General features: G+C 34.8%; 3 protein-coding genes and 1 non-coding gene across 6 annotated transcripts; 1 reads left to right on the top strand and 3 right to left on the bottom strand.

Moving 5' to 3' along the window:
* Nucleotides 1-28,948: 28,948 nt before the first annotated feature.
* On the bottom strand, nucleotides 28,949-31,408 carry LOC108482021 (zerumbone synthase-like). The gene is made up of 3 exons (XM_017785131.2): nucleotides 31,108-31,408; nucleotides 30,950-31,033; nucleotides 28,949-30,035 (listed from the first exon to the last, which is right to left on the bottom strand). Exons 1-3 carry the CDS (start codon nucleotides 31,125-31,127, stop codon nucleotides 29,237-29,239), a joined length of 903 nt encoding a protein of 300 aa, XP_017640620.1. The 5' UTR covers nucleotides 31,128-31,408; the 3' UTR covers nucleotides 28,949-29,236.
* Nucleotides 31,409-33,217: 1,809 nt separating this feature from the next.
* Nucleotides 33,218-36,778, top strand: LOC108458086 (uncharacterized). 2 transcript variants are annotated; one of them, XM_053030795.1, is made up of 3 exons: nucleotides 33,218-34,221; nucleotides 35,741-36,229; nucleotides 36,321-36,778. In XM_053030795.1, exons 1-3 carry the CDS (start codon nucleotides 33,658-33,660, stop codon nucleotides 36,342-36,344), a joined length of 1,077 nt encoding a protein of 358 aa, XP_052886755.1. In that variant the 5' UTR covers nucleotides 33,218-33,657; the 3' UTR covers nucleotides 36,345-36,778. The 2 variants fall into 2 exon arrangements, with proteins under 2 accessions (XP_052886755.1, XP_017612825.1); XM_017757336.2 differs by having other exon boundaries at nucleotides 35,741-36,778.
* Nucleotides 36,779-37,493: 715 nt separating this feature from the next.
* Nucleotides 37,494-40,506, bottom strand: LOC108477725 (cation/H(+) antiporter 15-like). 2 transcript variants are annotated; one of them, XM_053030794.1, is made up of 4 exons: nucleotides 40,062-40,506; nucleotides 39,351-39,948; nucleotides 38,944-39,239; nucleotides 37,494-38,841 (listed from the first exon to the last, which is right to left on the bottom strand). In XM_053030794.1, the coding sequence occupies exons 1-4, from the start codon at nucleotides 40,317-40,319 to the stop codon at nucleotides 37,717-37,719; spliced, it is 2,277 nt and encodes a 758-aa protein (XP_052886754.1). In that variant the 5' UTR covers nucleotides 40,320-40,506; the 3' UTR covers nucleotides 37,494-37,716. The 2 variants fall into 2 exon arrangements, with proteins under 2 accessions (XP_052886754.1, XP_052886751.1); XM_053030791.1 differs by having other exon boundaries at nucleotides 38,944-39,948.
* Nucleotides 40,507-47,000: 6,494 nt separating this feature from the next.
* LOC128296001 (small nucleolar RNA R71) lies at nucleotides 47,001-47,107 on the bottom strand. Its single transcript, XR_008286549.1, has one exon. It is a non-coding gene; the product is annotated as a small nucleolar RNA R71 (small nucleolar RNA).
* Nucleotides 47,108-60,948: the final 13,841 nt, after the last annotated feature.

A 60,948-nucleotide genomic window follows, 5' to 3' on the forward strand; every position in this document is an offset into this window, starting at 1 on the left:
TTATTTTACACTTGGGCACACATATATTATTACATTTGTATTTCATCCTCACCATACACTTGTCATTTTACATTTATTTATCATATAAATATATTATAATATAATTATTTATTTAATAAATATCTTTCACTAAATAATAAATATCCATTTAATATCAAATACATATATTACAAATGTATGTATTTTTTATTAATACATTTGTACCAAATCATTACCATACACTTGTCTTTATTTAATCTATTCATCATATAATATCAATTTAATAATAATAAATACATTAATTATTTACTTAAATAATAAGTAAATACATACATGTATTACAAATGTATGTATAATACTTATTACACATGTATTTTATTTTGCCATACACTTGGCACTCTTTTGGCTTATTTACTTATTTAGTCCTTTCAATTTCTTTATCCTATAATTAAACTTTCACACTTCATTCAATTTAATCCTTTTATCTAATTATCCTTTATTTAAGCTAATTTGCTTCATTAAACTTTAATTAATCACTCTCTTAAATTCGTAAATATTTTTCGATAACTGTAAAAATTCAGGTCATTACATTATGGGATTACAGACTTATTTAGATTATCTACTGAAGTAAGTTATATTTCTCGCAATGTAAATGTTCTTACAATGCCACTTATCTTCAGTTTGAACTTAGAAAATCAATAAACTAATATTTGCTTGTCACAATTTTCCTATACATGCAAAATATAAAAGACAAAAATACAAAAGACATAATATTGAAATGAGAAATTAACTTTATTTATTTATTCATCATTCAAATAAATAGAAAACAGTTACGTGTTTACTACAATATGGGCACATTTCTCAACATGTGTCTTTTTAATGATTAATATGATCATTGCCAACTAATGACTATGATAAGCTCGTTAGAGAACTAGCAACCCGTGGTCATGTTCTATATTTATCAATCCACACAATGCAAATGAGATGATATCGTTAGCTTTTTAATTGAGTTATGAATTCCATTATTGCTAATTCTATACACGAGTCATGTACCCAATATATCGACTATCGGCTCGATCATCTTTAAAGCATAAGCCTCCATTTATATCAAAACACATGAATTACATACACATGGTTAGTGACTAACTCAAGATTTAGGTAAGTCACACTATGAATGTCACACCCAGGTTGGCAAACCAATTTGGTTCAATAGACTATGCTGGTGAAGACTGCTTGAGTTGTGAGACTTAGACCGAATAAGGTTGGTAACTTCATGGTGAAGTACTTTGTAGAAATTCACCAAAACTACGGAGTGTAACGACCCAAAATCTGTGGGCATCGGAAAAGTATATTATTGGGCCTTCGACGTAGTGAACCGGTTTAAAAATAATTATTTGGAGTAATAATGAGTTTAGTGGTATGTGTAATTAAAATTTGATTAAGTGAATTTAGTTTAATTTAGAGTAATTAGTAAAAGGATTAAATTGAATAGAATATAAAAGTTTAATTATAAAGTAGAGAAAAGACAAGGGACTAAATTAGTAAATAAATCATAGGAGTGACAAGTGTAAGGTAATAATTAAATACAAGTGTAATAATGAAAATGAATACGAATGTAAATTAATAAATAATTTACTTAAATTATAAGTAAAAGATATTATTATTATTATTATTATTATTATTATTATTATTATTATTATTATTATTATTATTATTAATGTTAAATAGATTAGAATAAAACACATGTATGGTGATGGTTATAAACATGTGCAACAAAAATATGGAAACAAATGTAAAATATAAGTTGATATTTAAAAGATATTAATTAAAATAATAATTAATAAAGGTTAATAAAACATAAAAGAAACAAATTGAAAAAAGAAAGAAGAAAAAGTTACAGAGAGCTCATGAAATAGAAAGAAGAAATCAGGGAAAGAAAAGAAGAAAGCAAAAATAGGGATTTTGGGATTCCAAGTTAATTGGTAAGTTAATTTTAGTCCTTTTCTTTTAATTTTAATATTTTTGGAATCCTAGAGTGAAATAGTCTTGGATTTGAGTTGAAATTTTGAAAGTTAATGAATTTTTTAGTAGGGTTATTGTTGAACAAATGATGGAATTGGGGGTTTATTTGATAGAAATTTTGATTGGAACTAATTAAAAGGTTAAATTGTAAACTATGTCATAAGTTTTATGTTATAGGGACTAAATTGATAGAAATTCAAAATTATGAAAATATGATGAAAACTTGATAGTTAAATGTAAGTTTGGTAGGGAATTGAGTAATAAAAGATATAAATTGAAGAAGAAAAATAAATGAGTTTAGTTAGGATTAAATTAGAATTAAAGTAAAAGTTAAAATAAAAATTTCAAGATTTAAATTGTGTTATGCTAATAATTGTGGAATTATTTTAATTGTTCGTAACTAATATCAAGCCTGAAGCATCGGCCCAAAAAAGAAAAGAAAAGATCATCGAGGATTAAATTCGAAGAAAATTCTGGTTTGTATCACTACAACTCAAGCTTTATAATTAATATGTGTTTAATTTAATATGTATGTGTGGTAAGTATTTTAAGGTAAGTATTTAATGAACTGATTTAATTTGTGATTGGGTATTAAAATTGAGATTGATACTGAACTGAATTATGGGATATTGAATATTGTTTTGAATACCGAATTGAACTGTGAAATTACTGAATATTGTTACATATATTGCATTGAACTGTAAAATTTCTGAAGAAATGAATTACTGTATTACTGTAAAAAATTGATCAAAAAAAATAAATTATAATTAATATTGAATCGAAATGGAAATTGTACTGAAAAATGATTTGAATACGCTATTAACTAGTCAGACTAGTTGGATATAGTTGGCATGCCATAGGATATAGAAGAGTATGGTGCCGACTACTGTTACTGTTACCGATTCGACACTTTGTGTGTCGAATATTGTTACCGTTACTGTTACAAATTCAGTACTTTGTGTGTTGAATACTGTTACTGTTACTGTTACTGCTACTGCTACCGTTATTGATTACTATTTAGGTACTGTGTACCGTTAAGGCACAATGTGTCATACTGGTGTGTTGGTTGGAATCTGTGTATCTGCCAAATCTGAGTCAAGTTAATAGGGACAAATGAAATAAATTTACTGATAAAACTAAATTTGAATGATATGGCATATGTGAAAGGTGAGAATTGAAATAAAGAAATAAGAATGGTATATATATATATATATATATAATCTAATAATAACATAAAAAGATTGAATTGTTCATTAAGTGATGATAATTGTAATGTAAAAGTATGTGTGTGATTTAATGTATTTAATTATAAATTGAATTATAGTGATACCATTTAGTATATGTATACTCAGCGTACAGTTGTTTTCGTGCGCAAGTTATAAAAGTCAAGTACTGAACCAACATCCAAAGCCAGACCCGACTTCAGCAAACTTTTGGTGATGCGCATTTTTTTTTTGGTAATGTGGCATGTACATAGGATGTGCATAAATGTTATTATATTTTGAATATAAATGGTTAAAAATATTAGTATTACAAGTCTAAGAATTATAATGAAAGAAGTTTATCCATTTCAATTTAATTAGTACATTGATAAATTTAAATTGATATTATATTGATTGAATTGGTTATGTTTGAAATGGATATGGTTTTAATTTCAGGGGGTTTTATGTAAAAATAAGCAAAAATGCTATCGAAATTTATAAATAAATAAAAATTTCTGGAGTACTTAAATGAGTCTTGTTTCACTTTTAATACATGTTTTAGACTTCGAGAGTTCATTATAAGGACTTAGTTATAAAATTATACTATGAATGTTATTTTATTTGTGAATTATTCGTAAGTTGTTTGATATGTCCGGTAATGCCTCATAACTCTGTTCCGGCGACGGTTCGGGGTTAGGGGGTGTTATACGGAGTTCCATTTCAAGGATGGCAAGTTCTTGATGGTGGTGAGAACCTTCCCACTAATAAATTCGCCACCCGCGTTTTTGTGTCGTTGCTGACGTAAGTATAGTAGTTAATGGGAGACATTTAAGTTATTTAACATCCTAGTGGAGGTAACGAGTCTATAATTCGAACACTTGGAGAGCCTCGTAAGATGTGATTAATTAGTAGAAGTGTGTGAGAATAAGTAATGATTAGAGTAAATCCTATGTGGGATTTGGCTGTGAATTATCTATAAATAGGATAACTTGATAGGGGAGAAAAGATTTTTGTTTCATCTTCTCTGCTAAACTTTGTTGTTATCAAAGAAAAACCAGGAGAGTTCTTCTTTGTTAAGATTAGGAGAGCTTCTGTCCTAAGTCGTCTGTTCGTAAACTTTTAAACCTTCTTTTAAGTTTTGCCAAATCGAAAGAAGCTACTGTAAGAGAGTTCAGTAGAATTTTCATTTGGATATTAGATAGGAAGCGAACGTCTATCAAGAAACTGCTTGTATATCTTTAGATTCTCGTTATCTCATAAAGTTTTGGTTGTTTTTTATGTTTAAAGAAGTCTTTTTATTGTTTTAGCCAAAGAAATAGGAGAAGGTCTCAGTAATAAAGGGAAGGAACCAGTAGAGTAGGCAAAGCTCTAAGTAAACAATTCTGGTGAGCTCTTTTGTACTTTGAGTCTTTAAATTTGTGTTATTTCAATTAATTGTTATCATTGTAGAGCCAGATAAATGGCTTTATCCCTTGTCTCTAGTTTTTGTGTCTATGAAAGTGTGTTTTAAGAGTCAGTGAATGCAAGGGTGTAAACAATTGAACATACCCAGAAATATAATGCATTCATGACAAAAATACTCCTTCCTTAGTGTACAAGCTTCGTATCCAAACTGGTGTAAGGAGGCAATAGAGGGATGTTGTGTATAATGATAAATAGAAGACACAAGATAATACGTTTTGCCTCTGGTATGACACTCTGATGCAAATCGTGATTGGTGAAAACCTGGCATTGCAGGGGAACATGTATGTGTGTGTGTGTGTGTGTGTGTGTTCGAAAAAAAGGAGGAAATTTACGGGGTAAGAAGGTGATGAATGTTAAATAGCTTTGATGAGTGGTAAGAAGATATAGGAAAATTGGTTTTTCGGAATTAGGATCAAAAGCTAATACAAGGAAAGGAGTATGTAAGAAAAATGTTGCATTTGTTAAAGCATATTACTTGTCCACGAACAACAAATTAAGTTTAAGTCCATTAAAAATATTTATTTCCTTTGAAAACATTTACGTTACGGAAGCTTTGCTCGGTAATTGTGATATTTTGAAAATAAGTAACTTTTATAAAACGCACCCTAGAGCTAACCAATTTAATAACCCAAAATATTAAAAAAATAAAAAAGAGCGGCCTTATTACAACTTAACCCAGAATAAAAATAATCAAAATAATAAATGCGAAACTTATTTTAAAGAAAACAGAAACTTAATCTTCATGGCCACTCTGAATCCCTCCCAGCTCCAAGTCCACCAACTAGGGCTCACCTGCAATGATGGAAGAGAAAAGGGATGAGTTTGGAAAACTCAGTGTGTAAAGTATCCTAACCAGAGCCCAAATCAGTTCAAGCTTTACTGGGCCTAAGCCCTATTCAGAAATCAGTGTTAACTGGGCCTTAGCCCATATCAATATTAATCTGGGCCATAGCCCCTTACAGTATCAGAGTATATTGGGCCTAGCCCATATCAGTATCAATCTGGGCTGTAGCCCTATACAAGTCGAGATATATTGGGGCTTGCCCATATCAACACAGTTGGGCCTATTTCAATACAGTCTCATATGATTAATGCATGATAACCCTATCCAACCCTGCACTTGCCTCCGTCCATCCCTACACTTCCTGTGGAGAATAAATCACCTACGCCATCCCTACACTTACAAGCAGTTAGCACCGGTTCATGACTAACTATAATCCGCAAAGAAAGTCGCTTATATCAGAATATGTGGCGTAACCACCAGAACGGGTTCTTCCTCCATAATAAAACCCAACCCCATGCAACAAATATACATGTCATGGCATATAACAAACAGAATCAGAATATCATGCATTTCAGTCAAAATTAACCCTAGGGGTATAACGGTCATTTTGCACCTAGGGGTAAAACGATAATTTTCATACTTAGGGGTAGTTTAAAAATTTTACTATTCTAGAGTTTACGTACATATTCTAACCATTAACACATTAACAGAAACACTTACCGAGCGTTTTTACTGAATTGGGCCCGTTGGTCCACTAACCCGTTTTTGGCCCATTAAGCCCAAACATACCGAAGTGCACGAAATCATGCACTTTGCAGTCTAAACATAGCAGCTTACCAAAAACATTAATCGATTTACCTCACGAGCATTCGCACACTCGCAAATCTACAAAATACCAGTTTTCGGCATTTCGGCTTTTGCCGATCTAAACTATGAAAGGGTGTCAGTACACACTTGTTTTTCGACGAAACGCTAACGAGATCTCCCCCATGATTAACCTTGTTGATCTTTAACTACTAGATCTAGATCTCGACCGCTTTCAACCTGTTGATCTTACTAGCCTCCAAATAGATCTTGATTGCTAGCCACCAAAGACGTTCTTGTCAGAAGCGTTTCCAACACTTTTCAAATCTTAGATCCACTGTGAATCTATCTTAATCGCAAGTAGGATATAGATCTAAAAATTAATTCCCGAATCACTAAAGTATGGATGTTTCAGATTTTAGTATAATGAAAAAGGAGAAAATAGAAAAAATAGAAAAGAGGAGATGACAGTACAGATTCGGCTTTGAAGGAAATTAAAGAAGGAAGAGATGAGATAAAAGAAAAGAAAGAAAGGAAAAGTAGAAGAAGATAGGTTCGGTTATTATCGATGAAGGAAAGATGAACAAAAAGGGAATAATTCATAAAAGCCAAAATTAAAAGAACAAATACGGTACTTAATGCTTATTAAAAATTCTTTCTAATTTCAAATTCCCTTGCTTTGCTCCATGAATTAAGCATTTGAACTTCATCCAACCACCTAGAAGCCTTATCCACCGTTTGACCGCTTCAGCCTGCTGCCTGGGAAGAGTTTTGGTCCAACTCTACTAAAAACAAACCAAAATAACGCCGTACCTTGAACCCAGGCACCTCCCATGCCTTTCCTAGTGTGCTTAACCACTGGGCCAGGCATTCCTTCATGCTAAAACTCAGCCTAATTTATTAATAAGGCCTACTACCCAGATTTCCTTAAGAGGCCAAATTTAAGAATTTTGTGGGCCGAACCCTGGACTTTTCCCCACACTATAAGCCCTTCGTTACTTATTTAATTACCAATAATAATAATTTTATAAATATATCTAATAATAAAATTTCAAATAATACAAGAAATAAAAATTTCATAAAAATTTTTCAAACATATATCTGATAATATTTTTCTAATAATAATAATAATTTTATCTCTTAATACTAATTAAAATTTCGTAAAAATTTAAAATATTCGTAATAATAAATATGGTAAAAATTTTCTAGTAGTAATTTAATTCAAAATTTTCTTCTTAAACGATAATATTTAAAACTTCTTAATTATTCAGGTTTTCTTCTATCCGAATCCCAAACTTAAAGCCCAATCTTCTAGGCCCAAGTTTTGGGGCGTTACACAGATAGTGTCTACCAGTAGATTGAGTCTGATCACTGTAGTATCCGTTAGTTGATACTACGGATTAATGTGTGTTGTACCCGCCAAATATAGTGTGCTAGTCTGTTAGTTTGAGTCTAATCTCTTATTGCTTGATGGCATAAATTGTGGGATGTATGTCCCAGGAACTCATTAAGTTCTCATGAACTTACCCAGATGCTTCTTCCTATTTTCAGGTTCTTAGATTAAGCATTGAGCTAGTTAAGAATTAGCCAAATCAGCTGCCATCTGTGAGCCTTATTTGTTTTTCGTAGGTAATATGTAATTGTTAGGGGTACTAGGACAGTTTTTAGATGCCGCCATTTAAAAAAAAAGTCATTTAATTATACTTTGAAAATGATATTTTGAAATCTTTGAATATTGATTAGCAGCCTTGTTGGCTTATCATTTATTTGTGATTGATGGATGTTGTCTAAGCTGTTGTCAAAGGCTATTTACTTGTATCTTTAGTCTTTTAAAGTGGCGTGGTACTATTTTAAATTTCTGTTTCTCAAATATAAAATTCAAATTACCGGTACACTACTTTGACAAACGAGTACCCGTCAAATCGCAATGTTATTTAAATAGAAAAGCTTAGTGTTTTCAACAGTTCGGCTTGTGGCGTTCCATACCCAAATCCAACGATCAGGTCGGGCATGGGGTGTTATAATAAACATCACAAGTGAATTAATTCACAAACAGATTCAGAATTAATTCAACTTGGGTCCAGTCCAATGTACCATTCTTCCCATGAGTACATTAATGTCTCTACTTGTAACACCCCTTACTCGGCCTAGTCATCGAACCTAAGTAAAAAGATGCTACGAAAAAAATCAATAATCGCTAGATAATTTACTAAACAAAAACTCACTTAATTATCATTAAATAACATATAATCAAACATATTAAAATTTTGAACTCTATAAGGACCTAATTGAGAAATCTAGGCATGTAATAGGATTGAATTATAAAATCTTAAGGTTTAGAGGACAATAATGAAAATCCATAGTTGGTATCGATATTGAATCGATACCTTTTTTAAAATTGATACAAAAATTAATTATTGTTTTCTTTGCAAAACAATGGTATCGATAATTATTTTAACGTATCGATATTTTATGAAAAAATAGCGATACTCAAATAAAAATCGATACCATTTTGACATTCTGGTTGTTTTAAAATTATTCATATGGTCATGTATCGATACCAGATGCCAAAATATCGATACCTAAATTCAAAATGGTAAAATCTCATCTTTAGAAAGATCATTTCTTACCAAATTCACCTATCAAGCAAGAAACTGTAATATCATCCAATCACACACTTAAATGTCAACCCAATATGCCTCAAATGGCACCTCGATAATCAATCTAATCACGAACACATTCAACATCTCATAATTTGACTTTAATTTTATCTAAATAACCTAGATACAAATTATAACACCCCTAACCCGTCTCTGTCGCAAGATTAGGGTTATAGAGTATTACAAGGCAAAATAAGATGTTTCACTTCATTTCAGAATAATTAAACAAATAGTTTATAAACATATAACAAACAAAATCAATTTATGATAAAAATACACTTACGGGCCTTAAATCGTGCTTACAGGACCCTAAAAATAGTTTGGGAACAATCCGGGACTAATTTGAATCAAAACAGAAAAATATGTAAAAATTTGAAAATTTTGGAAATAGGAGTCACATAGTCGTGTAACTTGTAACACCCCCTAACCTTATCCCGTGGTCGGAATAGGATTACAGAGTATTACCGGTCACTACAGTTCGATTATGATTAATAGAGAAAGAAATAAACTATAATTCAGTTTATAAAATATATCTTATCGTCTCTTAATGGGCGATCGAGACTTATAATATATGTTAGAACTAAAACAGAACTCAATCGAAAGCTTATAAAATTCTTCGTACAATTCTTAAAATTTCCTTTAATGAACAGTACCACACACCCGTGTGGCCTAGGAGACATGCACGTATCTCCATGACACGCCCGTATTGTCACCCCATGTGACTCACACGGCTTGGACACGCCCGTGTTCTATACCCGTGTACAACACTGACTTATTTCTCATGAATAAACTAGTTTTACACGGCCAAGTCACGCACCCGTGTGCTTAGTCCGTGTGGTGTTATTTTCAATTCGAACCTAGTGTAGTTTTCACACGACCAAGCACATGCCCGTGTACTATAGCAGTGTACCTCACATGGTGGCGACACACGCCCGTATCTCTGCCCGTGTGATAAAACCTTAGGATTCTGTTTTACAATGTTTAGGTGCAGGGGACACACGGCCTAACAACGTGCCCGTGTGCAAGCCGTGTGTCTCACACGGTCTCACACGCCCGTGTGATAGGCCGTGTGGACTCAAAATTGAACATTATAACTCAAATTTACTACCCTGCAAACCTCAAATAACAAGTAACTTAAAAATCCAATCTTTCAACCAATCCAAAACATGATTAAACGCATATAATACACATTAAACCTCCAGTATAACGATTTAACTCACGTATTCTCGATAACTATTTAACATAGAATTTCCAAACATTATTCTTAAATACCATCCAAATAAATTCAAAATAAACTATATAAGTGACTATATTATAAACATAAGTTTTGCTTATATAGATTAACCTTTATCATCCTTAAACTAGTAACATTCATACTCAAAATAGCATTAAAGACAACCTAGGTACATGCCATTCCTTAAGATAAGATATATCACCAAGTATTTGAGTTCAGGAGTTGGCTTGGATGTTGAGTTCTTAGTCGCTTTCATACCTAACCTGCGAACGAAAACAAACCATATGCTGAGTATGAACTCAGTGGTATTTCTATAAACCAATACTTAACATGCATTAAAACATAACATAAATTCTAACAATAAGAACTTTATAAATTTTCATTTAATTATCCTTATATCATAGTAACATTTATTAATAAAATCATATTCAGTAAGAAAATATAGTTTCAATCAGTATCTTTCAGTGTTCATTACAATAATTTGCCCCTATTAACATAACTCAGACCTGGACAGATACAGGGATTCAACATCTCATAATTTGACTTTAATTTTATCTAAATAACCTAGATACAAATTATAACACCCCTAACCCGTCTCCATCGCAAGATTAAGGTTACAGAGTATTACAAGGCAAAACAAGATGTTTCACTTCATTTCAGAATAATTAAACAAATAGTTTATAAACATATAACAAACAAAATCAATTTAAGATACAAATACACTTACGAGCCTTAAATCGTGCTTACAGGACCCTAAAAATAGTTTGGGAACAATCCGGGACTAATTTGAATCAAAATAGAAAAATATGTAAAAATTTGAAAATTTTGGAAATAGGAGTCACATAGTCGTGTAACTTGTAACACCCCCTAACCTTATCCCGTGGTCGGAACAGGATTACAGAGTATTATCGGTCACTACAGTTCGATTACGATTAATAGAGAAAGAAATAAACTATAATTCAGTTTATAAAATATATATTATCGTCTCTTAATGGGCGATCGAGACTTATAATATATGTTAGAACTAAAACAGAACTCAATCGAAAGCTTATAAAATTCTTCGTACAATTCTTAAAATTTCCTTTAATGAACAGTACCACACACCCGTGTGGCCTAGGAGACATGCCCGTATCTCCATGACACGCCCGTGTTGTCACCCAGTGTGACTCACACGGCTTGGACACGCCCGTGTTCTATATCGTGTACAACACTGACTTATTTCTCATGAATAAACTAGTTTTACACGGCCAAGTCACGCACCCGTGTGCTCAGTCCATGTGGTGTTATTTTCAATTTGAACCTAGTGTAGTTTTCACACGACCAAGCACATGCCCGTGTACTATAGCAATGTACCTCACACAGTGGCGACACACGCCCATATCTCTGCCCGTGTGATAAAACCTGAGGATTCTGTTTTACAATGTTTAGGTGCAGGGGACACACGGCCTAACAACGTGCCCGTGTGCAAGCTGTGTGTCTCACACGGTCTCACATGCCTGTGTGATAGGCCGTGTGGACTCAAAATTGAACATTATAACTCAAATTTACCACCCTGCAAGCCTCAAATAACAAGTAACTTAAAAATCCAATCTTTCAACCAATCCAAAACATGATTAAACGCATATAATACACATTAAACCTCCAGTATAACGATTTAACTCACGTATTCTCGATAACTATTTAACATAGAATTTCCAAACATTATTCTTAAATACCATCCAAATAAATTCAAAATAAACTATATAAGTGACTATATTATAAACATAATTTTTGCTTATATAGATTAACCTTTATCATCCTTAAACTAGTAACATTCATACTCAAAATAGCATTAAAGACAACCTAGGTACATGCCATTCCTTAAGATAAGATATATCACCAAGTATTTGAGTTCAGGAGTTGGCTTGGATGTTGAGTTCTTAGTCGTTTTCATACCTAACCTGCGAACGAAAACAAACCATATGTTGAGTATGAACTCAGTGGTATTTCTATAAACCAATACTTAAAATGCATTAAAACATAACATTAATTCTAACAATAAGAACTTTATAAATTTTCATTTAATTATCCTTATATCATAGTAACATTTATCAATAAAATCATATTCAGTAAGAAAATACAGTTTCAATCATTATCTTTCAGTGTTCATTACAATAATTTGCCCCTATTAACATAACTCAGACCTGGACAGATACAGGGATCCAACCCACACACCGGGATAGTATACAGTGTTTCATCGGCCAAAGCCGGAATACACCATAACAGTAACAGTAACAGTAAAAATAGCGGTACACAGAGTAACTCATCGGAACGAATCCAGAACAGTAACAATTGTTGACACTTATAGTCCCTCATCGACACAAAGTCGGAATATCCCTGAACACTTCCAATCCTATGGCATGCCAACTATATCCGATTAGCCCGACACTGTTAATAGGGTTCTCATTTCACTTTCAAATTTTAGTATAACAGTTATTACATTTCAAATTTGACAATACTTACCTTTAATTTACTTACCGTACATAATAAAGTAATACATACAACATTTAATTTAAAAGCTTAATTTATAGAAATATAAATTGTAGTTCTCGAGTTTATTCATTATCTTGGTTCACTTTCTCTTTTCCCTTCTTTGATGACGTTTCCGGTGCTACGTTAGCTACGGAAAAATTAACATTTAAAAACATCAATACATATCATTTAATAACACACTCTTCTATTTTCTATGTAACTTTTACATAAATTCCAATTTAGTCCTTCTATCATAACCATTCTTTCTCTTCAAATAAATCTCATATTTTCATTTAATACCTACTTTAAACAAGTTTCAGCTCTCAATTTTCACTATAAAACATTAGTTTTACAATCCTTCCAACCTAATCCCTACTATAACAAAACTTATATTTCTTTTACAATTCAATCATTCTCCCACTTCTAACTTAAATTTCTATCACTTTATCTCATAATTCATTCAATTGTTTAACTTAATCAACACCTAAAAATTCATCAACTTTTAAAATTTCAACATAATTCAAGTAGGGCTTTGTTCTATAATTCCGAAAACATAAAAATTATAAGAAAATGAGCTAAATTGACTTACCACTAAAGCTTTAAATCCTTAAACCTCAATTTCCCCTTTTCTTTTTCTTTCTCTTTCTTCCCTTTCTATTTTGTTTTCATTCTCTGTTCTTTCTTTAAATTTTGTTTCTTTTATTTTCTTTATTTACTTAATATATTATAATATTAATATAATTATAATATAATATTATTTACTTATTATATAAGTAAATACTAATAATTATCAATATATGTTTTATACATACTCACATATATTTCACTATTACCACATACTTGGCACTCATGGTTTAATTCCTAATTTAATCCTTTGACTTTTCTTTATTCTAGGATTCAACTTTTACCCTATATTAAATCTAGTCCTTTCACTAAATTAGCCTTAATTCAAGCTAATTCACTTAGCCAAAATCTAATTAATAACACTACTAACTTCATAAATATTTCTAATAAACATTTACGAATTCATTTTGCTGAAATAATGACATGAAAATTCAATTTTTCAATACCCGTAAACTTTGGGTCGTTACATAGCTAACTATGACCGTGTGAAAAATCATGCACCTAAAGTTTGATACGGCACATGGCCATGTGTGTCACACGACCGTGTGGAATAGCCCAAGCCATTTAGAATAGCCTAGGCCGTGTGCACCTTAAAAAGCTTTTAAAATAAGACAAACTTTCATCAAACATTTAGGTTCTAAGCCAAATCAAAAGCAACCATTTCCATACTTTAAAAACACATTTAAACAAGCCTAAAACATGGTTAAAAAAAATCAACCTAAGTGCCTAACCAATGTGTCCTCATTGACACCACAATTCAATTATCAACCTCAATTCACTTGACACATCAACTAAGATTAAAGGCATATACACAAGTAAGCTTATACCAAGCTTAAAACATAACATTTGTAATAAGTATCTAAACATATATAAAAACACCTCTTACATGCCATATAACCCAAAATAAACATATCAAAATCTACCAAAATGTATCTGGATAGTGTGATCTTCAAGTTGATTTGATCGTCTGACTCTACAAAACGTTATCTACAAGGAACAGAAAAGAACACGAGTAAGCTTCACTCAAGCTTAGTAAGTTCAACGTTTAAAATGATAAAGCTTACCGAATTAAATATAACAATTTTAATAACAAAATTAAAAAAATAGAGTTTCCTGTCAACCACAATTCACAACAGGTGAGTTTAAAAATAAACAAGTACGAGATCATTCACTATCAAGCCACAATGCTATCAAGAGATTCACAAATAATCTTTCAACAATTCAATAGTGAAACATTTAACACAATAAACATTGCCCGATGAATGATATACGAATATGAGTACACAATTATCCATCTGAAACACACCAAATGCTCAAATAAGCCAATCCAACAGATAACATGCCTCGGCACCAAGTGCCTAGCCTGTAGGCTAACATGCCTCCGAAAACACTCTTGTGCACTAAGTGCCAAGCTCGAAGGCTTTACATCCTCCCCCGGTAACATGCCAGAATCACTATAATATATCACGATAGTCCGCACCAAATGTTGGACTTCGATATATTAAGTGTAAAATCATATGGCAGGAATGATCGTCTCATCTCAAATCAATCCTCGTACCGCACACACTATAACCTATTGGCATGCCAATCGTACTCTACCCTATGCTCATCGGCTCAGGAGATATTACCGCTAAACCAAAGGCCAACAATTTATTATTTCCATTCACACTAATTCAACATAGAAATATTTAATTTAACAATCAATAACTAAATTCTCATTTAATTCATATTGTAATATATATATATCAAAATAAACCAAATGAACTTACCAAGGCTAAACTGTAGTAATGACAAAGGTTCAGGAACTACTCAACAACCTTCCCTTTCCCCAATTTTCAACTTGTTCTTGATCTATAATATAATTTCTTTTAATTATTAATCTTAATTTCATATACTATTCAATTTAATACAAATACTTTCTTATTTATAATTTGTACAATTGCCCAAACTATTTACACATTAATCAATTTGGTCCTTAAGACCAAAACAAGCATATTTCTCCCAATTAAACTTTAAACCCATCGAACTTAATGTTCAACTATATTAAATCAATTCACACATGTTGAAATTTCATAAGAAAACCTTGTTTAATTTAATTTATTTTCATTTAAATCCTTAAACTTAAAATCATACAAAATTTCTTAACAAAATATTTGTATTTAACACCTAAGCATGGTAATTCATTAATAAACTTCAAGAACACACTAAATTCATCAATGACGCATTCAAAACCATTTAACAGTTTCAAAAACGAAGGTACGTGTTAGCTGGACCTAGTTGCAACGATCTAAAAAATATAAGAATTACAAGAAATGAAAGGGAATTGAGCTTACATGCAAGGAAAATATCAAAACCAAAGCTTCCCCCTTCTCCCCACAATAGTATTCGGTTCTCAAGGCAAAAGAAAATATAAAGATGATGACAATTTTCGAACTTTTCTTTTTTTTAAATTTTGACTAAATTACAAAAATACCATTATCACCTATTTTAAATTCATTTTCTTTTACCAATTTTCCACCAACTAATGAAATGGTTTATTTGCCATGTTAATCCATCATGTTTTACCCAATCACCCAATTGGCACTAAACTCTAATAGTAATTGACTTTTGCACTATTTACGATTTAATCCTTTTTACTTAATTAACTATTTAAACGTAAAAATTTCTAAACCAAATTTTAGTATGATTCTAATGACTTTGTAAATATTAAATAATTAATATTTATGAATTTCACACGTCGGAATTGTGGTCTCAATATCACTATTCTGACATCATTGAAAAACGGACTGTTACACAAATGCTACCTAAACATTCAAATAGATCATAGACATAAATATGGTTTTTTTACTAAATCCATGCTAAGATACCATCTAAGTACATCATAAAACACAACTAAGCTCAACCTTCAAACAAGCATAATGTCTAACTTATACCATCTCATTCATGAAAGCATTAAGCAATTAACTTAGCAACTATCATGCTAATCACAACTTAACCATTCCTTTCACACTTATACATATTCACATAGTACTCAAAATACCACCAAGCTACAAAATAATTATATCAACCAAAGATCTCCTAGGTACATGCCAAGAAAAAAATAGAACATCACCAACACTTGAGATCGGGATCATCGCTGGATATTGAGTCGGTGCTAGAACTACTAGGTACCTAACCTGTGTATAAGAAAAACAAACATACGCTGAGTATAACTCAGTGGTGATCCTATAAATTCAAATAATTAAACATAATATAAAACATTCAATTATATGACTAAAAAGAAATTGCAATGAGAGTAATTCAAATAAACATATTTTTCATTCATCTTTTGTAACTTCAACATTCAATTCAATCATAAGCATTTCATGGTTCACTATACTTTCATTTTTATACATTCATTGTAAAATATATATATATTCAAATCTCAAAACCATGTTTATTTCCATTCAATTCACATACCATAATTTCAAATTTTCATTGCCATTTTCAATCTCATCTTTTTCTTTTATTTTTCCCTATTAGCATGACTCAGAATCGAACTTGGATATACGGATTCAACTAACACACCAATTTTTGGCACCTAGTGCTTGACGGATAATCTATAGAAATAAATTATGCCCTACAATAGCCGGCAAAATCAACTAGTTGTGCCAGTACTGGTCGGTATAACCGACAAATGGGGTGCCCAGCACTCCCCTATACATAGTCGCAAACCCTGAACTCTTCCTATCCTATGACATGCCAATTATACTCAACCCTGCCTGGACAGTTAATAGGGTAATGTATTTCTCGGATCAATTCATAAATCAATTCCTCAATTTTATAATACAATTTCATCAATCCAAGTAATTCACTCAATACAATCTCTAGTACAAATAATCAATTTAACCATTTCAATATATCACATTGAATCAACTTTGTAACTTACCTTATAACTTACCATATAATGCAATGTTCAAATACAACAATTAAAATAGTTCAAATTATAGAAACACAAACCGTAAGCTTCGAGCTATTCGTCGATGACCTTGTCTTTTTCTTTTCCTTTTAAGGAATTTGGGTCGACATTAGCTACAGATTAAAAAAAACATAATAATTTATCAATATACAACCAATTTCACATTCAATTATTAAATATTGCAACTTTACATTTTATTAAATTTTAGTCCCTAAAATCAGGACTAACAACATTTCCACATTTAACTTTCAAAGTAATAGAGCCGAATATTCTAGAGTCCCTATAGGACTTCTCCTTTCTCAATCATAGCCCTAATTTCAATTTTTTTCACAAATTATTCTTGATTGTACGAAATCATTAATTGACTTTGTAATATAGTCTTTTACCAATTATAAACACCTTAAACACCAAAAGTCCAACAATGGTAACATCTTAATTCTTTGATAGTATTTAAAATTACAATATGGGTAGAGTAATTCTAGGTACTAGGATTATGAAAATGTAAAAATTACAAGAAAAAATGACTAAAGCTTGAAAGCCAAAACCCCCTTGACCGTTCGTCCTCTTCTTCTCCTTATAGGTTTGGAATTGCATGCAACAAAAAATGAAAAAGAAAGCTTTCTCTTACCATCCACTATTTCATTATCTTTCTTTCTAATTTCTATTTTGTTTTCATTTTATTATTTTAATTTTATTATAACCAAAATTATAACATAAAATACATATATTTACTAATGTTTAACCGATCACACGTGAATACATATATATAAAACATAGCACATTTGTACATAAAGGGTCACCCCACCCTTTATAAAAAAGGGGTCACTTTTGTAACATCCTGTTTTTCAATGGTGTCAGGAAAAGTGGTTTCAAGACCACAATTCCACTTAGTAAGTCAATGTTTTATTGGTTAATTAATAATTATAGGAAATCTATAATGTCGTATTACGGTTTGATTAAGAAATTTTGGGATTTAGTTAAGTAATTAAGTAAAAAGAACTAAAGCGTAAAAGTAGTGAAAGTGGTTATTAGTTAAAAGTATTAAATGATTAGAATAATTTAAATTTATGACTTTAAATGGTAATTATACTATGAAGACTTTTATTGGACTGTTTTGGGCTTGATTTGGTTTAAAAAAGAAAGTAATTAATGAGGGTAAATAAGTAAATAAACAATAAAACAAAAACAAGTGAAGAAAAGAAAGAAAGTGGTATCATCTTTGTTAGTTCTTGCCTAAAATTAAGAAGAAAGCAACCTTATTTTAGCTTGAGCATTGATCATGAAAAATAAAATAGAATAAAATAAATAAAAATAAAGAACACATAAATTTTACGTGAAACCCTTTCGGAAAAAAACCACGAGCGAGAGGAGAAAAATTCACTATGTCGAAAAATTTTTACTCTAATACAAGAGGAATAGACTATGTCTATTTATAGGCTTGCAAAGCCATATTCTAGTAGGATTGAAACACCTTATCCTAATCAATATAAAATAGATGGAGTTTAATAAGGTTTAAAACCTTATTCTAAAATAAAATAAAAGAAGTCTAGTTCTATATGGATTTTACTTTTATTTTATTTTCCATCGTATTTTATTTAAATAAGAATTTGGGTCACTTAATTCTAACAATCTCCACCTTGACACAAATTCTCAATGAACAAGTTCTTCATCGCGAACTTTCAATAAACAAGTTCTTCACCTCTTCCAAAAACCCTTAAGGGTTTAACTTCAACAATGAACACCAACCAAGTCTAAGCAATGCTCAAACTTGGTTATAGGAAGTGACTTAGTCATCATATCTGCAGGATTTTCATGAGTGCTAATTTTGCTCACAACAATATCACCACGAGCAATAATATCACGAACAAAATGATACCGAATATCAATGTGTTTTGTTCTCTCATGAAACATTTGATCTTTTGTAAGAAAGATGGCACTCTGATTGTCACAAAATCTGTCTTGATTTGAAGGTCTTCATTGAGTTCACTAAATAGTCCCTTCAACCAAATAGCTTCTTTACAAGCCTCATTAATCGCCATGTACTCGACTTCATTGGTAGACAAAGCGATCGTAGTTTGCAAAGTGGCTTTCCAACTAATTGCACAACCTCCGATTGTAAAGACGTAACTGTGAGAGATCTTCTTCTATCAAGGTCTCCAAGAAAATCAGCATCAACATACCCTATAACTCCATCTTTAGTTCTTCCAAACTGTAAGCAAACATTAGTAGTGCCTCGTAAGTATCTTAAAATCCATTGAATCGCTTTCCGGTGTTCTTTACGAGATTCGCATGTATCTCGCTAACTGCCTTGATCGCATATGATAAATCGGGCGTGAACAAACCATAGCATACATGAGAGATCCTCTCGCACTAGAGTATGGAACATGTGACATGTACTCAATCTCATTATCGATTGAGGAGATAAGGCCGATGAAAGTCCGAAATGGGTCGCTAAAGGAGTACTAACGAGCTTAGCACTCTGCATATTGAACTCGCAAAGAACTTTCTCAATGTACCCTTCCGACTTAGGATAATTTACTTGCTTTTCTATCTCGAGAATCTCCATACCAAGTATCTTCTTTGCTGGTCCTAAATCTTTCATCTCAAATTCTTCACTTAGTTGGGCTTTAACCTTTCTTATCTCTCTTTATATTTTGTTTGCTATCAACATGTCATCAACATAAAGAAGTAGATACACAAAAGAACCATCACTGTTTTTCTTAAAGTAGACACAACTGTCAAAACTACTTCTTTTGAAATCATGAGAAGTCATAAAGGAATCAAACCTCTTGTACCACTTGTCTTGGTGATTGTTTCAAACCGTAAAGGGATTTTTTCAGCAAGCAAACATAGTCCTCTTTTTACGAGACTATAAAACCCTCGGTTGTTGCATATAAATATCTTCCTCAAGTTCTCCATGCAAAATGCGGTTTTACATCTAACCGCTCAAGCTCCAAATCATGCATGGCAACAATACCAAGCAAAGCTTGAATCGAACTATGCTTAACAACCGAGAGAACACATCATGAAGTCCACTCGGAATTTGATCGTAACCCTTTGCAACAAGCCTTGCTTTATATCCGGGTTCTTCAACTCCAGAGTCCCTTCTTTCTTTTTAAACACCCATTTACAACGAATGCCTTTTTACCTTTAGGAAGTTTTACAAGATCCCATGTTCTGTTTTTGTGGAGTGATTCCATCTCCTCTTGCATAGCAAACATCCACTTTTCTCGAGTCTTCACAACTAATCGCCTCGAATAATTAAATGGCTCTTGATTAGCATCTATATCTTCACCACATTTAAAGCATAAGCAACTAGATCAACCTCGGCATACTTCTTTGGAGGTTTAATTTCTCTTCTTGTCTGTTTTTGGCGATAGAGTATTGCGGTGAAGAAGCAACTCTATTCTTAATTTTTGTCTTGGCTTGAGGAGTTGATTACGTATTAACTGATGCTCCACCGCTTTTGGTTTTCTTTATTGGAAGAGTCTTTAAGAGATAAGTTAGGTAGCATAGCGTTTCATCAAAACAACATCTCTGCTAATTACAACTTTTCTATTTTCAGGACACCATAACTTATAGCCTTTTACACCACTTTATAACCAAGAAAAACGCATTTAATGGATCTCGGTTCCAATTTTCCATTATCAACATGAGCATACGCAGACACCCAAAAATCTTTAAATCGAATAATTAGCGGATTACCGGACCATACCTCTTGTGGAGTCTTTTCTCAATGGCAACGGATGGAGATCGGTTGATCAAAAACATGCGATGAGGTCATACGCCCAAAATGACTTGTAAGTTGGCATTTGACAACATACATCGAACCTTCTCCATGATCGTTCGTTCATTCGCTTCGCAACGCCGCTTTTTTGTGGAGTATGACGAATCGTCAAGTGTCTCATGATCCTTCGACTTGCACAATCTATTAAACTCATCGAGCGAACTCTAAGCCATTGTGCATGCGGAGGTATTTTATCTGCTTTTCCGTCTGCTTTTCAATCATAATTTTCCAAGACTTAAATGTGGAAAACACATCGCTTTTCGCTTGGGAAGAACGCCCAAACTTTTACGGAAAAATCATCAATAAAGGTTAGCATATAATTAGCTCCACCTCTCGAAGGCACTCTGGGCGGCCCCACGATCGAATGGATATACTCCAACGTTTCCTTCGTGTTATGGATTCCTCTAGTGAATCGAACTCTCTTTGCTTCCCAAAACACAGTGCTCACAGAAATTCGGTTTGCAAATTCCTTGCCCATTAAGAAGTCCTCTTTGCTTAATTCGCCATGCCATTCTCACTCATATGCCCTAGGCGCATATGCCAAAGTTTAGTAATATCATCATCGACAAGGAAGAGGCGGCAATTTGCATCACCAATAATAATAGAACCTCAGAAAACATATAACTTGGCAATCTTTCTTTGCCCTTTCATCACAACAAGGGACCCTTTGAAATCTTTAAACCCCACTTTCAATTTGTATCTGTATTCTTTTGAATCAAGAGTACTCAACGAAATTAAATTTCTTTTCAATTCGGAACATGCCGCACGTCACTAAGTGTTCGACAACTCCATCAAACATCTTAACTTTAATTGTTCCAACACTGCGATTTTACATGAAGCATTATTTCCCATCAAAACAACACCTTGAGATCTTCGTTTCATAAGTTGTAAACCAATCCCGATTGGGACTCATGTGGAAGGTGCAGACTGAATCAAGTATCCACTCGCTTACTTTAGAATCATTGATGAAGCAACTAGAAGTTCACCATCATTGTAGTCTTCTACAACATCGACTTCACCGAATTTTCCGTTTGTTTTCCTTTTGATTCCCACCTCCTTTTAATCTTATTTTGTAGCTTATAGCACTCAGATTTAATGTGCCCTTTCTTCTTGCGAAGTTGCAAGTTTTACCTCTGTTTGAAGATTTCGATCTACCCTTAGATTTACCACGAGGATTCCGTTCTGTGTTCTACCACGATCATCATCAACATTCCGGTCTTGTCTCCCACGAACAATGAGACCCTCTCCACGAGAGTTGGGTTTAACCACAAGATGCTTCATCTTATCATACGAGGTTAAAGAATCATAAACCTCATCAACTGTGAGAGACTCATGGCTATATAAAATCGTGTCTCTAAAGGTTGAATAAGGCGGAGCAACGAACAAAGTAGAATCAACCCTAGATCTTCCTTATCATCTTGAACCTCCATGGCCTCCAAGTTTGAGAGAATTTCTTTAAACACCGTTAAGTGTTAGTGTATGACGCACCTTCCTCCAAACGATGAGCATAAAGACGCTGCTTTCATATGCAACTTGCTTGTTAGAGTTTTCGACATACATATTTGTTCTAGCCTCTTCCATAATGCAATGGCGGTTTTCTCTTTCATCACATCCTGCAAAATTTCGTTGGACAAATGCGAGATGTAATTGTGTTAATGCCTTTCGATCCTTACGCTTCTTCTCTTCATCTCATTAATGTCGAAGGCATCTTATCTATCCTAGCAGGGCATCCTCTAGATCCATCTGCAAGAAGCGCTTGCATCTTAATTTGCCACAATGCAAATCGGTGTTGCGATCCAACAAATGAATTTCATACTTCAAAGACGCCATTACCGTGATCGAGATGAATAACCCGGAAGCTCGATACCACTTTGTGAAAAATAAAATAGAATAAAATAAATAAAAATAAAGAACACATAAATTTTACGTGAAACCCTTTCGGAAAAAAACGACGGCAGAGAGAAGAAAATTCACTATGTCAAAAATTTTTACTCTAATACAAGAGGAATAGACTATGTCTATTTATAGGCTTGCAAAGCCATATTCTAGTAGGATTGAAACACCTTATCCTAATCAATATAAAATAGATGGAGTTTAATAAGGTTTAAAAACCTTATTCTAAAATAAAATAAAAGAAGTCTAGTTCTATATGGATTTTACTTTTATTTTATTTTCCATCGTATTTTATTTAAATAAGAATTTGGGTCACTTAATTCTAACACGGTCACTTGGAAGACTTGCATGTGAGTGATTTTTATTTCCATTTTTAGTAAATTTTATATTTTTGACATCGTTGCATCTAAGTCCAACTAACTCGAGTGTTAATTCATTAAATTATTAGATGTTTTGACTTGTTCCATTGTTGAATTTATGAAGTTTTTGAAGTTTTATAATGTTCTTGTGAGTTTGATATTTGAACAATATTAATTGGTGGGGTAGTTGTTAATGATGTTGATGGTTAGGGATTTAAATGCTAAATTAGTAAAAGTTATGGAATTTTTGTGAAATTGTGAACATTATGAGTTGTTATGGAACTATGAGAATTTTGTTAGTTTGGATTTTGGCTTAAGCATGTCAATTGATTAAGTTTTGATGTAAGGATTAAATTGAATAAAAGTTATTTGTCGAGGGTAAATGTGTAACAATTTAATTAAAGGTTTAATGGTTTGAATCTAAGTATTGTATGGTGTTTGAATCATTTAATTGAATTAAATTTTTATGTTTAGATCAAGAAACGAGTGGATCGATTTTAAATCGGGGGAAAGAGAATGTTGTAGAGTAATCGCTTTCGATTTTAGGTAGCTATCGTAAATCGGTAAGTTCTATGGTTATTTTGATTATAAGTTATTATTTAATACTATTTTTGTTAATGTTTTTATATTTGTGAAATTGATGAACTAAATTGTTCTATGTAAATTATATTGAATTGCTGAAATAATTCTGATGGATTGAGTAAAAGTTTCTTACATGAGATGTTTGTTTGAATTTTTGATCTGGACCGAGTTCCTGCATGTGTTGCCGACTTGGATGTATATGTGACTCAGATTTAGCCTATATTGGTAATCCATTGTCGTTTAACATGTATACCTGGCCCTAGCCAGGTTAGTCTATCTATAATGTCAGTGATTTAGCCTAGACGGGTAACCTGACTTATTCAATTATAACTGAATAGCTCTTACAAGCATTATCTATTTTTGGACTCATATAATTGAATATTTTTACAAAGATCCATCGGAAGAAAGAAAGAAAGATAATTAATACAAAATTTAATTATCCGTACTGTTAAGTGATACTGACATGAAATCAATGGTTTGTGATTGTGATAAGGTTAAGGTTATTTGCCATGACCAAGTATCATTTAAATGAGTTTTGGTAAGTTATATGTTAAATTGTGAGAACTTCTAAGTAATTTACATACTTACTTTGCTATTGTTTTTTTGTAGATTTTGAACTTTTGGAGCGTTGATTGGATCACCGGAGCTCTCACCTATCATCATATAGCATCGGTAGATGTTTATTTGAAGTCTTGTTTGTAACAGCTCGATTTTGGGTCTAGTCAGAATAGTGCTTTCAGGACCACAAATTCGACAGAAAAATTTATTTATCTTATATTTTTATGGTCTACAGTTTTATGAAATGATTCTGTGAAAATTTCGTTTGAAAATTTTGACGTTTGAGCACTCAATTTAGTTAAAAGGACTACATTGCAAAAAGTGCAAAACGTGAGTTCTAAATGCTAGAGGTGTCTAATTTCTATGAAATTTTAAATTGATGGTCCTTAGATAGTAATTAGATCATTTGTTACGTTAGTGGAAAAAAATGGACATGAGGTAAGAGAAATTTTATGTTTTAAGAAAAGGCCATTTTGGTCATTTAGTAATTAAATAAATTAAAAAGCAAAAATCAATCCAAAATATTTATCCATCTTCTATCCATGGAAAAAAATCCTAAGAAGACATAGTTAGGGTTTGTCAAGCTTTCAAGCTCGATTATCAAGAAAAACGAGGTTCAGACCTAGACCGGGGGAAAAACAAAGTGTTTGACGATTAGGTCAATTTTTACTATTTTTGTACCTAGGTAAGTTCGTATGTAAATAATGCATTGTTATATTATGTTTTAAATGCTTTGAATATTGTATGAATTGTGATTGACTCTTTGGATATGCTCGACAAAGTTTCGAGAAGCGAAAATTCTTGGTTGAGCCTTCGGAATAAAATAGGATACGAGTGACATGTCACTAGGAACCCATGTGTTTATGTGATCTGGGTGCTAGTGTCGTACGTCCTACCAGTGGTTGGGTAGTCTGGCATATGTTGCGGATACCTGACAGCTTGGTGAGCAGCACTGAGTAGCTACGTCTTGACTGACAGCTTGTGTGAGCAGGCCCGAGAATAGCTCGTAAACGAGTCTATAAGAATTGAGGGATAAGGTAGTTTTAGCTACATATATGGCACTTATGTGTAAGATTTCTGAGTATTCGTTAATATTCTGAGTGTTCAACGAGAATGTCAAAGTTGTGAAAGACTATTGTATGTTACGAGTTGGTATAGGTATGTATGTAAAACTCATACGTAATGAGCTCAATATGTGATGAACCCTTGGTAAGATTATGATTGAGTAAGTTAAGACTAAATATTTTGATATCAATTATGTTAATTCTTATCATGCTAATTTTATGTTTAATATGTAACTAAGCTTTAAAGCTTACTAACATTCCTTTCCCTTGTCTTATAGTGTTACTAAGCTAGCTCGGGCATCGGAGACTGTCAGAGATCCACTCACACTATCAATAAATATTTTGGTACCAATGATTTTAACGTTTTGAGTTATGGCATGTATAAGGGACTTGGTCATTTTGTTATGTGTCATAACTGAATTAGCCCAATGAGTTGGCTCATATTGGTTGATAGTTCATTTTGTACAAGGCCACTTGAAATTGGCTACTATTGGTATAAGCAATTTATATGATGATGTCTTTCATGGATGTGGGATTTTACTTGTTTTGAATTGATGAGTATGTAATGTTTGTGTATGATAAATGGTAGCATGAGAATGATGTGTTGATATCTTGGTTGTGGCTGATTTGGTTGTCTGTGCATGATTAGATTGGTGCTATGCTGAGTTGTGTAGGTGTGTGCATCAAAGAGTGGCAAAATGGCTTGGTAAATAGCCTTATTTTTGTCCACACGGGTAGACACACGGCTTGCCCCATGAGCATACGTTTAGGCCGTGTGTCCTCTGCACCCTAATTTTTGCAAAATAGAATGCTCAGAATTGAGCACACAAGCAGAGACACGGGCGTGTGTCTCAGTCGTGTGGATGACACGACCTTAGGCACGGGTGTGTGTCCTGGGCGTGTGAAGTCTGCACCTATTTTAGGAAAAATCATAATTATTAAATCGACCACACGGCCTAGCACACGAGTGTGTGACTTGGCCGTGTGTCTTCAATTTGTTCTTGGGTGACAAACAGAGAGTTACACGAGGTAGGGACAAGGGCGTGTGTGACCACACAACTTGCCGACACGGGCGTGTCCTATATCCACATGGGGGTATGACCCCTGTTTAGTGAAAAATTTTCTAAGTTTTGTAAAAAGTTCTAAAGTTTTCGGTTTAGTCCCAAACCACTTCCAATGTATGTTTTGGGCCTCTTAGGCTCGTATTAGGGACTTTATGATTGAATGCAAAAAGTTTTACTTTGAACAAAAATTTATGGCTCGGGAATGTATGTTTATTTGCGTTTAAAGTCCAGTAATGCCTCGTACCCTCTTCCGGCGTTGAATATTGGTAAGGGGTGTTATATTGTTAGAGGTTAAATGTGGCATGTATATAGGATGCTTGGTATATAATGTTTGGAGATTGTAACAAGATGCAAATGGTTAATTTTACTTAGTTGATATGTGTTACGCAAGTTTGGTTTATTTGGGAGTATGTGTTTGTGGTATAAATCATGTTAAACTAAGTTAATATAGGATATGAAGTAATAGGTGTAATGTTGATAACTTTTGATGTTGAATGAATGAAGTGTTTGGTTTGTTTTAAAGTTGAATGGAAATTTTTAGTTGATAATTAAAATGTGATGTCAACACGGGCATATTGGTTAATTTTGTAGGTAGATGGAATTGATATGTTTTTAGTGTGGTTGATGAGTGTTTTGGTCATGTGAATGGTTGTGGAATTTGTGTATCTTGTTGTGCAAGTTTTGGTTTTGAAATGGCTTGTTTAAGGGGAAAATTATGCTACACACGACCTAGGAAGCAGTGGCACACTGGCCGTGTGTACCACACTGCAGCAGCCACACACGGTCACCCCACACAGCCATGTGTCATTATTGTTTTAGGTGCAGGTTTCACACGGTCTGAGACATGACTGTGTGTCTCAAAACAGTTTGTGGCACGGTCTGGCACACAACCTACGACACAGTCGTGTGACTCAACATCGAATACACGTATGGTCTGGCACACGGCTTACAACATGACTGTGTGGCCCTATTTCAAATATACACATAAGCAGCCACATGGGCTGGGTCACGGCCATATGTCCAGACTTCGAATGTCCACACGGTCTGGGCTATGTCACACAGCCTGGCCACACGGTGGTGTGACCCCTGTTTTTCAAAATTTTCATGTTTTTCTAAAATTTTCCATTTTGTTTCAAATTGATCCTGGATTGTTCCCAAACTATTTTTAGAGCCTCGTAAGCTCGATTTAAGGCCTGTAAGTGTATTTTTACTATAATTATATTGAGTTTTTAAATGTTGATATTACGTTGCATAATTATTTCTGCTTTGAAATTAAATGTTCTTATTTGATTGATAATGCTTTGTAACTTGAATCGGGCAATGGAAACAAATTAAGTTGTTACAACCCCACCCCACATTTATACATAGCCTAAACATTGTAAGAAAGCTTTCCCGTGTAATAAAGCATTCCTTTAGCATTCTTTTCACTTAATCATCTACTAGCCTTTACTTAGCCAACATTTGAGCTCTCACCAAGGCTAAACTTAGGCCATGATCGTTAGTTGTTTTAGCCTAAAGCTGCACGTAGTAAAATTTAAGTCTCGAGTATGTGACATCTAGTTGAACCTTAAAAGATAGAGAGGTTGCTAGTTGATCTTTGAAACCTAGAGTGTTTTTATCTCAACCATTGTAAAAGATAAGAGAGAGGTTTTTATCTAAGTCTTGAAAATATAGGAAGTTGTAAAGGTTATACCTTATCTTTGAAAGGTAACAATTCAAGTATAGTGAATTGAAGAAATCTTTGGTAAGTGGAGCTAAAGTAGATGATATAGGCAATTGAGGTCAAACTTCTATAAATCACTATTCAATATTTCATTTGTTTTTTCATCTTTTAGAAAAGAATTTTTAATTACCTACTCACCAGCCCCTTGGTAAAATTCCATCCATTGAGGATTTTTAGACTCAATCTACATTGATGATATTATATCTTGATCCACTTCATCTACTGCAAGTGAAGACTTTGTAAAGAAGATGTAAGTTTGGTAGGAGAATTGACTTATTTTCTTGGATTTTCTCAAAGATGCAATTTTTGTGTCCAGAAAAATATATGAAAAGAATTTGGTAAAAAATAAGTTAACCTAAAAAGAGCTAAGCCAATGAGAACATCGAATTGATCAAATGAGAAACTTAGCAAAGATGCTGAGGATGTTGCAACTAACCCTAGCACATCAGAAACATGATTGATAGCCTTATATATCTCACTGTCAGCAAACTTGACCTATGTCATAATATGAGAGTTTGTGCTAGATACCCGACTAATTCATAGGAATCTCATCTAAAGGCAGTATTGAAAAATATCATCAGGTTTGTAAGTGGTACTATCAATCTTAATTTTTGGTTCCCAAAAGATACTAATATGAGTTTGGTATGATATAGTAGTGCAGACTAAGAAACATAGATGATAGAAAGAGCAGATTTGGTTCTTGCTTCTATATTGAGGATAACTTGGTCTCTTGGTATAACAAGAAACAAAGTTTCATCTCTTTATTGACAATAGAAGAAGGGCACATTACCGTTGGAGGTTACTATGCACAATTTTTGTGAATAAAACAAATGCTAAAAGACTATGCTAAAAACATTGATGGCTATATAGCCATATATGCATCTAATGCAACAAAAGCTGATTTATTAGTTTTTGATAACAATGAAAGAAGAAAGGCAAAGGAAAAGGGGTGAAAATGATGAGGTCAGGATGATAGAGAAGGGAAAGTAAGATTCTTGAAGCTGGTGAAGCCTCCATCAACAACCAAGTTATGACCTGTTACATACTTGGCTTCATCGGAGGCCAAGTAGAGTGCAGCCTTTGCCACATCTATCTCTTCACATTTCGCCCCTTTCAGCTCCCCCACCCCATTTATAATCTCAACCACCTTCTCCTTGGGAATACCTTGGTATATTTCAGCTATTTGACGTATCACCATTGGTGTTGGTATTGGAGCTGGTGATATGCAGTTTATCCTCACCCCTGTCCGGCATAGTTCGCTGGCTACGGACTTGACGATGCCAGGGATTGTAAATTTTGCTATTGTGTAGGGGTGTGGCCCCAGCCCACCCATAAGCCCACTTATGCTTGACGTGCAAAGAATAGACCCCGATCCCACAGGAACCATCACTCGGGCAGCATGCTTTATCCCCGCCACCATGCCTCGAACGTTGATCCGCATTACCCTATCGAATTCCTCTAGGTCAAGCTCTGCAATGCTGGGCGGGAATGCCTGCCCTGTTATGCCTGCGTTGTTGAACATTATATCCAGTTTTCCATGTTGTTCCATCGCCACTTGTACAGCTTCTGCTACTTGGGACTCCATCGTCACATCACATTGCACAAAACGGGCTGAAGGGCCCAAGGCATTTGCAGCTTCATGGCCTACTTGTGGATCGATGTCTGCAATAATGACATGGGCTCCATTTTTTACGAACTCAATGGCGGTGGCCTTGCCAAGCCCACTTGCACCTCCTGTGATTAACGCAACTTTGCCTTGTAACCTGCTTTTTCAAACAAGTAAAGACAAAACAACAAACTAAGCAGAGACTAGAATAGTTGGGGGAAGAAAGATGAGACTGGTCCTTGTCTTGTTTGAACAAATAGGTAAGCTGAATGAATGTATTGGAAAAACGAATGTCGACAATGATGACAGTGCCAATTCATTTACCAAATGTCCAATCAAATAATTCTCTTCTTTCTGAGAAATATATTTGAATGGACCACAGTTTCCCCATTGTGTCACAGCACTGGAACTGGGTTTAATCAAATGTTTTTTGATTTGACATTATTGCATAATTTAATTCCGAATGAAAGAAAATGTGTCTGCATCTTGTTAGAGACCGATTACCCAAAACAAAAGAAGCTTAATTTATGGCAGATATTCAGTTTGCATTAATTTTCAGATTTCTCAGAAAATATGGTTTGCTAGATCCACCCATGGAAAAACACAAATCATGTCCGTAAATCATGTGAGCAAATTGAAAGCATCACAGAAACAAGGGGAAAAAGATAAAAATAACATTAAGAAGCTACCTACCATTAATGAATGAGAATACAGCTTACTATGTCTTTCTAATGATTACCTTTTTTCTTCATTAAAATCATTGACAAGATTCACGAAATTAAAATTCACCCAAAATTCCAATGGCAAAACAATACATACATGTATTCAACAAGGAAAAGAAAGGTGCACGGCAGCCGTCTTATGCTAGTAGCTGGTATAAGGAAAACCATAGAAAAATTGTGTCATTTCATTGGCAAACCAATTTCAAATGTGGCTTTTGTGTCAGAAATTCAGAATGTCTTTTTAATGTTGTCTAATCAAGAAAATTCAGAGTTAGCGGTCCCTAGTCCATTCCAAACCTATCAATCAAGAAAACTAGTGAAGTTGGTGACGAGGTTAGCGTAGCTTTACCTTGATGTGGCGGAACTATCTGGTTGTGCAGAGTAAAATCTTAGTTTCTTACTGCACACATCATGGGTAGCAAACTTGAAGTGCCTGGATTAGTGAAAGAAGAAAGAATTAAAACGAAGAGGAGGGAAAATAACAAGGGAATTAAGCTTGAAGAGTACCTGGCTAATGATCTAAGCATGGTGGAAAATAAATCTGATGATGAGAAAGTTTAATTTATTGGTGGAGAAGGAAGAAAACGTTGTTGCAGTTGACACACATTTCCATGCAGAACAGAGGAGGAGAGGAGAGGAGAGGAGACTTGATTTATAGCACTTATGACCTGTCCTATTTAATGATCCTTGTAATCTAACACAAGCCAAACCAACTGCCTACTTACTTTGCTTCCTTACTTTTTATCAAATGTAGATCAGATTCAATGCCACTGCTGCTTTCCTTTTATTTGCTTTTTACTGCCATAATTTGGATAGGGATAAGAAAGAATTACTCACTTTTAAACCGGAAAAAAAATAATGGCTGCAGTTTTAAAGTAATCTTGCTTTTCTTTGCTCTGTAGGCAACGCAATGGATTCTTTTCCCCCTTTTTTCAATTAATAATAAAAAAATTTCTTATGCCTTTTACCCTTTTTTTAATTTATATTTGATGCACTCTCAAAAAATCGGATTTTAAATTATTAATTCATATTTCTTTGTGTTTAAATAATATGTTAAGGAATTTATTAAGTTGGTGTCATTTTTCATACGAATATCTTTTTTTATCATTTCAACTATTTAGAGGAAGAATTAGTGGGAGGTTCCAGTTTTTAAATCAACAAAGGTGGGCTGTATTTGACAATTCTGAAACCAAAGAATGAAAAGAAGGAAAGGTGTAGGAGGTTAATCCTTGAAATGCAAAGTCAAAAGCTTCATCTCTTTAGAAAAGAAATATGTTTTTGTTGTCATTTACAGTAAAGAGGCTTTGGTAAAGGAATATAAATAGGGAATTCAGCAGGGTCATATACTAACAAGATTCCAGTCCATGGAGCTAACAACAACTTGATGATTCCACACTATATCATATAATATACTAAATGAACATCCAAGTGAAGCCTGCCAGCTGTAGCACAGTAGATGTGAAATACTACTAAAGTGGGAGAGAATATATTATATTATGATGGGAAAGTTTTTGGATTCTCAGTCGTCATTTAATTTAGTCAAGACTTGAAGGAGCAAGGGTTTGCAGACCGACCATTATAGTTTCAAATTATAGCTCATAAATTCCTTTTTCCTTTTGCCTTTGAATTAGATGATTAAAGGAAAAAGCTAAAGCAACTCAAGGACCTACCCTAAACCTATTGAGTATACCACTTTTAATTTTCCCATAAATTCATTGGTAATTTGAGATTTATTAATTCGGAGTTATACGTAATTTCATAAATTTTAAAAAGATATATTTACCATTTTTTGGACTTATCTTTTTAAGTGTTAGGGTTGGATGGTACTCATATTGTTATTTAATATTTATTAGTGTTAATCAATATTCTAGCAACCATAATGTTGCTTTCCTTCTTTCCTACTAATTTAATATTATATATAATGTAAGATGGAAGGGAAGGTGGAGGGCTAAAGACAAAGTTGGCAAATGAATGAAAAGAAAATGAATTTGGGTGTCTCAAATCCCAAACTACATCTCCCTTAAAAGCTGTTGCCTGTTGGTGCCAAATTGTCAACGCCTCTTACCTCACTAAACAATTAATTGCTTAACTAAATAATATAATTAGCATTAGTTACAATGGTGGATAGAGGCAAATTATTGGGTCATTAAAGGAATAACCAAGGTTGTCATCTTGTTAACATGGTGTTGTGGAGACAACACTCAGACAACTTCATCACCTTACAACCTGTGCGGTTTCTTGTCTCTTAATAACATCTACTTACGAATTAATAAACAAATAAGCACCCCCCCAGGGTTAGCTTAAATCATTAATTAAATATTCTAATGTCCAGCAAGCTACTAGTAATATATATCTAAATTGTAGTGGTGCATGGGGAATTCATGAAGGTGTTGTTGGTATGTAAAATTTGTGAATGGAATGGTATGGATTTCACATGGATGCATGTGCGGTTGTGCAGGGGTTAGTAGGACATATCCAATCAATCGCTGCTAAACGGTGTTCCAATCTGACAGTTGATCCGTGGCAGTGGCTGGATGGCTGGTTCGTAAATGGGAACTGTGTACGGCCAGGAGACACTTCTATGGAATCTCCCCAATATAATTATGTTCATAAATCATAAACATGGGCTTATAAGATTGACCAACATTGAATAAGGTGGGCCGGTGTGTTATGGTGAGCTCCACATAATTTGGGTTTTTAGCCGCGAAGACAACAACTCACAAACAGTCCAACCAAAGTCCAAACCCTGGGACTGGGCATCTGCTCCTGCTCTGCATTACAGCCTCCACTGAGTTTTAAGTTGTCTGAATTAGACTTTGAGAGTTGAAATGAAAGTTGGGAGTTGAGATCATTTGTATATAGTAACTTAAAGAAACGACAGCATCCAATCAATCAGTAATTTACCCATCAAACAAGGAAAGATCAAACTCACCGCTCTCTTCTATCTATCAGATTTGGTCGCATGTGATGTCCCAAAATGCACTGCCTCAGCTCCATTAGATCTTCCCTTTCCCTCTCTTAGATCATTTGCTTGCTCCCAATCCATCTCCTCCAAAAATGGGCTCCACCCAATCCATTCAAGCAGTCGAAGAAGAACACGAAGAAAGCCCAGACGATGACGAAGACGATGACGAAGACGAAGAAGAAGACAATAACCAAGGAGGACCCAACATGAGGCAACTCGAAAACAACCACTTGGTGAAGAAAGTACTGGAACAGGAGCCAGAAATGTTACCCTGTTACGCTTCAGCGACCCCTCTCTCTCCACAACTATCTTCCTTGGGTACTCCTAGGATGGGTCCTTCTATCAAAGTGTGGGACCCATATAATGTTTTAGCTCCACCTCCTCCGCTGCCTCCGCCTCCTGTTTTCTCCCGTTCTTTCTCTTTCCACCATGATCGATTGCTGCTTGAGGTTTATTTCATTTGCCATGGCGAGTCTGATTTGAATTTGAGGCCTGATATTGTCGGTGGAAGATGCGACGGTGCCGCCTTAACCTCTAATGGCAAGCGCCAAGCCAGGGCTTTGGCTGTCTTCCTAAATTCTCAAGGGGTCACCTTTAATGCCGTTTATTGCTCTCCCTTGGATCGGGCTAGATCCATGGCTTTCTCCGTTTGTCAGGTAATACTCTTTTCAATTCATTCTTTTATTTTTGAGTTTGATGGGATTATAAATTTGTTAATTAGGATAAAACCTCGACCTTCGATTGCTAATCTCTTTAATATCCCTAGCAAACTGAGATCCTGCTCCATTTTGCGTTTCCTCCTACCATATGCCTGCATGTTAAGCTAAAGAGACAAATCAGCATATTATAGAAATTGGGATTTTCATCCTGTTTCTAGTTACTGCTCTCTCTTTCTCTCTCTGGTTTAGTTGTATTATCCTTTTGCATTCTTTCATTTTCTTTTTATCCCTTTGTTGCAATTGTTTAAATTGCTTTGCAACTCTAGGGCTGCATATTGGAAAAGATACAAAGATCATTTGGGTAAAAGGCCTTTTACTTGCTATGCAGCTCTAAGTGCTGAACTGGGATCAAGTAGCAAACACTGCTAGATCTTTTTAGTTTTTTTTGAGGTAATTAGTAAGGACTTGTTGACAAGGCACTATATGTTGTAGTACACGTCTCAAATATTCTTGCAATGATTAAACAACAGGCTGAGTTTATGTGCTATGAATTGATTATTAGTGAGAGAAGAGCAACTAGTGATGATGCTTGTAGGCATTGTACATCTTGTATCTATCACAAGTTTTTTGTTCTTTGATTTCTTCATTTAAAATCTCTTTCTTCTTCCATGTTTTCTTTATGAGCAGAAACAATTCATAAAACAGACTAGTTGATGTGTGCAAAGTTGGTAAAAGATTGACTTTATGACATCAAATGCACATAATTCCACACAAGTAATAGAGTCACTTATCAAATTCCTTATTGATACTTTGTCAAAAATATCATGGTCTTAGGCCCGGGGCCCTCCTAAAGAGATGGATGCTGAAATATCTACTCATCTCAATTTCTTGTGAGTGGACCATGACAAATTTATACACTATAAGTAGATTTAGTGTTGATGCCATCTGTGAAAAAAATTCTCTCATTTTTGGAGGGAATTTTACTGCCTACTTTATTGTTGATTGAAGTAAACTGTACATGCTCTCAGCTTAGTTTCATAGGAATATGAAAAAAGTGAAGTGTCGAATAGTTCAAAGGTCAGGCTTCATTAATGAGCCAATGGTTATACTAGTAATAAACTTCAACTGCTTTATATTTTACCTTGGGTTAGTGCTGTGAATACTAAACATTTTGAAGGATGAGCTTACCTGTTATATTTGCTTGACTAGTGGTATATAAACAGTAACTTTAGCTTTATTTCTGATGGGATATGGTCCTTGTTAAAGCCAAATGGCAAACAAAAATGAAGGCTAACTATTGATAGGAACAAAGACTTTGATCTATGGCTTTTTATCTTTTTAGCAGTGATAGCAATAATTGATTCTTGAACCTAATGTTTACTTGTACATCTTAGTTGATATCACTTAATTATTAGTTTTTGATAGAGGCAGCTTTAATGATGAGATAAGATGAGAGATGCATTTTCCTAGTTAGATATTTGACTCACTATAATGCTTGACCTGTTGTACCATTCAGGAGATGAATTTTGCAGTGTCAGAGATACAATCCTCTGATGCACTTATGGATCTGAACATGGGCCACTGGGAGGGGTGCCCTCGATCAGAAATATATACGCCTGAAGTTTTGACTCTGATGGAAAGATACCAGCCTGATTTTTCCGCACCGTCTGGAGAATCTCTTAGGCAACTGGAATTTCGAATGGTTCAATTCTTGAATGGGACTGTCCTTGGGCTTCCTGAAAAATTTAGATCTGAATTTTCTTTACACCAAAATGAGAGTCAAGGATTTACACACCATAATAACCCTGCTTTAACCAACTCAGTTCATGACAGAGATGTAGCTTCTCTTCAACTACCCCATTGGGACAGGCAGCGGCATGTGCTATCAAGGAAGAAGTCTGGTAAGAGCAGGCTCCAATTTGTGTCGAATATTGGTGAACATGATGCTGACGATGAAATGTCTCCTCGGGAAGCCAGTCATCAGCCTGACCTTCATGACTTAAATGTCAGGAGTTCCTCTTCCCCGTCCACTTCCTTGGCCTCTACATCTGTTGGTGTTTTTACTCATTCCCTGCCAATTAAATGTCTTATCACAGGCCTCCTTGAGTGCAGCCCCGTAATGTCACATAAGGTGTGCATAGAAGACTCTTCTGTCACTGTATTACAGCATTCCTGGAAAACAGGTTGGCAGATAAAACGGTTGAATGATACTGCACATCTTAGGCTTCTTTAGTTGGAATTTGAGACTTGCACATCATCCTAAAGCAAAATTGGCAGAACGAAAAGTGAAATTGTTAGTTGTTGGCTAGAATATTGCATTATTATGATTCATTCGTCCAAGTTGGTATTCTGCAACTCATGCCCTCACTTGTGTTTCATCTACTACACTATATATATATGTTGTAGCATTCAAATTTGAATATATTTAATTCAACATTCATGATATCCAAAGAGAAAAGAATTCTTTTGGAAGTTGGAGCTTTGTATTGGATGATTCTTTGTGATTTGTAGTGTTTATGACAGTTGATTTTTATAGACTGAATTTATTTATGAAGTAATTCCTGAACTGCATGACATGGGTTAACAGTAACAAGATGTTTTCTTTTATGTAAAGAGAATTGTAATGAACTTTGCATTTATTTTCAATTGTTTAAGGTAATTATGCTCAAGGATTGGTATCACATAAGAAGCTATTAGTAAACCTATCTGAATACCACCCACAATAAGCATGAAACTTGTAATGCTATCAACGAACATTAGCTCTGGTTTCTAACTTGTCATGCATGGTGTGCGAAATGTGGTTGAGAAATGATCATAGAGAGTTCATCTTACGGTTGGTTTCTGGAGAGACAGATACATGAAGCAACTAGCAAGCGATAGCTTCTGGTGAAGTGACCTTAAGTGGGAATCTTCCTGTCGAATACTGTGTTTTGAATGCATTGATAGGATCACTTTCCAGAATTGGTTGATCCTGGTCCTGGCTCAGCTAGCAATTACATATGCCCAAATTGTACAATGTATGTTGATTATGGTATTGAAATCTCCAATAAATCTGTTGAACAAGCTGTGATGATAATGCTTGCGCAAAGTCTGCATACTGAGCATATTTGTCTCGTCATACATCTCTGCAGAAAAGCCATGCATGTTCCCTTCCTATTCCTTACCTTAGGTAGGTGCTCATATTCGTATAGAAATTTAGAGCAGATGCATGGACCATGGTTTGTTAATTGTGTCTTTATCTTGATTTTATTTAAAACAATCTAACTGGATTTTGTTGATATAGTATCATGTGTTTGGCTTGTTATGTTATGTGATCTTTCTTCAATTAAAAGGTACATGGTCTCGTAGATTGCCTATCTATCCTTACTATAAATCAATCTGCTAGTTCTAGTATACCATTTGCAGGTCAGTTTTGCTCTATGGTCTCACTTGTGATGTGAGACATCCATTTGACATAAAAACATTTTTTAGTATGTATGTATGTATTTCATTTCACTCGCTATGACTGTTGTCAGTATGTTGTTGAACCACCAAGATGGTGGTGTTTCCGAGGAAATCTGAGGAAGCCAACATATCACCGATTACACCCAACTCCTTGTTCTCATTCGATTCTGTTAACCCTGACAACAGAGGAAACGTGTCGTAATGACGCCTACCTACCACTATAATGTCGTATTGATTCTCCAGGGTGCGAAGGACTGAAGCAGTCCCTGCCCCATCCTTGGCTACTTCCTCCCAGTACTTGGCACAAGTGCTCCCAGAGATATTTGTTTGAAACTGCCCCAGACTTTCATTGTCATTCCGAATCCCCTCCATATATTTATCTGGAAAATCTCCATCGTAAATGATTCGTATGAGTGTCAAATTGATATTTTGACATCCAGTCATCTTAGCCGCCAAAGCCAATGCCTCCTGATCATCAGCTCCACCCAAGAAGATGACAGCAACTTCGGAAGAAGACCAGCCGGCCCAAATGGCATGCAGGGTTTTGAGGGTGCCACGGTCAACAAGTATTGCAACCGAGCAAGGTGCCTGATCGAGGACATTTTGGTTGGCGATCTTTAAGGACCTTTTAGACAAGTACACCGCTCCACCGACATGAAATTTCTTGTAGAAAGGAATTATAACCAGTGAAGTCCCTTTTTCAAGTGCAATTTGAAACACATCCTCATGCATTGTTTGTGGAGGCGATACTGAAATGAAGGGGGAAACTGAGACAAGACCTTCATGGTTTTCCTCGAAGATTTTGAAGGCATCGATTATAGGGGCTGAGCCCCTTGTCCTAGTAGACAGCTTTTTGGGCCTCTTTTGTCGCATCAGGAGTGGGGTAGCACTCCCCATCAGCTCAACCATGTGAAGCATGTAAACAGCAATCGGACTCTGCTTGGTGGGCTTCAGGGTAGCGAGGACATTAATGGCAGATGGAACATTTTGTTCCTCATGAATGCAGACTAGGACTCTTAGTTCAGAGTTGTGTCTTGAGTATGCCAAAGTTCTTCCATAGTAACCCTCGTACCTCTTTGAAGGATCGTAGAAACATGGTACAACTAATGCCACAACTCCTGAGCCTATCAGTGCTGTTAAGCACATGGCTGAAAAGGCCTCATCACCTATTATCTGCAAATTTCAATGCCAACCAACACCTACATGTGTTGTAATTAATATGTAGCATTAAGACAGAAATACTAGATAAAACACAAGTGTGGAATATTATAATACCTGTTTACGCTTCATTAGCCTAAACAAGTCAAGCTCGATGATGCCTTGGAAAGTCATGAAAAAGCCAAGCACGATAGCATCCCTTTGCGGCATTTGACAGCTGAGTGCACAGAGGGAGGCTCCTAAGAATTTCCCAAATGCGCCCAAGAGCGCAAAAAATTGCACTTTGAAGTAAGTTTTAAGACTAAGAGCAAAGATGTCTACTGCTAGCCCAAATTTGACAAAAAATAAGGGCATTAGCACCCAGTTGGTTATCACATCAAGCTTCTCTACAAGCGCTGACCCCAGTGGCGGCCCTGATGGTATTATCAACCCAAAAAGAAGGGGGCCAAAATAAATGTTTAAGCCGAAACTATGACCCCAAAACCCTGACATAAGCACTGCTATGAACAACACAACTAAGTTACCTTGTTTCAAAGGTTGTCCACCCAAAGTATGTTTCATCTCCCAAAGAAGCAAAGGGCCAAGAATACAGCAGACCAGAGCTGCAAAGATGATGCCATAACAAATGGATTGAAAGAAGCGCGACAGGTCATCTTTTGATTGGTTCCATAGAATATTAGATGTAACCACACAGGTGCTACATAGCGTACTAACCATGGACGAACATAATGCCACTCTGCCAATCTCTGAATTTATGACCCTAAGCTCAGAAAGATAGTATGATACTATTTGAAAGGAAACCAGAGATTCTGCCTTTGCTATTTCCGGAAGCCTATCGACCTTCTTCTTTTCGTTAGGATTGACATTGAATTGCATCCACAAAAGGGACATGCCCAAGGTTAGGATCATGGGCACAGCCACCGAGAAAAACCCAATGGCGAACGACTTTTTTGTTATCTTCTTAAGCAGCCATATATCTGTCTGTACACCCACGAGAAAGAAGTAAAACATAAAACCCATGGTGGATACTACATCCATTAGCAAGAAACTTCTGATGGGGAATATCATGTTGAGAAGCCCTGGAATCCGGCATAGCAATGATGGCCCCAGGAGCACTCCACCCTGATATGCATGTACGTCGAACAATCAATCAAGTAATGATGATATGTATGTATTGTTGCATTGAAAATTGCAAAAGGGAAAGGGAAAGGGAAGGGGAGAGAAAGAGAGGTTACCAAAACTTGAGCGAGCATGAGGGGCAGGCCAAAATGCCTGAGGAGATAAAAGGTAACGAGAATGGCAGCGGAGCCAAGGGATAATTGGAGCAGCAAAAGAGGAAGCATCAAAGTGAGAGGACTGGAAGAGTAAAATACACTGGCATTTGGCAACCTGGAGAAGTTGGTACAAACTAAATGGGAACTTTGTATCATCTGGGTCTTTGGCATGCTTCCGAACACCAGAACGTTTTCTGGTTCCATTGTTGAAACCATCATTCTTTGATTTCATGCAGAGATGAGGAAGGAGCACAAGTTGTTTGGATCAACACCCACATGCATAATGGGGGAAGCATGGTTTCAGGCTCGCCTGTTGTTCTAAAACAGTTCCTCCTTTTTAGCCATTCATTTCTTCTTTACTTTTCTCTTTCACTATATTTACATTTTTATCTTATTCCCCTAGTCCATCACCTTAATTTTAAAACTCCCTAACTTTATTTTTCCATTTTTTCATTTTTCTTGGTAATGAATGGACTCCTAATCGAACTTTTAACCTTTTTTTTTATTTTATTTTAAAATATTTTATGAAAAGGAAAAATGGACTAAAATACCGATAAATGCTGTTATTTTTAAAAATAACGAAGATAAATTAAATTTTTGAATATTTACGGGAATGGGCCGATTTAGGTAAAATGCTTCCAGTTGGAAGCGTTTTTTCCCGTGTTATATTAAGGTTTCTAGTTGTTTAGGGTTTTAAGGTTTTAGGGTTTAGGTTTAGGGTTTTGGGTTTTAAATTGATAAAATTTTTATCGTCATAATTGTAATTATTGAATTCGATATTTAAAATATTTATATTTACACTGTATATTCAAATTTCATTTTGAAAATCAATTAAAAATTGAAACTCGGAGTACTCGGTTCAGATGCAAAACTAGTTTTAAATACTTATCCAGTACATTATTTTTTTACAAGATGGGTTCTAAAAATATATCTTGGGAATCTTGGGATATCTGAAATGATTCTGAAAAAATGCCCCGAATAGTGGGGGTTGAAATTTATAGAGAAAAAAGCTTCAAGCAGGACGCATTGTCAGTAAAGTACTGAAAATGCTTTCAACTAGGACACTTTTGGTACTTCTGCTGATAGTGCGTCCTGCTTAAAGCGTTTTTTTCTCTACTAATTTCAACCCCCTAATATCCGGGGAATTTTTTCAAAATCAAATAAGAGGTTATTTCTTGGGTTATAAATGTAACATATTTCAGCCTCCGGTGGCCTAAGCCAAGGAAATAAAATTTGAAAAAGTTCAGAGTAATAGAAGTTCGCAAGGAAGGCATAAGTTGGAACAGCGATACTATTTGTATAAAAAGTAAGCATAAGTATTGATTTTTCGTGTTAATAATTATTTGAAGCATTATATTTTTTGCATAATGTTTTTGTTTCGAACTTCTCTTAATAGATAATTTGGTTAAAAATGAGTGGACGAATTAATGCTATTATTTATTACGACGATGAAGTCCGTGACACTGAGAACGACGTGGTTTTTTTATCACAGAACATAGTACGACTGGCTTTTAACCAAAACAAAGAGTTTCCAAAACTTAAGAAAAAAATTAGGCGAAAAAATCGTCGGATCCAGCCAGATAAGAGTATATCTATTAAGTATCAATTTTTTGCTTCGATCAATCCCGTGAGATATGACGCTTTCGATATCAAATGTGCTAGAGGCTTGAAGGCGATAGTACAGACGCAAATCAATAGTGGATCATCGTTTCTCGAGTTATATGTGGAATTTTCAAGGCCTAATGAAGGCATTCAGTCATCAACATCTCTTCTTGTTTAAGAGGCTAGAACGGTTGAAAATGCTGATAGCCCAACCACTTTGTTAGAAAGTTCTCATTATAATATCACAGAATCATCAATAGGAATATACTTATTCGTCTCTGCCTTAGATTTCAATTGTGGGAGGCAGAACACTGAACAATTGAGTTTTGGTGGTAGAATGGAATACACAACCCTTGAACGACACTCAGTTAGTGGGTGGACATGAACCTCGATAGGTCGATGTTCAACGCTGGGAATACTTACTAGAGAATGACAGCAACTTCCAGTGGTTGGAAACCGACAAGTGATTCTGAACGTTTCTACAACTACACGAGAAGATATGATGTATTCCCTATGACGTCTACTGGCGAGGGGACATCCAACACGATAGATGTTAGTGGGTTCAAGAATGAAGATGACAATGAATCTGATATGGATCTAGTTTGGGAGCCTGGTGCTGACAGTTCAGAAATTACATTATTTTCTAAACTGGAGCCTGTTCCAACTGAACTAGAAGATAGTGAAGGAGGTGAATATGAAGAAGAAGAAGATCCACGATTCATGGTGTACTCGCCTCTAGCCCACATGCATAATGTCAATCTATTAGCAGAGGACGGGTTAGAGTTTGCAAAACTACCACATAAGAGATCAGGCCACGCAAATTCTTCGTTGGATTCGGGTAATTTGAAAGTAGGCAAGGAGTTTTCCACTAAATATAGTTTTCCCACTGTAGTGAAGCGATACAACATCAAGAACGGGGTTAACTTTCATGGGGTTAAATCCCGATTTGAGCAGTTTGAGGCCAAGTGTGCAATTTGAGATAGTAGATGTGTATAGAAAATCATGGCTTCTATCAAGAAGAAGATGAGGTTGTGGATGATAAAAAAAGTTTACCGCTCTGTATATGTGTGTTGCCACTGGTACAATATCAGTACCGATATATATTACATCATAGTTAAATTACTTAGTTTAATATACTGTGGAGTTGCAGGTATTTCATGGGATCATTTGAAGTTGGATTCAGAGATGATTGTGAGCATAACACTACCAATAGTGAAAGCGAATCTGAGGACTTCTGTGTCAATTTTAATTGCAAATATCTGTAGCCAATTAAATTACATGCCTTTGTACCTCAAGGCGTGGATAGCAAAATATAAGACATTGGAGAAGATGCACAGTGGGTGGGATGAGTCATACAACAAGGTATGACAGTGGTGTTGGGTGCTGGAGAGGTACGTCCCAGGTTACATAACTGATCAAGGAAACAGGATGCCAAATGTTCCACCGTCTGTTTTGGACCTTCAAGTAATATTCTCAAGCATTCCGTACTACAAGTCGTTGGTACAAATAAACGGTACATTTATGTATTGTAGATATACCCATCGACTATTGTTGGTTGTGGCACAGGATGGTAATCGGAGAATCCTGCCAATTGCGTTTGCAATAACATCGGGGGGAGTCAATAGACGACTGAAATTTCTTTTTTGTCTAGGTTGAGGAGGCATGTCTACCCCAACCAAATATATGCGTCATCTCATGTTGAAGAACTGGAATATTATCCGCAATTGAACGACAGAAAAGCCTCTAGGACCGTACACACTATTGGTACTGTCTAAGGCACGTTGCGTGGAAGCCTCTGGGACCACACACACTATTGGTACTGTCTAAGGCAGGTTGCTTCTAACTACTACAAAAAATACCCCTCTACTGTTGAGCGAACACAAGTAACCAACATGGGTATGTAATCGCCACCAATATTCTTTGGTTTGTAATATTCCAATTATTTTTTATATTATTTTATATGTAATCGCCACTATCCACTTCTATCGATATGGAAATCCTACGGTCAACTAACCAGATGGAGGTACGGTACCTCTCTCACATACCCTTCAATCAGTGCACACAATCCTAAGACAAGGGCCACATGACCTCAAACCTAGTAGAATGCGTCAATTCCATTTTAAAGGGAACGCATCATTTGTCGATAACCTCAGCTATGAAAGAAACATACTTCCATTTGGCAGAATTTTTCCCAAAGCAAATGGCAAATTATGTTGGAAAATTGCAGGGAGGCTACATATGGTGCCTGGATGTGGTGAAACAAATTAAGAAGGCTATGACACGAGCAAACTATATACACTCAGTGTGTCACTTGCACGAAAACCTATGGTTACGAGTAATAAAGTTCGACAAATTGGATCAAGATATTGTCGAGGGAGTGTACCATATACACCTAAGAAATATGACTTGTGATTGTGGGAGATTTGACGTATTTCGTTTTCTTTGCGCTTATGCAATTACAGTGTATAACAATCTACACTTGGATCCCATGAGCTTTGTGGACGAAGTGTACAAATTAGAAAATTTATACAATATGTGGAGACATATATTTCTACTAATTCTAGATGAGTGTATGTAGCTGCTTGTATCGAGTACTCCGTTTAAGTTGTTACCTGATAAGTCATTGCATCACAAACCAAAAGGTCGACTGATATCGACTCGAATATTTGACAATACGGATATTTGAGATAGGTTAAACCAACCGAGGTTATACGAATGGTGTTAGAACCTGGGTCATAAAATGTCGTTATGTCTACATCGAATGGACAGTGCAAACTAGAAAACAAATATTAATTTCATTATAATATGTAAACACGCAGTTCTGTAAAATGATAACTAATATCACATTTTCATTTTTTGAAATAATAACATATATCAACTTTAATTTTGTTAAATGATAACAATATTCCTCTAAAAATATAATAATAAAAATCATTGATACAATATAAACGTTCGACACAAGGATAAAATTAATCAATGTCGATGTTGATCAGAATTTGTGCCACATCGGGGCGGTCGACAGTTACACGCTGGATTCCTTCTTAGTTCAGCCTTCGGGTGGGGTTTTGGTCATTGAAGTTATGGTCTCGGTAGATTATCTTATTCGCCTTCATTTGATTACAATCATTACATTATCAGTTGCCATTGTACATTCTTCGATCTTAGAATAGTTGGTTGAGAAGATGACCCAGCTTGGTAGAACAAAGATCCCGAATGTGTTTACGTTATAAACGGCGAATGAGCATAACTATGTTGAGTCCCATACACCTATGAGACAATGAGTGGATGATAAACTGTAATTTATACATATTTTTACCCATGTTTAACGCATTTTATGGATGATTTCCCATTAGAATTGGTGAATTCGATGCTCCTAATGCTTTAATTTCGTGTTTTATACTTAGGAGAGCATAGGGGAGCAAAAGGAACGAGAAACAGGCCAAAAACGGAGAAAATGGGCCAAAGTGCGAAATCAACACGGGCTGGACCTCCTCACACGGGCGTTTGGCAGGCTCGAACACGGCCTGAAGTAATCGAACACAGGCGTGTCCTTGCCAAGCCCAAGTTGAGTCCAATTCGGAAAAGGCTAATTTTGAGGGTTTTTAGGTATTCCAAAGCCTATAAATACACCCTAGAGGAGAAAAAAAGGGAAACGAAGAATAGAGAGTAAGGAATTACTCCAAGGAAGCCAATTGATCCATCTCGGAAGCCGGATTCATCATCAAGACTGAAGATCTCTCCTCAATTTTCCTTCAGGAGTTTTGGGTTTTCTTTAGTTTTGTATTCTTTATTCTTCTGAGATGTTTTCCTATTCTGTTATGAATTAAACCCCTAAATACCTAAGGGGAATGAAACCTAAGACGAATCTTGTTATTATTTTCTGAATCGTATGATAAATATTTAACTTGTTCTTAATTATGTGTTCTTAATTCTTGTTTTGATATCCCAGGATACTGATTCAAGACATGCTCTTATTCAGAGGAGGAATAGACCCTGTCTAAGAGTACATTTGTCATAATTAAGCGGAGTTGATTGCGCACCTAGAAATAGGGTGACAAGATTTTGCCGGATTAGAGTGAAACCTAATAAGGGGATCCATAGATCAAGTTAATGCAACACTAGAGTGTTAATTAGAGAAAAGTCTCGATTATTCAATCTAGGGATTAGACGTTATTAGTCTTGAATAGGGATAATAACATAACTTAGGGATCTCTACGGAACAAGTTAAATGAATAAATTGTCCGATTCAGAGCCAGAATAACAAGTTCAGTTTAGGTGGATTTTTCCTTAGGTATTGTCTCAAGTCAATCGATTTTCCCAAAAGCAATTCCCCAATTCTTTTCTCTGTGCGTTCTTAGTTTTAATAATTAGTTAATTAAAACAAACCCTTTTTATTCTTAGGCTAGATAATAAAAAGATAGTTATTACTAGTACTTTTGGTTCCCTTGGGTACGATATCCAGGTCTTGCCATTACTATACTATTGATCGATAGGTGCGCTTGCCTTTTCATCGTGATAATAGTTAGTCTAGGTTTGATATTCATTATAAATATTTATTACTTGTTACGAATTACGCGATCAAGTTTTTGGCGCCGTTGCCGGGGAACTGAAATATTAGGAACACTAAATTTTTATTACTTTAGCCATTTATTTTTCTTGTAATTTTACTTTATTCTATTATTTATTAATTTACTTTTTCTTTCTCTTGGCAGGTTTTTATAGTTTATGACTAGAAGAAACCCGTCAGGACCACTACTTTTTGACGAAGAAATCGATCGTATAATTTGCAGAAATCAAAGAGAAATAAGGCACAGCTTAAGATACACGGAGAACGAGCAAGAAGACAATACTCAACCCCCAACCGAAGAGATGGCTGAAAACCCAGGCGATCAGTTGCCTCCTGCAATTGATGCTAATTAAAATCCTACTCCACGTACTATGTATGACTATGCTAAACCCTCTTTAACAGGAACTGAGTCTAGTATAATTAGACCTGCTATTGCTGCGAATAATTTTGAACTAAAACCTAACACCATTCAGATGATACAGTAGTTTGTTCAATTTGATGGTTTGCAGGATGAGGATCCCAACACGCACTTGGCGAATTTTCTTGAATTTTGCAGTACATTCAAAATCAATGGCGTTTCTGATGATGTTATTCGTCTTCGGTTATTTCCCTTTTCACTGAAAAACAAAGCTAAACAGTGGTTGAACTCGTTACCACGAGGGTCTATCACTACTTAGGAACAAATAGCCGAGAAATTTTTATTGAAATATTTTTTGCCGGTTAAAACGACTAAATTGCGTAATGATATCTCTTCTTTTGTGCAGATGGATTTAGAAACACTTTACGATGCGTGGGAGAGATACAAGGACTTACTGAGAAAGTGTCCTCACCATGGGTTACCGCTTTGGCTGCAAGTTTAAATGTTCTACAATGGTGTGAATCATTCGACAAGACAAATGATTGACGCAGCTGCTAGCGGAACCATCAACACTAAAGCACCAAAAGATGCCTATGAATTCATAGAGGAGATGTCACTGAACAACTATCAATGACAAGTTATGAGGACAAAGCTAACGAAAATAGCCGACGTCTATAACATCGATTCAGTCACTATGCTCTCTAATCAGGTAGAACTTCTCAATAAAAAGATTGATAATTTTCTTGGTTCTACACAGGTACATCTAGTAATGAGGTGTGACTCAAGCGGAGGAGGTGTGCATACAGAATTTCAATCATTCAATCCCACAACTGAAGAGGAACAAGTCAACTATATGGGTAACAATAACTTCAGATCTCAAAATAACCCATATAGTAACACTTACAATGCAGGTTGGAGGAATCATCCAAATTTTTCATGGGGAGGCCAAGGAAATCAAAGAAATCAAAAGGCACCACCTCCCCAAGGATTTCAGCAACCACCCTACCAATAGGAAAGGAAATCGAACCTTAAAGAGATGTTGGAAAAATTTATCTCAGTGTCAAAAACGCGATTCCAAAATACTGGGACAGCACTTAAGAACCAGCAAGCATCGATTCAAGGTCTCGAAACTCAAATAGGGTAACTTGCAAAGCTGATTTCTGAACGCCCATAAGGTACTTTACCTAGCATTACAGAGACCAATCCCAGGGAGCAACTTCATACTATCGCTGTGCAAGATAACCAGAATCACAGCAAGACAACGCGATTAACAAAGGTCGAGAAGGGATGCCCAACTCAGAAAAATTCTTAAAGGAACTTCTGACCAATAAGCGAAAGTTAGAAGCTACATCGCATGTGGAGCTCAATGCAGTCTGCTCAGCTATTCTAAAGAATAAGCTACCTAACAAATTGAAAGATCCAGGGAGTTTTACAATTCCTTACTTAATTGGTAGTTTATCTGTGAATAATGCTTTAGCTGATTTAGGGGCTAGTATAAATGCTATGTCTCATAAAATGTTTAAACGACTAGGTCTCGGTAAACCCAAACAGACTAAGATGAGCATTCAATTGGCTGACAAAATAGTTAGATTTCCTAAGGGTATTATTGAAGATGTTTTCGTTAAAATTGACAAATTTATTTACCTAGTAGACTTTATCGTCTTAGATATGGATGAGGATAACGAGGTACCTTTAATTTTAGGATGACCCTTTTTAGCAACTACCAGAACAATTATTATTGTAGGCACAAGAGAGCTAACACTTCGTGCAGGTGACGATGCAGTAACACTTCAAGCACGCGACTCAGTCAAAATCGCTAAGACTCAAGATAATGCTATAAAACCTGTCAATGATAAAACTAATATTCAATCGTCCTTGCAGGAACCTCCTCGAACCAAGACAACAGAGACAGTGCACTACTATCATGTAGAGAACAAAGACCCCCATGAGGAACGAAGGCTTCGGATAGAGGAGCTAGATGAATGGAGAGTACATAAACCAAGAACACACGATAAACCGAAATTATGCCAAAATAAGTTCGATACCTCTCCAAATCAACTTAAGGTTGGCGATAAAGTCTTACTAGAAGCCGCAGATCCTCACATTGTCACTATCACAACGAATGAGGAAATCCCTCTTACGATACTCAGTATTTTTCCATTCGGTACGGTGGAGGTGAGTCATCCCAAGTTTGACACTTTTAAGGTAAACAACACCCGATTAAAACCTTATTTTGATGAGATTGATAGCAGGAATGAGGAGTATGAACTTCTCGAACCACCCTGACCCTTCACTAGAGAGGTAAGTCGAGCTTAGACTATAAATAAGCGCTTCTCGGGAGGCAACCCGAGCACTAACATATTTTGATTTTTTTATTTTTTATTTTTTATTTCTAACACTTTAAATCATTAACTTTATCTTTGAATAACGAAGTTTTTCAGCACATACGGCCAGTTACACGGGCGTGTCTAAAGCCGTGGCCAAACAGGGGAAGAGACACGGCCGTGCGATACGGCCGAGTTGAACCAGGACATGATTTCCCCAAAACACGGGGTGCAATAAATCCCCATGGTCGTGCGACATGGCCGTGGGTGAACTTGATAAGAGACCACGGACGTGGGAATGAAAAACCACAAGTGTGTTAGGGACAAGGCTCGATTCTGTTTCTTCGACACGGGCGTGAGACACACCCGTGCCGTTAAGCCGTGGACAACAACACACGGACGTGATACCCTAACACACGGGCGTAGGAGAAGCGAACCACGCCATACACAGCTGTGTGACACGATCATGTAGCCACACGGCCTATACACACAGGCGTACGTACCGGCAGTGCCATTTAAATATATATATATATATATATATATATAGAATAATTGTCTTATTTTTCTTTTATTCACTTGTTTTCCTTTTAGAAATGGCTTACCTTCAGAGTCAAGCTTGCCAGAGTTATCTCCAATACTCGATCTCACCAATCCAAGTATATCATCTATTCTTAATACAGGAAGTTTCACATCTCCCCCTATTTTTTATATATATATACTTTAATATCTATATTTGTACATTAAGGGCAATGTACATCTTAAGTGTGGGGGTATCCTGAATGATTGCCTTGTTCTCTTGAAAAGCTCTCATATCATATTTAGGATAAATTTTGATTGATTTATGATTTTGATTGATATATCTTGAATTAAAACATAGGCAATTATGTATTGATTGTTTAAACTTTAAGATATTAGAGAATTAAGCATGATAAGTTGATTTTTAAGAATTTAAAATCTTAGGCTGTTTCCCCAAAGTTTAGATATTCCTTTGAATCGGTATTCACAAGTTTTTATCATCAAAAAGCAATAATTTTTTGTGAGATTTTTGAACCTTTTTTAGCATCTATTCATTTTTTCATGCTCACTCTTATTATTGCTTTGAGTGCGTCAATATTGAACTGTTATTCTTGAACTTGCTTGATTATGCATGTCGAGACCACACCATTTGATTTGATATATCAAAATGATTAAGGCACTTAGGATTAACCTACTCATGGCATGAAAATCCTACCTCCACGATTAACCCTAGTAAACCCCCTTGAGCTTGACAAACCATTCTTTGTATTACCCTTAATATTAACCCTTAACCCATTATTGTTAAAATCCCCTAAATTAATCCCTATTTTTGTCGAGATTTAAGTTGAATGGATTGTTTAAGTATGTTTTGTTTTATGTTGTTTAACTTGTTCTTAAAAAAAAAACACTATGTATATTTATTAGTAATCCCATATTCTGAGAAGAAGTTCTGTTATACGCAAGTGAAGAATAACTCTTTTTCTAGTTAGGCAATTTTTCAATTCAATCTTGATTCTAACCCTTTCATTCAGCTTGTGACCACAACCCCTAACCAAGCCTCATTACAACCCTCTAAAGATATTTTGATTGATGTATTTTCTTAAATTACTGTGGTGGAGATTTGATTTTCATGCAAGCATATGGTAATGATTTTCATTATTGACTATTGAGTGCTCCATTTATTGTCCTTAAACACCTTGAGTGATTTAAATGAATCTTTAGTGAGAATGTGAAACTCTGTGATATTTTGAATCGAAGGTAATTACTTAGATGAGGGGAGACACCTATGTTTTCAGAATAAAATGTTCGACTTGAAATGTTTGGAACTTTTTATGTTCTTTTAGTTAAATTCTCAATGTATGATTATTTATGGATTAATGTGAGATATTATCGATAGAAATTATAAGTTGACAAGAATTTATTTTGATTATGAGTTGAAAATTTTGCTTGAGGACAAGCAAATGCTTAAGTGTGGGGGTATTTGATAAACTGTAATTTATACATATTTTTACCCCATGTTTAACGAATTTTATGGATGATTTCCCATTAGAATTGGTGAATTCGATGCTCCTAATGCTTTAATTTCATGTTTAATACTTAGGAGAGCATAGAGGAGCAAAAGGAATGAGAAACGGGCCAAAAATGGAGAAAATAGGCCAAAGTACAAAATCAACACGGGCTGGACCTCCTCACACGGGCAAACCACACGGCCGTGTCAATTTGGCAGGCTCGAACACGGCCTGAAGTAATTGAACACAGGCGTGTGCCACGGACGTGTCCCTGCCGAGCCCAAGTTGAGTCCAATTCGAAAAAGGCTGATTTTGAGGGTTTTTAGGCATTCCAAAGCCTATAAATACACCCTAGAGGAGAAAGAAAAGGAGACGGAGAATAGAGAGTAAGGAATTACTCCAAGGAAGCCAATTGATCCATCTCAGAAGCCGGATTCATCATCAAGACTGAAGATCTCTTCTCAATTTCCTTTTAGGAGTTTTGGGTTTTCTTTATGTTTTGCATTCTTTATTCTTCTGAGATGTTTTCTTATTCTGTTATGAACTAAACCCCTAAATACTTAAGGGGAATGAAACCTAAAACGAATCTTGTTATTATTTTCTGAATCGTATGATAAATATTTAACTTGTTCTTAATTATGTGTTCTTAATTTTTGTTTTGATATCCCAAGATACTGATTCAAGACATACTTTTATTTAGAGGAGGAATAGACCCTGTCTAAGAGTACATTTGTCATAATTAAGCGGAGTTGATTGCGCGCCTAGAAATAGGGTGACAAGATTTTGCCGGATTAGAGTGAAACCTAATAAGGGGATCTATAGATCAAGTTAATGCAACCCTAGAGTGTTAATTAGAGAAGAGTCTTGGTTATTCAATCTAGGGATTAGACGTTATTAGTCTTGAATAGGGATAATAACATAACTTAGGGATCTCTACGGAACAAGTTAAATGAATAAATCATCCGATTCAGAGCCAGAATAACAAGTACAGTCTAGGTGGATTTTTCCTTAGGTGTTGTCTCAAGTCAATCGATTTTCCCAAAAGCAATTCCCCAATTCTTTTCTCTGTGCGTTCTTAGTTTTAATAATTAGTTAATTAAAACAAACCCTTTTTATTCTTAGGCCAGATAATAAAAATATAGTTATTACTAGTACTTTTGGTTCCCTTGGGTACGATATCCCGGTCTTGCCATTACTATACTATTGTTCGATAGGTGCGCTTGCCTTTTCGTCGTGATAATAGTTAGTCTAGTTTTGATCTTTATTACAAATATTTATTACTTGTTATGAATCACGCGATCAATGGACTCTTCGTCTGTGTCTAAAACATAAACGGCCTCGACGTCGTTGTTGATATCATCATCGTCTAACAAGTAGATTGCATGGGTGTGTAATACATTAGGGATGGATGTCCAAGAGTCCAACTTGATATAGGACTAAAAGTAGATAAGTGTGGTGCAACATATGGTGCTTGTTTGAAGATGATAGGGTTAGAATATGCACCAAAATAAGACGGTACATACTGAATGGTGGGTGGTATGGGCATCGGTGCTATGATCATCGGTGCTAATTCCTGTATAGGTGTTGATGATGGACCCGTCTCGCCAGCCCTTAGATTTAAAAGGGGCCGTCGTGGCTTACTCATATGAGGATGTCAATTCATCGCCTATTCCCCGTACAAATATGGCTTGCCATGGATCCTAAACTATAACATGTGCTCTGGATCGTATGCTAACTCAGGAATGATAATAGGTTCACGAGTAGGTAAGAAATCATACATATTATTCCACATATTGATATGTTGGGAGTGGAATATCAGCTAATTCTCATTCGATGTCGATAGGATGCAGATCATCAAGGTCTTGACGTGCCACGAGAATTAATTTTCAAAATCTGAACTACCTAACACTCTATTGGTCTCGTGTATCTCAACAGTAGCGTACACTACCAACAGGAACTTCACGTGCCAGGTGTTGGGATTCACAAAGAATTCATCGGGGAGGACTTCTCAAATTAACGGATTCTCATATGGTGTCTATTCAAACTATATTAACGTGATAAAAACATTAGTTATATATATACTACTAAATATGAAATCAACTACATTAAGATTATATAGTTGAAATTTAAAGAAATACTTACCTCCGTTTCTGGTCATTAGTCTAACAGAAGCCGTATATCTTAAAGCTCAGTAAGTAATCCCACGTGACTCAACACATGGTTCCACCTATTTAAATAACTTCTTAGCAGCAGTAAAATGCAACCACCGATTTTGATTTTTCCTATTTGCATCGCCCAACACATCTCTCGATACAATACCGCCAACATGGCAGACCCCCAACTGAGTTCGCCCGTTCTTTAAAATCGACGAATTTCAGCAGCCACCTTAGATGGATGAGATTTTGTGACTTATCTGACATCAAGATACCTCCAATGATTTGAAGGATGTACACTCGAACGTGTTATTCTCTTTCCGCTTTAGTAGAATCCTCATTCTAACCTCGCAAATTTTTTTCGTATCCAAGCCATTTCGATCCAACCTCCGTAAATTGTCTTTGAAGCCGAACCCACAAACTCACCACCTACGGCTCCCCAAACAGCAAAGTAAACAGACCTGATAACTACCAACCCATCCATCGGTAACCCAACTGTAAATGCACGTCCTCCGGAGTGATAGTACACTTGCCACATGGAAGATGAAATGTTTACGTCTTGGGTCTCAACCTCTCCACCAATACGCTTACGAGTTTTGGTCTAACTTACACCCTCGGCCTAAAAGAGCCACGTGCCAAAAATCGGCTTCCTTCAAGTATAGTTTGATCAACGGTGATAGAGGACTAGGTAGATTACGAATATGGTATTGTAAAATTTGATCTTCTGCTTATTTACGTAATAAATATACAGAAAATTAAGTTAAAATATAACAATGAAATAAAAAATTAAACAAAATTAAAATTTGTTAAAATTTATTCTTACCATTTGGAATTGATTGATGAAAATGTGCTTATCATCAAGACGTATTAGAGACCCGACTATTACTAATTATATAGAACACGAATTATTTTTAATAAAAATATTTTAAAAAATATTAATAAAATCTAATTTAGATAGAAATAGAATTTTAGTTGTAAATTTAAGAGAATTTTGAGAGTGGTTTAAGAAATTTGAGAGATTTTTTATAGAAAATTGTGAGAAATTAGTAGGGGATTTTATTTTTATTTTTTTTACCGTTGGGGGGCAATAACTATTTAAAATAGCCGTTGGGGGGAATGCATCCAGCTGGACACGTTTTTCATTAACGCTTCCATCTGGATACGTTTTACTAGTGACACATAAAAAACGCTTCCAGCTGGAACCGTTTTTCGGGGTTTCCACTGAAAATACTTCCAATTGGAAGCATTTTACCTAAATCGACCCATTCCCGTAGATATTCAAAAATTCGGTCTATTTTCATAATTTAAAAAAAAAGTTATTGGTATTTTAGTCAAAAAAGTCTCTATTCAAAATGTTTTTTTATTGTTTATTGTTTTAATAATCAATAAAAAGGATAAACAGAAACAAATATACTAGCACCTAAGTGTATCATCAGAAGAGCCAAAGCAAATATAACAACACATATATACTCACCTCGTTACAAAATCATGCAATTTAACATGAATATGCAGTAATTAGATTGATATCGAGTCATAGAGATACAAACCAAAAGCTCGCGTCACTCGTCGTCGACTCTCACCTTTATTGTCCTTCTTGACGATCTTACGTCGTCTTTAGCTACGAATAATAATTCAAAAATAACACAATATCAAATTCCATATCAAATCAAATTCAAATTTAAATTCATACATATTTTTCAATTTCTTCAATTTAGCCCCTAATGTCGGGGCAAACATAACTTTCGATTTAGAGCTTCGGATTGAAATTTGATTTCATATATATTTATTAGGGATCTTATTCCTACCAAAATTTCATGATAATTTTTTTATTTTATTCAATTTAATCCCTAATTTATGAAATCAACAATTAAGCTTTACAATTTAGTCTTTTTTCTTAAACTAAGCTTATTTTCTATCAAATTCACACCTAATTCTTCAAGAAATCAACAATGGTAACCTTTTAAAATTTAAAACTTTCAAAAATTGGTACATGGGCTAGATAAATCAAACTCCCATAGCCTCAAATCTATAGAAATTACAGGAAAATAACTTGATTGCACTTACCAAATTAATGGTCGAATGCTTGAACCCTAAACTTTATTCTTTTCTTTTTATCTTTGTTTTTCATGGCTCGGGGAAAAAAGAAGATGATAACATCTTCCACTAAGCTTTGGCTTTTATATTTTGATTAGTCTATTAATTAATCTTAATTAGCTTAATTAATTAAATTTAATTAACTTCAATCATGTTTAAGCTAAAATAATGACATTCAGCATCATCATCCACTATTAACTATTTAAAAATAGTTTATTAACCATTTAGTCCTTTGGGTGATTGCTACTTAAGTCCCCAAGCATTTCCTAATTAAAAATCTATAGCAATCAAACTTTTACAATTTAGTCCTTATGCCTTAATTAACTACAATTTCAGCCAAATTAACTAACCAAATTCCAATTTATTTATACACTAACTCTATAAATATCCCTATTTAATATTTATAAACTTGATTTACGAAATAGGGTTCTAAAACCACGCTTTCTGACGCCACTAGAAACTAAGTCGTTACACTTGTATGTTTAAGGTAGATGTACCTCAGATGGTTATTCTTTTGAAAACTTGATTTTTTTTTATTCATAATCTAGAATATTTGGGACTTTTGAGTAAGATTTTACATTTGAATAATTATGTTTAAAATGATAGTTATGATATCTTTAGTTTACCCAAGTTAAGTTTTGGTTTTTAATTGACTTGGCATGCTCATAAGATACATTTAAGTTTAAAAGAGTTTTTTTAATGAATTGAAATAATTTAAAACCTAATCATATAACTTGATGATGTTTGGGATGGAAGTGTTTTTAAGCAAATTTTAAAGCCACACCTCCAAAACTTGTATTTTTTATCCCAGTACCTTGTTTTATGTTTTGGGCATGCCCAAACACTTAGGACATTATCTATCTCACACCCTAAATTTTGATCCCAACTTGGTCATATTGTAACAACCCATTTTCAGTGATATCGGAAACAATGGTTTCGGGACCACAATTTCGACGAGTAAACTATTATTTTATTATTTATTTAATGTCTACGGGTATATATATTAAGGTCATATTAAAATTTTGTTAAGAAATTTTGATGTTTAAGTAGTTAATTAAGTAAAAAGGACTAAATCGTAAAAGGTAAAAAAGTTGAGTTCTATTAGTTAAAGGGGTCTAATGGCTATGAAATCTTAAAATAAAGGACTTGAATGGTAAATAAGCCATTTAAGGTGTTAGTGGATGTGCATGGATAAGTTTTTGTTGAAATTTTAATAGTTTTTAAATGTTAAAATGGTAATTGAGTAATTAAAAGAAAAATTAAATAAAGAAAGATGAAACAAAGTTATCATCTTTCTTATTTTCACTTGTCTTGGTTGAATTTCACAATTGAAGAGGGGGAAAGCTTCGGTTTTGTTTTCTTCTTGCATGGTATGCATTCAAGCCCCGTTTTTAATGATTTTTATGTTTTTGAGTTCATTTTAGCTTAATCTAGCTAGCCCAAGGGTTAATTTGTAAAATTGATAAAGATTGAAGGACTTACCATGAATTATTTGAATAATTTTTTATATTATTTGATAGATTATGAACCTTTTTTGAAAAATAAACAAGTTTTGTTAAGTGATTTTTAATGAATTTCGAAATTAGGGATTAAATTGTTAAATGTGTAAATCTATAGGCTTTATTATGAAATGATGGTAATATGGGTTGTATCAAGGTCCCTTGCATCTATGGTTAACATGGATTTAAATTAAAATGGTTAGATTTTAAATTATAAGCTTAAAGACTAAATTGTGAAAAATTAAAATGTTAAGGGCAAATTGGTAATTTTTCATAAATATGAAATATGGATTAAATTGAATATTATAAGTATTTAATTGATTGGAAATATCTTTGTAGATCAAGATAAACCACGTTTGGACTTAGATCGAGGAAAAGCTAAAGCTTCGAATTAGTTCGACTATATTACTACGCCCCTAATTATCGAGGTAAATTCGTATGAACTGTAATCATTTTAATGTTAATTAAATTTGAAAATTTGTTATGTTATTGAGATATAAATGAGTTGGATTGTAAATGTATCAATGCTATGAGGAATTGACGGATAATGAATCCCAGTTGAACCTTTCTAGGAATTCTTAAGATAAAAATGACATGTCATTAGAGATTTCATGTTTCGGGTGTTGTTCTTGAATGTCCTACTGATGGATAACGTATTGCATTTGTTGGGGATTCTCCATAGCTCGTGTGAGCAGCATTGTGTAGCTTACATTCCGACCCACAGCTTGTGTGAGTAGGCCCATTTCACAGCTCGTGTGAGCATTAATGTAAAGGAAAGGTTACAATTATATGTAAAGGCACACTTCGTGTGAGCTTTCCTGAGTATCCAATGTAATTCTAGATGGTTCAAAGGGTAAGAAAAGGAATAGAAAATGGTAAGTATGCAAATGCAATTAATCATGACATTATGGTAACATTAATGATGTAAAATGTTATGTTTATACATGGTAAACCACATATCTTATGGTTGATTTCATATATATCATGAACAAGTATACTAACTTGTGAGTTTGATGATTTTGTATAGGCTCATACAAAGCTTATGGCATTGGTTTTGGTTTATACTTATCCTATGAATCGTATTATAGAAATGGTAAGTTATGTTTAAGGTTTATACGAGCTTACTAAGCACTCATTACTTACGTAGTTTCTTTTCTTTGTTTTATAGATTATCAGAAGCTCGATCGATTTGGAAACTCGTCGGAGATCTATCACACTATCTAAAAGTCTTTTCGGTAATTTTTGTATATTTTGGCCAAGGTTAATAATGGCATGTATAAGATGTTTTATAATGGTGCTTTGTAATGTTTATGTCTTGAAGATTATGTTTGGTTGGTGCACTTTAATGTTTACCAAACTTTATCATTTTTGGCCACTTGCTAATGCTTGTAAATAAGCATCTTTATGGTATGTTTAGAATGGTTTGATAATGGTCATTTGTGGTATATTTTGGTAAGTAATTGAACTAAGTTATAATGCTTGAAATAAGGTAATGTTGACTAGTTTTGGTATGGAATGTTTTGGTATAATTGTGGTGCCTTTGAATGGCATTTTGGTTAGGTGATTTAGGATGTTTGAAGTGGCATGTTTATGCATGTTTGAATGGTGTTTGAAACCCTTGAATGTGTGTTTAAATGGTTTGAATGATTATGCATGAATTAGGTATGAAATGGTTTGATTTTAGGTAAAATTTGGGTTCACATGGATTGTCACAAGGTCGTGTGAGACACACGGCCTGGCGACATGGCCGTGTGTCATCTAAGAATTTCTTAGGATTCAATTCAGTGAGTTACACGACCTAGCACACGGCCTGGCACACAAGCGTGTGGAGCAACTAGAGAGTTACACGGCCTGGTATACAGGCGTGTGACATGGTCGTGTGACCCTATTTAGTGAATTATATGGATGAGGACATGGGCAGGGATAGGACTGTGTGTCCTTGGTTCGGAAGTTACATAGCCTGGGGTGATTTCACATGATCGTGTGACCCCTTTTTTCCAATTTTTTCATATTTTTTCTTAAACTTTTTGTTTTGTTTCAAATTAGTCCTGATTTGCTTCTATGATATTTTTAGGACCTCGAAGGCTCGATTTAGAGACACAGTGAATGTGTTTGGGTGGATTATGATGTGTTTAATTTATTTTAATATTATGTTGTTAAATGTTTTCGATTGTACGATAATGCTCTGTAACCCTAATTTGACGACAGAGACGGGTTAGGGGTGTTACACATATTGGATCGACAACCCTAAGTTTTTTTTATATGTTTTAATTAGATCTTACGATATCCTATTTGTACCAAATTGTATAATTTAGGGGATGGATTGGGTATTAATGATGATTGTCAATTTTCTGAGAGGCCGATTGCGAAATAATGGCTTGTTTCTAATATTTTATCTTAATTTGGGTTAATGATTGCATGGAAAGTGTTGAACGGTCAATAAGAGAGTGGATATTTGGTTAGAGGATATGGAGAATGTATAGGCATACTATTTGGCTTTGTGGATGTTTGGTTGGACTGTACAGGGATATATGCGCACAAGTATGTGATGGCCCTACTAGGATTCTTCTCAAGAGTGAGACTCTATGCAAGTCCTATGACCATGGCATATTCAAGTTATGACAGTCCATAAAACTTGCCTTTATGTTTCAAGTTATTCCAATCTGTTCAGTATGTCCTCAAGTTTCCATGTTAAGGCTATATACAGTCCTCTGCCATATAGTCCGTATGGATTATCTTTCAAGCAAGAGTTTGCATGAACTATCTTTCAAGCAAGAGTCCACATGGACTATCTTTCCAATAAGAGTCTGCATGGACTATCTTTCAAGCAAGAGTCCACATGGACTATCTTTCCAATAAGAGTCTACATGGACTATCTTTCAAGCAAGAGTCCACATGGACTATCTTTCAAGCAATAGTCTACAAGTGTTAATCGCTAAATATGAATCTTCAAGTCTAAGTTCGCCAAGATATTATCCCGCAAATCTAAATCTGCCAAGAATGAGTTTGCATGCATGAATTTGAGCCTGTGAGTCCACTAGTGTGAGTCTACGAAAATGTGTTTACTAAATAGGGACCCACAAGTAGGAATCCGCATGTATGAACCTACCAAGTTTGGATCTGCGTGTATAAGTTACTAGATTTGGGTCTACACATAGAAGTCCTCTAAAAGTAAAATTTTATGCATAAGTCTTCAGGGACCAACCTTTGAGTGTTAGTCCGTAACAGTATTATTCTGCTAAGATACTCCACACATGATTAACTACAAAAAAAAAAATGGTAACGAGTTGTTTTGTTTGAAATCAATGCATATGCGAAGAACCATGTTAATAGTTAAAAGGTGTCAATTTGCAAGTTATGCTAAGATGAATGGTGTCAAGAGTGCACCATGATGATGTAGAACTTGCCCTCGTACAAGTGATGTCAAACATGAGACTAGTGTTGGCAAATGTGCCCATATTGTAATAAATATGTAATTATTTTCTTTTTATTTGAACGATGAATAAATAAATAAAGTTAATTTCACATTTTACTATTATGTTTTTTGTATTTCTATTTTTTTATATTTTGTATGCATAGAGAAATTGTGACAAGCAAATATTAGCTCATTGATTGTCTAAGTTCAAACTAAAGATAAGTAACATTGTAATAAATTTAGAGCTTCAGACATGATTCTTTGGCATTATGAAATAGATGACAAATACACGATAATGAGTGAAAATAAATGTTTTCAAAGCCAAGATGCTAAGATTGGACCACATAGACTAATGTGGAGGAGAATTTGGAATGCAAAGGTACCAAATGAAATTAAATTGTTTGGATGGAAATTGTGTAATAGGATTTTACCAACAGATTGCAAGCTTCAATAAAGAATCTAAGAAGTGAAAAACAATTATCAAGATGTATTATGGTCTAAAGGAATTCCTAAGATCAAAGAGTATCTTAAAGGTTGTGGTTGATGCCAGAACGATTGATTGATAAACTAGCTAAAACTATATTGATTGAATCGAAAAGGCAGTTAAGAAGTTTAATAATCTAGATCCTAGTATTGCTATAGACAAATTTACAATGCAAGAAATGCTAAGGAACATCAAAATATTATAAGTAAGGATGAAATAAGAACAATAGAAATAACAAGACCATTCCTTAGAAATCATGAAAAAGATCGAATGATGCAAAATTGTGTAGCATAAGCCCAAAGGAATTTTTGGAGAGAAGCATCAAGGA

This window comes from Gossypium arboreum, chromosome 7, assembly GCF_025698485.1.
Source record: "Gossypium arboreum isolate Shixiya-1 chromosome 7, ASM2569848v2, whole genome shotgun sequence".
NCBI classification, from domain to species: Eukaryota; Viridiplantae; Streptophyta; class Magnoliopsida; order Malvales; family Malvaceae; genus Gossypium; species Gossypium arboreum.

Coding starts and splice junctions, on each gene's coding strand:
- LOC108482021 (XM_017785131.2), bottom strand. CDS start 31,127: ATGCTTAGATCATTAGCCAG. Junction 31,034..31,107: donor ATGCTTAGATCATTAGCCAG/GTACTCTTCAAG, acceptor TCACTAATCCAG/GCACTTCAAGTTTGCTACCC. Junction 30,036..30,949: donor GATAGTTCCGCCACATCAAG/GTAAAGCTACGC, acceptor TTGAAAAAGCAG/GTTACAAGGCAAAGTTGCGT.
- LOC108458086 (XM_017757336.2), top strand. CDS start 33,658: ATGGGCTCCACCCAATCCATTCAAGCAGTCGAAGAAGAACACGAAGAA. Junction 34,222..35,740: donor TGGCTTTCTCCGTTTGTCAG/GTAATACTCTTT, acceptor TGTACCATTCAG/GAGATGAATTTTGCAGTGTC.
- LOC108477725 (XM_053030791.1), bottom strand. CDS start 40,319: ATGATGGTTTCAACAATGGAACCAGAAAACGTTCTGGTGTTCGGAAGC. Junction 39,949..40,061: donor TCATGCTCGCTCAAGTTTTG/GTAACCTCTCTT, acceptor CATGCATATCAG/GGTGGAGTGCTCCTGGGGCC. Junction 38,842..38,943: donor GGCTAATGAAGCGTAAACAG/GTATTATAATAT, acceptor TGAAATTTGCAG/ATAATAGGTGATGAGGCCTT.